General features: G+C 50.5%; 3 protein-coding genes and 1 long non-coding RNA gene across 21 annotated transcripts; 2 read left to right on the forward strand and 2 right to left on the reverse strand.

Moving 5' to 3' along the window:
• The first annotated feature begins 1782 nt into the window (after positions 1 to 1782).
• Unk (unkempt family zinc finger) lies at positions 1783 to 34381 on the forward strand. 11 transcript variants are annotated; one of them, XM_006533089.3, is made up of 17 exons: positions 3490 to 3658; positions 11707 to 11950; positions 20844 to 21053; positions 22152 to 22328; positions 22481 to 22611; positions 23204 to 23339; positions 23854 to 23971; positions 24625 to 24709; positions 26183 to 26325; positions 26657 to 26857; positions 27564 to 27629; positions 28004 to 28178; positions 29148 to 29249; positions 29358 to 29546; positions 31410 to 31591; positions 32156 to 32413; positions 32990 to 34381. In XM_006533089.3, exons 5-17 carry the CDS (start codon positions 22494 to 22496, stop codon positions 33143 to 33145), a joined length of 1929 nt encoding a protein of 642 aa, XP_006533152.1. In that variant the 5' UTR covers positions 3490 to 3658; positions 11707 to 11950; positions 20844 to 21053; positions 22152 to 22328; positions 22481 to 22493; the 3' UTR covers positions 33146 to 34381. The 11 variants fall into 11 exon arrangements, 7 of the variants coding, with proteins under 7 accessions (XP_006533151.1, XP_030101756.1, NP_766157.1 ...); XM_030245897.1 differs by having other exon boundaries at positions 31494 to 31591; XR_001779963.2 differs by lacking the exon at positions 11707 to 11950 and having other exon boundaries at positions 1783 to 3658; positions 28004 to 28162.
• On the forward strand, positions 11957 to 14567 carry Gm38482. The gene is made up of 2 exons (XR_389159.3): positions 11957 to 13481; positions 14160 to 14567. It is a non-coding gene; the product is annotated as a predicted gene, 38482 (long non-coding RNA).
• Positions 34382 to 35261: 880 nt separating the features above from the next.
• Positions 35262 to 51662, reverse strand: Unc13d (unc-13 homolog D). Of its 6 annotated transcripts, none has more exons than XM_006534189.3 (33): positions 51112 to 51662; positions 50615 to 50828; positions 49919 to 49954; positions 49609 to 49716; positions 49437 to 49496; positions 49275 to 49341; positions 48872 to 49052; positions 47567 to 47611; positions 47405 to 47473; positions 47209 to 47278; positions 46951 to 47055; positions 46736 to 46828; positions 46552 to 46655; positions 43597 to 43714; positions 43402 to 43526; positions 43188 to 43278; positions 43048 to 43104; positions 42869 to 42966; positions 42733 to 42784; positions 42525 to 42655; positions 42282 to 42402; positions 41830 to 41973; positions 41543 to 41641; positions 41212 to 41418; positions 40998 to 41066; positions 39857 to 39936; positions 38609 to 38714; positions 38466 to 38537; positions 37928 to 38011; positions 37712 to 37832; positions 37410 to 37533; positions 36806 to 37002; positions 35262 to 35970 (listed from the first exon to the last, which is right to left on the reverse strand). In XM_006534189.3, the coding sequence occupies exons 2-33, from the start codon at positions 50726 to 50728 to the stop codon at positions 35861 to 35863; spliced, it is 3258 nt and encodes a 1085-aa protein (XP_006534252.1). In that variant the 5' UTR covers positions 50729 to 50828; positions 51112 to 51662; the 3' UTR covers positions 35262 to 35860. The 6 variants fall into 6 exon arrangements, 5 of the variants coding, with proteins under 5 accessions (XP_006534252.1, XP_006534251.1, XP_006534253.1 ...); XM_006534188.3 differs by having other exon boundaries at positions 50615 to 50825; positions 51112 to 51349; XM_006534190.3 differs by lacking the exon at positions 51112 to 51662 and adding an exon at positions 50980 to 51101 and having other exon boundaries at positions 50615 to 50825.
• Positions 51663 to 51737: 75 nt separating this feature from the next.
• Wbp2 (WW domain binding protein 2) lies at positions 51738 to 60162 on the reverse strand. Of its 3 annotated transcripts, NM_016852.3 has the most exons (8): positions 60034 to 60162; positions 57006 to 57114; positions 55443 to 55578; positions 54399 to 54491; positions 53713 to 53847; positions 53389 to 53511; positions 52875 to 52951; positions 51738 to 52763 (listed from the first exon to the last, which is right to left on the reverse strand). In NM_016852.3, exons 1-8 carry the CDS (start codon positions 60090 to 60092, stop codon positions 52710 to 52712), a joined length of 786 nt encoding a protein of 261 aa, NP_058548.1. In that variant the 5' UTR covers positions 60093 to 60162; the 3' UTR covers positions 51738 to 52709. The 3 variants fall into 3 exon arrangements, with proteins under 3 accessions (NP_058548.1, NP_001348375.1, NP_001334571.1); NM_001361446.1 differs by lacking the exon at positions 53713 to 53847 and having other exon boundaries at positions 53389 to 53428; NM_001347642.1 differs by lacking the exon at positions 53713 to 53847.
• Positions 60163 to 68116: the final 7954 nt, after the last annotated feature.

A 68116-nucleotide genomic window follows, 5' to 3' on the forward strand; every position in this document is an offset into this window, starting at 1 on the left:
TCTCCCACACTTGGCTCTGGAGTCCTCTTAACAAGTACCATACAGCTTTAATTATTAGACCTAAGCTGTTACTGTTTTTGGAGATAGGTTTTCATGTAGCTGAGGCTGACACATCTATCTATCTATCTATCTATCCATCCATCCATCCATCCATCCATCCATCTCAGGGATCTGAGTGCTGTGGTTAAAGCCCTGTGCTAACACACCTTTCCTTCCTTCCTTCTTTCTTCCTTTCTTCTTTAAAAAAAAAAAAGATTTATTTATTTATTTATTTAGAGACAGGGTTTCTCTGTATAGCCCTGGCTGTCCTGGAATTCACTTTGTAGACCAGGCTGGTCTCAAAATCAGAAATCTGCCTGCCTTTGCCTCCCAAGTGCTGGGATTAAAGGCCCGGTTTTCTTCCTTCCTTCCTTTCTTTCTTTCTCTCTCTCTTTCTTTCTTTCTTTCTTTCTTTCTTTCTTTCTTTCTTTCTTTCTTTCTTTCTTTCTTCTCTCTTCTCTCTTCCTCCAACTCCCCCCTCTTCTTTTCTTCTTCACCACCATGGTGGCTGGACTCACAGTGCCCCATCTGCCTCTGGGGTTAAAGTAGCACACTGCTATGCCTGGCTTCCACACTCATGTTCTTGTGTTTTGAGAGATGGTCTTATTAAGTAGTCCAGGATGGACTTCAACTTGTGGAAATCCTCCTGTCTCTGCTTTAGTGCTAGGATCACATGCATGTGTGGAAAAAAATTACCGACTTATTTTTCCCTGGCTTTTATTGTCAAAGGAAATCTAAAGCCTGCCCCAGGAGAGAATAAGATGTAGATGTAATTAATTCATTCATCTAAGAGAGACTAAAGAAGCCAATCCCTCTCTTATTTAATAGTTATAGGGTTTTTTGTTTTTTGTTTTTTTTGTTTTTCCTTTGTCCTGAATTGATCGATGGGAGGGAAAGCTGCAAAGGAAATGGGGAGGAGCTGAAAGTACAGTCAGATCAACACAAGACAAATAAGCAGAGGGTCAGGAGCAGTGTGCACTTGCCTGAGGGGGTGAGGTGAAGCCCTGGGCTTGATCCCAAGGCACTGCTGCAGTCAGAGCAGCTCAGCAGCATCGGGACTGTTGTTCTGTTCCTGTCCTGTCCCTGGTCCATCATGAACTTGCTGAGTGACTTTCTGCAAGTTACCTAACTTTCCTGGGTTTCGATTTCCTCTCCAGTAAATTAAGCAATTTGGATGATATCATCTTCTAATTATACTGTACATGCTCATTCGGAAGCTTCTGTTATGAACTCATTAAAAATTAAATCTATGAGATGAAGTTTCTGCAGCAACTTCACACCGGGGGATTCCAGGACAACACATAAGCCAACTCCTCGTATTTCTTTTCTTTTTTTTTTTCTTTCTTTCTTTTCTTTTCTTTTCTTTTTCTTTTCTTTTCTTTTCTTTTTTTTTTTTTTTTTTTTTTTTTTTTTGAGACAGGGTTTCTCTGTATAGCCCTGGCTGTCCTGGAACGACCAGGCTGGCCTCGAACTCAGAAATCCACCTGACTCTGTCTCCCAAGTTCTGGGATTAAAGGCTTGTGCAGCCGGGTAGTGGTGTCTCACAGGGTTTTTTGTTTTTTTTTTTTTTTTGTTTTTCCTTTGTCCTGAATTGATCAATGGGAGGGAAAGCTGCAAAGGAAATGGGGAGGAGCTGAAAGTACAGTCAGATCAACACAAGACAAATAAGCAGAGGGTCAGGAGCATGCTGTAGCCCGAACCTCAGATTCACTGTAGCTGAAATGATCTTCGGTTCCTGATTCCGCTGCTTCCATCCCATATTAGTGCTGGAGTTATAGATGAGTGACCCTTCACATGTTTGCTGCTGGAGACTGAACTCTGCCTTCTTGCTTGCTTCTACCAAAGGTTACGCCCCAGCCCAGAGATCCCACTCGGGTTAGCTTTAACAAGGCTAACTTGATCCCATTTAACAAAACAAGTAGGTTTTGAAAACAATGGATTTGACTAAGTGTGGTGGTGCAAGCCTGGAATCCCAGCTTTTGGGAGCCAGAGGCAGGCAAGTCTATGTAAATTCAAGTCTAGCCTGATCTACATATCAAGTTTCAAGCCTGCTGGGGCTACATAAGTAAGATCCTGCCTCAAAACCACAAACATGTACTCACAAACCAAAAATAAAAAAGAATTTGATATAGATTGAACATAGAAAACAAGGTCAAATGGGAAGTATTACATATCTATGATGGACATTTTTATTATTTTATTATTATTCGTGGAGTGGGTTCTCTCCTACCACCTGTACATCAGTCCCAGAGATCCCACTTGGGTTTGCAGCCTAGGGAAGCAAGCACCTTTACCCCTACTCATCTCCAACCTGTTGTTGTTTGGTTGTTCTTGTTCGGGTTTTTAGACAGACTGACAGCTCTGGCTGACCTAGAACTACCAACGGATGCCACCAGGCTTTGAATTCAGAGATCCACCTTCCGTTGCTTCCTGAGTGCTGGGACCGAGATACATGCCACCGTGTTGGTTTTTGAGATAGGGTTTTAGTACATAGCCTAGCTTGGCCTGGAACTTGTGACTTTCCTCCCTCAGGATGTACCCCTATATCCAGCCTGTAGAAAGTCATTTCATAAAACCATATTCCTAAATGTGAGGCAATTGCCTTGCATTTCCCCGGAACAGAAAGGTTTTTTTCCAGAAAAGGGAACTAGAATGGACTAGAACATTTTTTTTTCCTCAGCCCCTGGCCCTTCTCATGTAGTCTATCACTATACTTCTCAACAATTTACCAAAGTGCCTAAGAGACTACTCTAGATAGAGATTAGGTTCTCCCTTGGACCTTAACCTACTGGAAACAAGGTATTTGGGCCAACCACTGAGTTCAGAAGGAGCCCAAGTGGAGGGGTTCCAGGTTTCAGGGTTGATAAATGTTAATGATGCCCAGGAACAATATGGTGTATTGTAATTTTTAAAAACAAAACAAAGCAACAACAATAAAAAGCTTCTTCAAACTGTCTGCTAGCCTGCATACTTTCTCTGGTGATTTACAGGTTACTATATTATGAAAATATTGGCTGACTAGCTTGCTGGCTCCGAGGCAATGCTCTAGACTGACTTTAGAAACGGTGCGCCAACTGTACTGGTAGGGAGGCAAGGCAATTACTGCACTGCATTTGGAACATTCTCCGTGGAGTTGTTTCAGGCCTCCCTAACTGGTTCCTTGCTCTCCGGAGGATCCAGTTTAAAGGTAGAGTTCACCTCCGACCACACTGACAATGCTCAGGTAATAGTTAAGAGTGACTAGACTACAATTACCACAAGGCATTGCGGATCCTCAGCATCCGGGACACCGTCCGCAAAGATCTCTGGGTATTGTGGTCTTGCACTTTAGCAGCGACACTGTGCCAACGGTAAAATTTCACCGGAAAGGAGGACCACAACTCCCAGCAACCTTTGCTGCTGTGCGGGGGGTCTTCACGTTCTCGTGGCGCGGCGCAGGCGCTGTGGGTCTTCGGCGCGGACCGCGCAGACTGAATAATAAAAGGGGAGCGGCGAAGAGGCAGGAAGACAGGACCATGTCGAAGGGCCCCGGGCCCGGCGGCTCGGCAGCTTCCTCGGCGCCCCCGGCCGCTACCGCTCAGGTGCTGCAGGCACAGCCCGAGAAACCGCAGCACTACACGTACGTAGAGCCCCCCCCGCCGCGCGCGCACGCCTGACGTCAGCGGCCAGCGTGAGTCACGCGCGCAGGGAGAGCGCGAGGCTGTCCCCCCCCCCCTTCCTCCGGCTCGGCCCAGACCGGTTCCAACCTGCTGGGACCGGTCCCAGCTTACTTCAACTGTCACCAACCTCTGGTCGGGCAGTGGGGCGGGAAACTCGGTCCCAGCCTCCGAGTCGGAAAGGCAGGAGCGCGGGTCCCGAATCCACACTTCTCAGGCCAGGCCTCAGAGGCCTGACGGTCTCAGACATAAAACCCGACAAGTCCACGACATGACAAGTGGAAGTCTGTACCAACCAGCACGAGACCTGTCTAGAAATGACTGTTTGCTTGAAGTCTCGGGAGGAGACTCTGTGCACCGGAGGCCTTTTGTATCTTTAAGGCCTGTTAGATTGTCCACGAGGATCACCCATGCTTGAATTCCCTTAAACAGTCAAACGTGCAGAAATGGGCTCACTCCGTGCAGGCTGTACTGTCTAGCTTGAGTCAGCGACATCCGGGGTGTTAATGGTTGCAGACCCCTTCAGCATCGGGCAGGCAAGGGAGCCTCATCGTAACTGGCCTAAATGAGATTGCCACAATGTAAAAACTGCATGTGTACAAGCTTAGGTCCCTGCCTTCCTTGCTGTCATGTCACAGTAGGCCTAGGTTCTGTGAGACAAAGGCCAATGCTGTAGTTCCTCTTGTAAAGCCCTGTTGGTTTCCGTTCCCTGCTGTGTGCCAGGAGTGTCCCTACTGGGTGCCTGAGTGATGGGCCAGTTTAGGAGATCCCAACCTGTGGAAATGTCAGAACCCGAGAGATTGAACAACACTCCAGCGTCCAGCCAGGAGCTGGCAGCATCCGAACTAAAGTCAGGCAGAAGCAGCTCTGGTTCAACACTTTTGGGAGTTGGGACAGGGGAACATTGGTTATAGAAAATGTATTGGTTTCTTCAAATGACTAGTGTTGGCTGACGTCATCCAAACTTGACTGTAACTCAGGTTAGCCTTTCAAGTATGGTGGTCATCAGTTGGTCCTTTCTTACTGGAGTTCTCTCTCACTCTGCAACCTTGCCATTGCTTTTGATAAGAAGGTCTAACATCAGAATAACATCACTTATCTGGTCACACACAAAAATTTGTAAACTTAGTGGAACTGTGAAAAACATCTACATTTGTTTATTTGTATGTGAGTCTGTGGGAACACTCACGCAGCGCCACATGCAGGTGTGGAGGTCAAAACAGTCTGAAGGAATTGGTTCTCTCCTTTTACCTGGAGGGTTCCAGGCATTGAATTCAGTTGGCTAAGCCTGGCCACTGCTCTGTGCTCTCACAGTCAGGACCTTGTGTTGTAGGGTTAAACTGAACCCAGGCCTCTTACATGTTGGGATCACATCTGTCATTGGGTTGCGTCTTCGCCACGCACCCCCAGTTGTTTATTTACTCTTTACTTTTTAAGCTAGGATTTCACCAAGTTGTTTGTGCTGGCCTTGACTTGCTTTAATCCAGACAGAACTTGAACTCTGCATCCTCCTGCCTCAGATTTCTTTTCTTTTCTTTCCTTTCCTTTCCTTTTCTTTTTTTGGTTTTTCGAGACAGGGTTTCTCTTTATAGTCCTGGCTGTCCTGGAACTCACTTTGTAGATAAGGCTGGCTTCGAACTCAGCGTTCCTCCTGCCTCTGCCTCCCAAGTGCTAGGATTAAAAGCATGTGCCACCACGCCAGGGTTTTTTTTTTTAAAGATTTATTTATTATGTATACAGCGTTCTGCCTGCATGTATCCTGCAGGGCAGAAGAGGGCACCAGATCTCATTATAGATGGTTGTGAGCCACCATGTGGTTGCTGGGAATTGAACTCAGGACAGTTCTTTTAACCTCTGAGCCACCTCTCCAGCCCCTTCCTCAGATTTCTGAGTAGCTGGGATTACAAATCTGTACCACTGGGCCTCATTTTGGAACTTTTTAATGATCTCTGGCTACTTGGATCATGTTTTTTTGGTACAATTCCAAACAAATTGGAATAAATCTTGGTTTCTTTTTGAGAATGTGTGTGTAATGTACACATTGTTGCTTATAGATCAGGGGAGGACATTAGGTGTCCTATCCCTCTTCATTTCCTTGAAGTAGGTTCTTTGGGGCTAAAGAGATGGCTCTGTGGTTAAGAGCACTGGCTGCTCTTCCAGAGGTCCTGGGTTCATTTCCCAACACCTACATGCAGTCATAGCTGTCTATAACCAGTGCACGGGGATCCTATACCTTCTGGTATGCAGGCATACATGTAGACAAACCACCCATATACATAAGTAAGTCTTTTAAAAAATAGCTTATTTTACTGGGCCTGAAACTTGGCCAGGTTGGCTGGCCAGTGGGTTCCTAGCATCTGCTTCCCCCACCTCCAACACTGGGGTTGTAAGCATGTGTGGCCATGCCTGGCTGTGAGGCGATGAGGAGTCAAACTCAGCACTCACAGAGCCTTCTCCACAGCCACTTTTTTTTTTCTTTTTGAGCATAAGGTCTTGCTGTGTAGTTTTGCTTAGCCTGGAGCTCACTGTTGCTCAGATTGGCTTCCCGTTGGGAATCCTTTTCTCTATAACTTTGAGATAACGGGAGGTGGCCAGCATGAGTGCTGCAGTCTGTTTCTGTGTTGTGTGGTCGCCCAGATACTGTGAGATTGCATTAGAATACTTTTCTGATCATTTTGAAATTACAGATGAAAGCGGACACAGTGAAGTTGTCAGTGTCTGAGTTGTTTGCTTGCTTGTTTTTCAAGACAGGGTTTCACTATATAGCCCAGTTCTGGAATTCATGGCTTTGAACTCAGATCTGCCTGCCTCTGCTACTTGAGTAATGGGATTAAAGGCACATGTATCATTGCCCAGCTGTATCTGAATTTAAAAAATTTTTTTATTTTGTCTAATGTGTGTCTGTGTGTATGTTTGTGTAGCAGGAGCATGCCTGGTACTTTTGAAGCCAGAAGGGGACATTAAATCCTCTAAAATAGGAATTACAGATGGTTGTGAGCTGCCACATGAGTGATGTGAATCAAACCAGGGTTCTCTGCAGGAGCAGCCTGCAGTGCTGCCTGCTGAGCCGTCTGTCCAGCCCTAATATCTGAGGTTTGATCCTCTTGATTCTCAGCTGTTTGGTATCTGTTCTATTTCTTGAGGGTTGGTACAGAGTCATGGACCTTGGCTCCTGAGGCATCTTTATTTATTAAACCATGTATTTATTTTGTGTGCCTATGGTATGAGGGTAATATATATGTGGGCATTAGTTATCTCCTTTCTCCATATGGGATATAGAAATAAGGTTTGGTGGCAAGTGTCTTTACCTTCTGAGTCATCTTACCAGCTTGAGGGTTTTTTTGTTTTGTTTTGTTTTTTGTTTTTCGAGACAGGGTTTCTCTGTGTAGTTCTGGCTGTCCTGGAACTTACTCTGTAGACCAGGCTGGCCTCGAACTCAGAAATCTGCCTGCCTGTGCCCTCCAAGTGCTGGGATTAAAGGCGTGTGCCATCACCGCTCAGTTTAAGATTTATTTTATGTATGTGAGTACACTGTCGCTGTCTACAGACACACACCAGAAGAGGGCATCAGATCTTATTACAGATGGTTGTGAGCCACCATGTAGTTGCTGGGAATTGAACTCAGGACCTCTGGAAGATCATTCAGTGCTCTCAACCGCTGAGCCATCTCTCCAGCCCATGTATATATAGCGTTTGTTTGTTTGTTTGTTTCGAGACAGGGTTTCTCTGTGTAGCCCTGGCTGTCCTGGAACTCACTCTGTAGACCAGGCTGGCCTTAAACTCAGAAATCCACCTGCCTCTGCCTCCCGAGTGCTGGGGTTAAAGGCGTGAGACACCACCGCCTGGTGGCACACGCCTTTAATCCCAGAATTTGGGAGACAGAGACAGGTGGATTTCTGAGTTCGAGGCCAACCTGGTCGTTCCAGGACAGCCAGGGCTATAAAGGTGCGCACCACCAACGCCCGGCTTATAGCTTTTTATCTAAAAAATAAACAAAACAAAACAAAACAACCAAATCAGAGAAGCCAGCTGTTTGTGGTGGCATTTAGAAACTGATAACTTGAGCAACTGGGTCCACCAGGCCCAAGTGTGGGAAGCATGAGGCGGTGTCCCTAATCTGTATTCCAAAGGTGACTCAGTTGCTGTCCGTAGGGATTAGTGGATGGAGGTGTTAGGACAGTCTTCATACATAGCACAGACACACATGGCATTCACTGAGGCACCTTCTCCACCTGCTTCCAAGTGTGGTCTCACGGTGGAGCCTCCGTGCCCAGCTGCTGCTGCTGTTTGACTGTGCACTGGCGTTTTGCCTGCAGGTATATCTGGGAGGGTGTTGGATCCTTTGGAGCTGGAGTTACAGAGAGTTGGGAGCTGCCATGTGGGAGCTGGGAATCGAACCCCCATCCTTTGCTCTTAACCACTGTGCCATATCTCCAGTCCCATAATGTTTTGCCTTTTAAGACTTTCTGACGTGTTGTTTTTAAGGGGGTTTGTTTTAGGACAGTGCTCTCAATGAAGCCCAGCCTGCCTCAAACTCAAGAGTCCCACCCCTCACTTTGAGATGTCTGCTGCTATCATTTGACTTGTTAGTTCCTTGGTTTCACACAAGGTTTTCAGTGGAAGATGACCCCAAGTTGCTAATGACCCCTCTGCCTCTACCTCCCAGGTGCTGGGGTTACAGACCTGTGTTCAGGAAGGCTTGAACACTCCTATAGCCAAAAGTTTATGACAACATGGTTGGAAGGATAGTTATTTTGTAGATATTTCCCCTTAATCTTTTTTTAAGAAATTTTTTTTTCTTTGATTCATTTTATTTATTATATGTAAGTACACTGTAGCTGTCTTCAGACACTCCAGAAGAGGGCATCAGATTTCGTTACAGATGGTTGTGAGCCACCATGTGGTTGCTGGGATTTGAACTCGGGACCTTTGGAAGAGCAGTCGGAGCTCTTAACCACTGAGCCATCTCACCAGCCCTTTTTAAGAATTTTGTTGTTGTTGTTTTTAAGATTTATTAACCTAATTTATGTATGTGAGTGCACAGTAGCTGTCTTCAGACACACCAGAAGAGGGCATCAGATCCTATTACAGACGGTTGTGAGCCACCATGTGTTTACTGGGATTTGAACTCGGGACCTCTGGAAAAGCAGCCAGTGCTCTTAACCACTGAGTTACCTCTCCAGCCCCCTCCTTTTAATCTTTTTAATAATCTTGCATTAAAGGAAATTGAAATAATCAGCAAATGGTTGCTGCTATTTGTGCTAGCCATGAGGAATCCAGTACTTAAAGAAAAATATGATTATATTTTTGATATATATGATCATATAGTTCCAAGTATTTGATTAGCACTCAGGAAAATAACGGTGATGTGTGTTAAGACATTTCCAGCGGTGGGCTGGCAAGATGGCTCAGTGGTTAAGAGCACTGACTGCTCTTCCGAAGGTTCTGAGTTCAAATCCCAGCAGCCACATGGTGGCTCACAACCATCTGTAGTGGGATCTGACTCCCTTTTCTGGTGCATCTGAAGATTGCTACAGTGTACTTATTTATTTATAATAAATAAATTTATGTATAATAATAAATAAATCTTTAAAAAAAAAGACATTTCCAGCATAAGAACCATGTGTCTCTTTACATGACAAGGGCAAAATTTAAACCAGCTTTGTTTACAGCAAGTCTACTTTGTATATTAGAAGAGTTTTATAAAAAACAGACTCAAGAATAAGAAATTGGCCAGGTGGTGGTGTCCCACACCTTAAATCCCAACACTCAGGAGGCAGAGGCAGGCAGAATGTTTGTGGCCAGCCTGGTCTACAAAGTAAGTTCCAAGATAGCTAGGGCTACATAGAGAAACATTGTTTGGAAAACCACACACACAATAAAATTTGCTGAAGGCTGGAGAGAGATAATTCAGTGGTTAAGAGTATTTGCTGTTTTTCCAGGAGCCTGAATTCAATTCCCAGCATCCTCACGGAGGAGGCTCACAGCTGCCTGAAACTCCAGTTCTAGGGCATCTGATGCCTCTTTCTGGTATCCACAAGCACCAGGGACATGTAGGCAAAACACATAGAAAAAATATGACGTAATTTTAAATAATTAGTTGAACCAGGCATAGTGGTTGTATTCTCAGCATTATGGCTGTAATCTGAGGCCGGAGGGTTGCTGCAAATTCGAAGTCACCTGGGCTATGCTATAAATCATAGAGCAGCCTGGGATACACAGTGAGGAGGCACACGTCTGGGAGTGCCTTACAGAGTGAGCTGGAAAACAGCCTGGATACTATATGAGATCCTGGCAAAGAGAAGGAAAAAAAAAAAAAAAAAAGGAAGAATCAAGCAGTTGGGGTGGGGGTGGTGTGTAGGCCTTTGATCCCAGCAATCAGGCAGTCACATCTCTGAAGTTCTAGGACAGACAGGGCTACATGGAGAGACCCTGTCTCAAAAACAAAACAAAACAGGAAAAAAAGGCAGTTAGTTGAGGGATGGTGAGATGGCTCAATGGGTACAAATAATTGGGCTAGCCTCAGAACTCAGGAACCTGCAGGAAGGTGGAAGGAGAGAATCAGCGCTACCAGTTATTCTCGGACCAGAATTAAACAGCTTTGCTCGAAAGAACAGGAGGACAGTTTGGGTTTTTTGTTTGTTTGTTTGTTTTTTGTTTGTTTGTTTGTTTTGTTTTTCGAGACAGGGTTTCTCTGTATAACCCTGGCTGTCCTGGAACTCACTCTGTAGACCAGGCTGGCCTCAAACTCAGAAATCCGCCTGCCTCTGCCTCCCAAGTGCTGGGACTAAAGGCGTGCGCCACCACGCCCAGCGAGAGTCTCCAGAGTGCTGGAATTAAAAGTGTTCCCCGCTAGGACAGGCTGAGGAAGGTATCATTTAAAACATCAGTTTCTTTTGTTATTTTGCCCCTGTAAGAGGAAGTATGCTTCAGACACCCCTGTTTTGGAGTCCTTCAGCGTTGCTTAATTCTTAGACTTGTTAATGCTCTTGATACAGGAAAATGAAATTCTAGTTACTGAAAAGGTTTTGGGATGATTTTATTTATTCATTTACTTTTGAAACGGTCTCACTGTACCTTTGAATTCAAAGGTCTTCTTGCCAGTGCAGGGATTAAAGGCATGCAGCTTAAAGGCATGCAGCACAGATATCTGCCCCCTAGGTGATTTCTTAGAAGAGAAGTGCTCTATCTATATCTATCCTGTCTGCGCCAGCATCTCCTAGATTTAGGCCTTGTTTGGTTTTTTTTTGTTGTTATAGGTGTAACATTGTGGTTATTTTGTGGGTTGCAGAAGTCAGAGGACTGTTTGCAAGAGTGGGTTTCATGTCCCATGTGGACTGCGAGAGTGGGTTTCATGTCCCATGTGGACTGCGAGAGTGGGTTTCATGTCCCATGTGGACTGCGAGAGTGGGTTTCATGTCCCATGTGGACTGCCCAGACTTGGCCATAGGTACCAGCTCTTCCCGTCAGTCCAGGTCAGAGTTGGTTTCCTGAGCGTTATTAAGGAAAGACGGCACGGTTATGGTTGGTAGAATGGCTGCCTCCCAGCCTGTACAAAGAGGGCGGCTATTTGAGGCAGTTTTGTTAGTTGCTACATTGCTATTAGGAACTCTACTTGATTTCATCTGATTGTGTTTTGGAAGATTTAAGAAGTGAACATGTACTCAAATCGTTGTTGCAAATTGCAGTAAAGCCACACACATACTGGAGTGAAACCTACTGAACAGCAGAAGTCACTCACTGAGCACATTGCTTAGCAGCACCAGAGAGGAAGAGTTAAGTTACCAGTAATCCTTTCTGGTTATTTACATGCTTATCAAATCAAATTAATTTCCTGCAGAACAGAAAGGCTCCTTGTGGCTTCAAGTCAAGGCTCACCAAACGCCATTACTCCAGTGCCACGCTGACGGGAGGCTCTTAAGCTTGGTGCCTGCTTGATAGTTGTTAAACCTAAATGTAGGGATTGAAGTTACGATTTGCTTAATGGTTAAGTTTCTTTGTTTTAATCCAGCGGTGTTAGATACTAAAGAAGGCTCCCTCAGCCCATATGCATCTGCTTTGACTGGTGGTCTCTGTCAACCTACAAAGACTGACCTATTGCTGAGGGCAGCTGGACAACTCTGAACAACTTAGAGAACTCCATCTTGGGCACTCTGTAAGGAGCTTCTCTGGAGATAGCACCCCATGTAAGTGCAGAGAACAAGACACCCACGTGGACCTACTACTTCCCGATTCCAACACCCCGATGCCTGAAGGTGAGGTCTCTTCTTCTCCTGTGTCTCAGAAGCCATGTGCACACTTAGAGCCCTGCAGCCTGAGAATTAATTGTACAGGCAGGCTTTCTTGCTAGGCATTTGCCTGGCTGTGATTTTCTGTTAGAAGCTGCTGGGTCAGGAGCTATGAAATCAGGCTCCATCAACTTCAGCACACGGTGGAGGAGAAAGGCTCTGCTTGTGTTTCCAATCTGGACAGAAGTTGTTTAATAGTTAAAGATTTTGTTTTTGTTGTTCTGTAATCCAGTTGTGTTTGATCCTAAAGAAGTGTTACCTACTGGCCAAGTATATCTTCTGTATTTTGAAGTTGCAGCTATGGACAGTTGTGGCTAATCTGAGTATTATTGTTTCCTCTCCTTTATTTGTAAGACAGGATCTCTCTTCGTATAGCCCTGGCTGTCCTGAGACTCACGGGGATCCTCCTGCCTCTGCCTCTGCCTCTGAGAGCTGGGATTATTGGCTAAAGGCATGCACCACTGTGCCTGGCCTCTGCCTTCCCTTTGAACGTGGATGAATTTGGGGGCATACTAATGTGTTATGTGAAGGTTGATGCTGAATGTAAAACTTTTCTGCCATTCTTAGTAATACATAAGGTTATACTAACTTAGTCATTAAAAATACTAAGGAGCCGGGCGTGGTGGCGCACGCCTTTAATCCCAGCACTCGGGAGGCAGAGGCAGGCGGATTTCTGAGTTCGAGGCCAGCCTGGTTGGTCTACAAAGTGAGTTCCAGGTCAGCCAGGGCTATACAGAGAAACCCTGTCTCGAAAAACCAAAACAAAAAACAAAAAAAAACAAAACAAAACTAAGAATCTTGGTTTGGTGTTATCTAGATGTGCAGCATTCCATAGAATAGCACATGGTCTGTAGGGTGCCCTAGACAATCTTTTTAATATGTCTAGTGACAGAGACTCCTGAGAACCATGGTAAGCAGCACATGTGATCATGAACATGGGTGTATTTTCTGTTCAGTTAGAATATTCTGGAATTAGACAGCTGTGATGATGACACCATTTTTGTTTTGTTTTTTTTAAAGATTTATTTATTTATTATATGTAAGTACATTGTAGCTGTCTTCAGACACTCCAGAAGAGGGAGTCAGATCTCGTTACGGATGGTTGTGAGCCACCATGTGGTTGCTGGGATTTGAACTCTGGACCTTCGGAAGAGCAGCCGGGTGCTCTAACCCACTGAGCCATCTCACCAGCCCCATTTTTGTTTTTCTTTGAGACAGGGACTCACACCGATCTGCCTGCCTCTCCCCCATGTGCTGGGGTGACATGTCCAGCGACACTGTTTTTTCTGCTTAAAAAAATTTTTTTTAATCAACATGTTAGTTACCCTGACATTTCTCCCTCCCGTCTTCCCATTGCTCTGCTACCTCTCTTACAGCCCCCCTTCCCTTCTTCAGGCGTTGTCTCAGCTAGCTCAGGCTGGCCTCAGACTTGCTGGCCTTCCAAGTGTGACCTTGAACTTCAGATCTTCCTGCCTCCACTTGAGTGCTGAAATTACAGGTGTGCATTGCCATTTGTGGTTTATGTGGTCCAGGGTATCTAGCCAAGATCAAGCCCAGGACCAACTGAGGTACATTTTCAGCCCAGTGATTGTACTTGATCAAATATACTGAAAACTGCCACATGTACACTTTAATGAGTTTAAACTGTATGGCTTTTTCTCAAAATTTTAAAAGGTTTAATAAAGATTACTTCCATAGAAGCTTTTGAACTTATGATCTGCTCAGCAGCCTTCTGTTCAATATGGGAAAGACCATGATTTGCAAAAAGCTTCAAGGTGCCCTCCTCCCAGCCTGTCAGCACCTGTGTTCTTACATGTGTGCCTCGGGTGCATGCCCCATGTCACCTGAGGTCACAGAGCTAGTGAGCTTTTGAGCTAAGTAGACAGAAAGTTTGACAAGTGTCTCTGAATTGACAGCTGCTGAAAGGAAGAGACCTGTTTTCCCCAATGGCTTCCTGACCTGAGCTGGGCTCACTTCCCAGGGCAGGACGGGGGGAAGAGAATGTGCTAGGGTGGAGGAGCCCGTTGTCAGTACAGATGGGCGGTCAGGGCAGCCAGCCCACGGGATTCAGGCACGTAGGTTGGTGCTAATCTGCATTCCTTGTAGTAACCACAGCAAACTTTTTATCATTTTTCTGTAAAATCCCTCAATTTTCACTCCTGTTTTTCTTTGCCAGTGTGTAGAATTTGACAGCACTCTCAAGAGCTGAGGAGAAAGCGAAGATGGAAAGGAGTCTAGCAACTAAAAGCAGACATAGCATTCTCTGTGAAGTGACCTTTTCCTGTTGGTGGCTCAGTTTATTTAGGAGATAAAGAAGATAAAGATAGATAAAGAAGAAACTGAATTTATCCAGTGGTTCCTCCCTTTATTTCTGTGTCACAGTTTGCATCCCATGTTCAGCATTGACCCGCATGGCCACCGTCAGTCCTGAAAGCTTGGCTTCATAACGAGGACTGGGGAGGTTCAGGTCTCATCATGGCTTATATACAGAACAGCTCTCATGGGGGAGAAGTAGATGGAATCCAGGGAAAAAGCTGATTAAATCCTTCTAGATGGTGTGCTAGTGATTAAAGTTTTAACGAGTTTTTATGTCCTAGTTTTTTATTAATTTGTTATTTACTGTGTCTTTTAATGGTAATTTATTTACAGGGTGTTTAGTACTTGGTGACCTAATACTTTTTCTTTTAAGTCTGTATGAGTCAAATCTGTCTAAACATAAGTTAGAGATCAATACTTTTTTACCTGAAAACCTATAATTTATTATTATTATTATACTTGATCTTAGCCAAAAGGCCGAGAAGCGATAATAATTTATTATTATTATTATTATTATTATTATTATTATCATCATTATATATATATATATGAGTACACTGTAGCTGTACTGCTGGTTGGTTGTGAGCCATCATGTGGTTGCTTGGAATGAAGGTTGCTCACTCTGACCTAAAGATTTATTTATTATTATATATAAGTACACTGTAGCTGTCTTCAGACACACCAGAAGAGGGCATCAAATCTCATTATGGATGGTTGTGAATCACCATGTGGTTGCTGGGATTTGAACTCAGGACCTGCAGAAGAGCAGTTAGTGCTCTTAACTGCTGAGCCATCTCACCAGCCCTAATTATTCGTATTACTTAAGTTATATGTGCATGTGTGTAGAGGAAAGTATGGTGTATGTATACCATGTGAGTGCAGTCCCCTCAGAGAACAGAAGAGGGCATCAGATCCCCTGATGCTGGAATTTCAGGTGATTGTGAGCTGTGCAACATAGACGCTGAGAACTGAACTCTGGTCCCTGCAGGAACAGCATAATCTCTTATGAGCTGGGACATCTCTCCAGCCCTTGAATTTATAGATTTCATGTAGCTTGCCTTTTTTTTCCCCTCTTTTCTGAGTTTTAGAAAATAGAGATAATCCAGTGAATATTGAAAATAAATCAGTTATTTTTCTTTAAGTAGATGCATGCATCTGGTTTAAGTTTAAAGAACACTAATCATTTTGCAAAGTGATTATGATTATTATATGTATATAAAATTACTTGGAGAAAAGTTTTCAGAAGTCCAACAAGTGGTTGTGTGAAATCTTCATTGTTTGATTTCTTCATGGTGCCTGTGGCTGGCCTGGCCTTGAACTCACAGTGATCTGTCTGCCTTACCTTTCCAAGTGTTGGGATTATATGTGTGTACCCCCACACCCGGCTGTGATGGCTTTTTACTCCGGTGCCTGAGTAGTGTGCTGAGTCATCCCCTCCCCTGTGGATCACTGCTTCTTGGCTGCTATGGCTCCTTGAGTGTGGGGCTCTGGGAGATTGCAGTGTAAAGAGTATAGTCCAGAGTCGTGCTTCCTCTCGGTTCTTGGAGGAATTGAGAGCCTGGGTGAGTGTCCCTTGGCTTTTAGCCTCTTGGGTTTCTGGAGAGCTGATTGAAGAATGGTTTGTAGTCCATTTAGTTCTCAGATCTTGTCCTTTTAGAACTTTTCTTTGAAACAGGATCTCACTGTGCAGCCCTGACTGACATAAAACTGCCAGTATAGGTCAGGCTAGCCTCCAGTTCATAGAGATCCATCAGCCTCTGTCTCCTGAGTGCCGGGATTAAAGTCTTGGGTGTGGACTAGGGCTGACTGGACACAGCTGTGCATTTCCCCTGAAAACCTAGCTCTCCCAAGGTAGTAGGGGTCCACACCTGTCATCCTGTTTGTCCAGAAGGCAGATGCAGGAGGTTATCCTGGGTTTTAGTGAAATCCTTTGTTCCCTCCATGGAAGATGGAAGCCAGTGATCTAGGTGGTTTTGTCCTGGTTTCCTGTGAGTGTAAAGTGGGAGAGGAAAGAAAAAATGGAAAATTCTAGAGAAACACTTTGATGCATAATTAACAGATTGTACAGATTGTAATGGCTTATGCATAAGTTTAGAAATCTTTGTAGTACTGGGCAGTGATGGCGCACGCCTTTACTCCCCACACTTGGGAGGCAGAGGCAGGCGGATTTCTGAGTTCAAGGCCAGCCTGGTCTACAGACTGAGTTCCAGGACAGCCAGGGCTACACAGAGAAACCCTGTCTGGAAAAAAAAGAAAAAAGAAAGAAATCTCTGTAGTGAGTTTAAAAGTAGCATTTATTTATTTAATGTGTATGAATATTTGCCTGCATGTATGGAAGTGTGCCATGTGCATGAGTCATCTCCTGGAGCTGGAGTTGTGTATGGTTGTGACCCACCATGTGGGTTCTAAGAATCAAACCCAGGTCCTCTGAAAGACTAACCAGTGCTCTTAACTACTGAGCCATTTCAGCAGCTCCAAAAGTAGTAAAAAGTGTGTGTGTGTGTGTGTGTGTGTGTGTTTCTGTATTTATGTCTGTGTGTGTGTATGTGTGTGTGTGTGTTTCTGTATTTATGTCTCTGTGTGTGTGTGTGTGTTTCTGTATTTATGTCTGTGTGTGTGTGTGTATGTGTGTGTGTGTGTGTGTGTTTTCTGTATTTATGTCTGTGTCCAGTACACACATGGTACCTGCAAAGGCCAGAAGAGGGTGTATGATTCCCTAGAAGTAGAATTATACACAGTTATGAGCTACAGTTATGTAGGTGCTAGGAATTGAACCTGGGTCCTCTGGAGGAATAGACAGTATCCTTAACTGCTGAGCCGTCTCTTCAATCCCCCAAAAGTGGCTCTAATTTTTGTTTTGTTTTGTTTTTCGAGACAGGGTTTCTCTGTGTAGCCTTGGCTGTCCTGGAACTCACTCTGTAGATCAGGCTGGCTTTGAACTTAGAAATCCACCTGCCTCTGCCTCCCAAGTGCTGATACTAAAGGCGTGCGCCACCACTGCCCGGCTGGCTCTTTTTTTTTTTTTTTTTTTTAATGTGTTGTTGCCTGTATGTATTTATGACTGTGCGTGATCAGGGTTTGCACGTGGATGCCAGAGGTCAGCTTTGTGGAATCAGTCGTCTCTTGACATTTTTCTTTGTTTCTGGAGATTAAACTCATGTCAGGCTTCCACAGCCACCCTTATCCACTGCGCCATCTTGTAGGTCTTAAAGTATTCCTTTAAAAAACCCTGTGTTTGGCCTCTTGTTCTATGAGAATTTTTTCTGCAGTCCATTTCAGTCCTGAGTGCTAAGCTCTGAGTCGCTCTCCAGCATGTCTCACATGGCCGAAGGCTGGCTGCTCCCTGTGATGGTCTGCCTCATGGTGCTGTCATGAGGTGTTGGTGTTTCCCTTGTGAACTTTTAATTCCTTGATGCTTGGTTCAGAGAACACTCTCTATTGTACGGTTTGTTGCTGAGTCATGTAGAGTGTAATATATAGTAGTAGTATATAGATATAGATATATAGATATATAGTCATGTAGAGCAGTGTGACCTGAGAAGGCCTAACCTAAAATCCTAAAGTACAAAACTGATCACATCCCAAGCATAAGGCCAAGTGTGATATCTCTTTGAGTAAAAAATACTTCTCTCCTAAGCCTGAGGACCTGGTCTTGAATGCCTAGCGTCCAGATAAAGCTAGGTATGGTAGCACATGCCTGTAATGGTAGCACTTTGACTGTGGAAACAGGATTCTGATGGTTTGCTGACCCACTGGTGTAGCCAAATTGCTGAGCTTCAGGTTCAGTAGCAGCCTTTGTCTTAAATAGGTGGAGAACAATAGAGGAAGACACCCAGCATCCACTCCATACACACATGCACCAAGTACGCACGCACACAGACGTGTAAATACAAAATAAAAACATTAAGGCCAAGTGGAAAGTTTCTCTTCTCCTTCTTTGTACTGAATCACAGGTAGGGATGGGCATGGTGTGCATACCTATAATTCTGGTTACTCAGGAGTTGATATTTCCAAAATGTATGTGAAACGTACATTTGTAAACAGTGTTCCATCCTCATGATAGCTTAGGTACAGTGTAGATATCCAAGTTCAAAGATGCTCCTCTCAAGCACTTCAATAAGGTATCGTCAGCCTGTAAAGGAAAGTGTGTGCGTATGATTAATACGTAGAGCAGGGCAAGAACTAAGAAATGCATAGCATGGACCTGGGTGTGTAGCTTCGTGGGAGAGTGCTGGCCTACTATGTGCAAGGCCCTGGGTTCTGTCCCCATTTTTCTGGGCAGTGAGGAGCTAACAGAGCTAGGTGGAAGCAAGGAAGACTTCTCAGGAACCGTGACACCCAAAGGTTCATGTTCGTTCAGTCCAGCTTCTGATGGCTCCTCCAGGTAAGGAATGAGATGAACAAAGACAGGAAAGGTTTCTGGCTACAAGCATTCCAGTTGTAGCCAGAATGAAGAGGAGTCAGAAAAGACAGTTGGAAGAGCACAGTGGGCCTGATGGACAGCACTTGGAATGTGAGGCTGAGTGGTGGTGGCGGCTTTCCCAGGCTTTAGGAAAAGTAACTAGTCCTTTTAAAAAGAGTGCTCTACCTGACACACAGCAGCAGCAGCAGAAGTGTGGCCTAGATGACCTGTTGCCGTCACTCTACCTGAGGAGTTCCTGCCAGGCAGGATGTGTGGAGCCATTGCTGCCCCAAGGATGCAAGCTCCATGCATAGCTTCTACCCCAGGTGAGCAGCTTTCCAGGACAGCTATGCCAAAGTTAGGGACCACATACTAGTATCCTGTGTTCTCACCAAGAGGCTGACACCAGACTTGGTTTTGTTTTATTGTTTTATTGTTCTTGAGACAGAGCCTCACTAAATAGTCCTGACTAGCCTGAAATCCTCTGCTGTAAAGGCTTGCTTCCAACTCACACAGATCCATCTTCTTCTACCTCCTAAGTGCTGAGATTAAAGTGTGTACCACTAAGCCCAGCCTCAAATGTTTTCTTTTTCTGCATCAAGGTCTCACTGCATAGACCAGGCTGACCCCAAACTTGCCCGAGCCTGTGCCAAGTAGTGGGGTTAAAGACTATGCTACCACATCTTGTCAAACTTTTTTTGTTTGTTTTTGAGATAGGGTTTCTCTGTGTAGCCCTGGCTGTCCTGGAACTCACTTTTTAGACCAGGCTGCCCTCGAACCCAGAAATCCACCTGCCTCTGCCTCCCAAGTGCTGGGATTAAAGGCGTGTGCCACCACTGCCTGGCTCTTGTCAAACTTTTAAGAGCACCAAAAAAAAAAAAAATTATTTGGTTTTTTGGTTTTGGTTTTTTGGGTTTTTTTGAGACAGGATTTCCCTTTGTAGCCTGGCTGTCCTGGAACTTACTCTATAGACCAGGCTGGCCTTGAACTCAGAAATCCTCCTGCTTCTGCCTCCGAAGTGCTGGGATTAAAGGTGTGCACCACCACTGCCCAGCCCACAATTTTATTTTACAACTAAAAACACAACAAGTTCCCTAATGGTTAACATGGCTTGCACCTAAGATCCTAGCTATTTAGTAGCCTAAGGTTACCCAAGCCTGAGACTTTGAGGTCAGCTTGGGCAACAACAGCCTCAAGAGAGCAGCAAAATATTGGATACCATCTAGATAGAGTCACAGATAGTCAGCAATTCAGTTCTTCAGTGTTAGTGTATCCCATGGAATATGCTAGGAAACTACCCATGGTTTAGCTGCAGCTCTGTCTTAAGTGGGTGTTCGGTGTTACACTTCTGTCTGATCCTGTGTCTAGGTCTGCTTTTATTGGTCAGGCATGTGAGCAGAAAGACCTACTTCTATGCCCTTCAGATCTAGGCTCCACCCAGCTCAAATCAGGTTGCTTCTGCCTTACTCCCTTACATATATAACCACTCTACACTGGGCACTCTGTATCTCGTCCCACCTCACAACCCATTTGTTGCCTGTATAATTACGCTTGAGAGAATGTCTGAAGAAAATGGCCTGCCAAATGGTTTTGAAGATGGCAGCACCCGGTGACCTAAGTTGGATCTTGGGACCCAGGTAAAGATGGAAGGAGAAAGCCAATTCCACACAGTGACCCTCTGCCCTGGCAATCAGAGCTCGTCCAGAGGGACACTTTGCAAACAGAGCCCCAAAGCAAGCGATGTCTCCATATTTCTCCCCTCGGTCCACAGTCCCAGCTTGGTTCTTGGTATAGGGGAAGCCTTGGGATGGTCAGGTGTATGTGGGCAGCAGGGAACACAGACGCTGGGGAGGCTGCGCGTGGTCTTGTGAATAACCCTTTCCCTATGATTAGTGGCTTGGCCTGGGAAACCTCAGAGGGCTCAGCCAAGCTGCTGTTGAATACTACTGCTGGCCTCTACAACACACGGGGCCCTTGTGGCCTGCGGCTCATGCTGGGTGGAACCTAGATGCTGGGACATTCTAAAATCCGAGGTCCAGCCTCAGCTCTGGACCTCTCTTGCTGTCCCAGTGGGACTGGCACCCCAAAACAAAGAGCTTCACTCAGCTCCTGTCCCACCCCTTACAGACGATCTCCCTGCAGGTACCTGAAGGAATTCCGCACAGAGCAGTGCCCACTCTTCGTGCAGCACAAATGCACACAGCATCGGCCCTATACCTGCTTCCACTGGCACTTTGTGAACCAGCGTCGCCGCCGTTCCATCCGCCGACGGGATGGCACCTTCAACTACAGTCCAGATGTCTACTGCACGAAGTATGACGAGGCTACAGGCCTCTGCCCCGAGGGCGACGAGTGAGTGCCCTGCCTGCCCTCAGAGGAGCCCAGGTCTCCTGGGTCAGATGCCCTCAGGATAAGTGTGGGACATTTAGGCTGAGGCTGCTTTGGAGCCTGGCTATAGTCTATAGGTCAAACTCAGGCTCATCTGCCCCACTAAAGGTGCAGCACGGGAGTAGCTTCCATTTTCCTTTGCCTATATTATATGAAAACCAAAAGTCAGCCTTTCTTCCACTAAGGCCGCAAGATCACATTTGGACAAAATTGATTCCCTGGGTTTTCTTTCATCCTCTATGTCCTGTCCCCATGTGCTGTACCGTCCTGTACAGTTCCCACTGTGGTGGCAGCTCAGAGAGAGAGACAGACAGACAGACAGAGACAGAGGGAGCCTGCCTCACTGTTTACCTATTGGCTGATCTTTGTTGTTGTTTGAGACAGGGTCTCATAACAAAACCCTTGCTGTCCTGGAACTCATTACATACACCAAACTGGCCTCACATTCACACAGATCCACCTTCCCCTGTCTCCCAAGGGCTGGGATTAAAGGCCTGTGCCACCATGCCTAGCTTATTTGATAACTTTAAATGTCTTTTCACGATCTCCCGCTCAGAAGTTGGGTATACCATTAATAACAAATGAGATGGCAAACTTGGGACCATTTCTGGCTATCCTTGTCATTTGTTCCGCTTCTCTGGAAAGTGCTGGGGAGTGCTCAGGTCTGCACAGTGCTCTCGGCTTTCCCTACGGTGGCCGACCTTTTTCACAGAGGTCAAGGCTGACCCCTCTCAGAAGCCTACTTAAGTTCGTGGAACGTGTGCAAGTTTCAAAGGGTTCATTCTTGGGAGCCGCCTGAGTTGAGTAGCATTTCTTATCCAAACGTATTCATCCAAAAGTGTGTCGTCTCCCCCCCCCCCCCCCCCAAGTGTCTGCAGGCAGCCGCCTGGAGGCTCCAAGCCTTCAGATCTTAGCACTCAGACACAGAGCCCTGGTGGCCAGAGAATTCATCCTTCTCTCCCTCAGTCTACCACCACTGCACCCTCTGGATCACGGTGACAGCCCTCAGCAGCTGGCCTCCGGAGGCGGCAGAGTTGACTGACTTGGGATGCTGTGTTCCAGGTGCCCATTCCTGCACAGAACCACTGGGGACACTGAGCGCAGGTATCACCTTCGTTACTATAAAACTGGAATCTGCATCCATGAGACAGACTCAAAAGGCAACTGCACCAAAAATGGCCTGCACTGCGCTTTTGCCCACGGGCCTCATGACCTCCGCTCCCCTGTTTACGACATCAGGTAGGCTGATGCCAGGCTGGGGGAGGGGACAAGGGGCTTAGCTTCTGTAGCTGCTGGCCCCAGCGAGGCAAGAGAACTGAGGCACTGTGCTCTTTCCCAGTCTCTTGTGCTCCTCCCCACACTGTCTGTCCTTGCCTCTTCTCTTCTCCCAGGGAGCTCCAGGCCATGGAGGCCTTGCAGAATGGCCAGACTACAGTAGAGGGCAGCATAGAAGGCCAGTCAGCTGGGGCTGCAAGCCATGCCATGATAGAAAAAATCCTCAGTGAGGAACCCCGGTGGCAAGGTACAGGCAACTTCAAGTGGCCTTGGTACTCCCGTCGTCATAACTGCTCGGAGCTTTGGCTTGAAACTGCCTGCCTTTTCCAACTGAAACTGCCCTGTCTGGCCCACTAGAAATCTAGCCCTTCTCATCTCATTTAGACATTTATGGCATATGTATGAGTGTTTTGTCTGAATGTATTTCTGTGTACCATGTGTACCTAGGAATGGTTTTGAGTCACCATGTGGTGCTGTGAACTGAACCCAGGTCCTCTGCAAGAACAGCAGGTGCTTTTAACCAAAGAGCTATCGCTTCAGTCCCACTTTACCCCTTCATTTCATGTTAAACCTGTCATTCAAAAGGCACTTGTAAGGGAGTTTCCAGATGGACTGCATTCCTGGGATTCCCCTGGGCACGTGTGTGTGTGTGTGTGTGTGTGTGTGTGTGTGTGTGTCCACAGCCTGTAAAGAAGTGGACCTGTTAATACCTTGCATGGGATCTCAGCTCTGGGACCCTTTTCCCATTAGCTCTTCTATGCCTTCCCTGTACCACTACTGCTGTTGTTGGGGTGCTCCAGCTCCACTCCCTGACCTCTGCACTCTCACTTTCTGTGTAGAGACTGCTTATGTGCTGGGGAACTATAAGACGGAGCCGTGCAAGAAGCCTCCACGGCTGTGCCGCCAGGGCTATGCCTGTCCCTACTACCACAACAGCAAGGACCGGCGTCGGAGTCCCCGGAAGCACAAATACAGGTCCTTTGGCCCCAAGAGGCCAGCCGTAGGAGGGAGGAGTGGCAGGAAGGGATCGTGACTGAGACTGTCATTGCCATGGCTCCCAAGGAGACAGGAATCTAAGCCACTGGGTTTACAGGGCTCAGTTATGAAAGGAGGAACTAGGAAGGACAGCAAAATGGTGGGAGCCCTCTCCTGGTCTTGCATAAGGCCCATCCACTGCTGATTCTTCAGGGTGTGTGTGCTGGAGTAGGGCCAGGCCGTGTGGGAAATGTGATGTGGCTGTGGCCTGCCTCTTGAGCTGTCAGGTTTAGTGCTTGGCTCAAGGAAACAAAGCTGTCCCCCTTGGTTACATGGCCAGCTGGGCCAGAGGAACAGCCTGACGTAGTCTCCCTGGGAGACCCTTCCTCTATAGCTGATCTTACCTATTTCTGTACCTGGACTTGAGAGACAAGGAGACCAGGGCAGGGTGGGGCATTCAGGGTCCCAGGCTCATTCTCTCTTGCTGTTGTCCGACCTTTTCTTGTTGGACCAGGTCGTCTCCGTGTCCAAACGTCAAGCATGGGGATGAGTGGGGAGACCCTGGCAAGTGTGAAAACGGAGACGCCTGCCAGTATTGCCACACACGCACAGAGCAGCAGTTCCACCCAGAGGTGGGTCCTGGGAGGAGGGCAGCGGTGAGACACAGCCTGGCACTGTCCTAGAGAATGAGTAGTCCACTTTCACAGTATTGGAGTACTGCTGCTTCTGTAGTGCCCCGTGGGAGCCAGGGCAGCATAGCGAGGCAGATGTGAGGACAGCTTCTGTGGCTGTCGGCATCCCAGGGGAGCAGGTAAACCCAGGAGAGATCACAAGCCCAGGTTCTCTGGTGGTGGTTTTGAAAGCGACTGTGGCTTCCTGGGCCTTGGCTCATTTAATATAGGGGCATGCTCATAGGTATCACCCCAGCCAACTCCTGAGAGGAGCCTACCTCTCTGCAGTGCCTGGGGGACCTGTGACTCCAGAAGGAGGGCATTGGTAGTGTAGGCTGCCCAAGATCTGAGGCAGAGGTTGGTAATAAGAAGCTTAGTGTGTGGTGTGTGTCTGTCACTTCAGGACATGAGACAGTGTGGCAGGACAGTTATGAGTTTAAGGCAGGCATGGGCTATATTTCACTATCCTTTCCCCTAAAACAGAAGTTGGTGGAGACGCAGGGAATAGAAGGGGCTGAATTGGAAAGGGATTCGAAGCTAGCCCTGCCTCAGTGAAAGCGTCTGCCCTTGGCTGAGCTTGACCTGACTGCTCTGCTCTGCTCTGCCCCCTTCAGATCTACAAGTCCACCAAGTGTAATGACATGCAGCAGGCGGGCAGCTGCCCCCGAGGACCTTTCTGCGCCTTCGCCCACATAGAACGTATGTAGCTCCTGTGGCCCTGGGCAGCTCCCTGGCTCCTTCCCTGTCCTAACCGCAGCTGAGGCTCAGGCATAGCATCAGTCCCCTAATCACTCTGGAGCTCAACTTGAAGCCCTGTGCAGCTTCTAAGAGCCTGAGATAGATTCAGACATTGAATCCCAGGCAGGGGCGTGGCACCAAGCCCTGGCAGCTCCGTTTCCCTGAGCGTGAGGCTCTTCCGCAGTGAGCCCGCTTGGCCCACCAGAGTACAAGGTTGCCTCATATGGCGTCCTTTAAAAACAACAACAACAGCAACAACAAGGGACGGGTTAAATTAATTTTAACATTTTTACTTAGTTTAATATAAAATGATCTCATAGCTGTCTGTGGTGGTGCACACCTTTAATCCCAGCTCTGAGCGGGTAGAGGCAGGGGGATCTTTAAGTTTGAGGTTAGTCTAGTCTACACAGTGAGTTCCAGAGCTATGCAGGAAAACCCTGCCTATTAATTAATTAATTAATTAACTTTTAAAAAACACTATAGTTTTTTGGTTTTTTGGTTTTGGTTTTTTGTTTTTTGTTTTCAAGACAGGGTTTCTCTGTATAGCCCTGGCTGTCCTGGAACTCACTCTGTAGGCCAGGTTGGCCTCGAACTCAGAAATCCGCCTGCCTCTGCCTCCCACAGTGCTGGGATTAAAGGGGTGCGCCACCACGCCCAGCTTGATAGTCATTTTTTAAAATAAAATTTTAAAAAGATTTATGTATATGAGTACCAGAAAAGGGCATCAGATTCCATTACAGATGGTTGTGAGCCACCATGTGGGTGCTGGGAATTGAACTCAGGATCTCTGAAAGAGCAGTTAGTGCTGAGCCATCTCCCTCAAGTCATTTTAACCTCTACAGCCCATTTCAGTGTAAGTCAGCTCATTTCAGTACTCGGCAGCATCAGGTGGCATGTTGCTGCGCTGTGAAACAGCACGAGTCGAGGGTGCACACTCCAGCCCCAGCTGTCTCATCTGTCGTGGCGTGGGTGCTGGGGTTGCCACCTCCCCCCTTGCAGATCAAGGATCTTCTGCTCACTCTCTGCCGAGGTTCAGCTCTGTCTCTGAGAGAAGAAAATACACAGAAAGCTCTGGGGGAAAGCAGATAGAGGGCTCAGAGGCAGCCGGCGGCCATAGAGACTGGGACCACCCAACTACAGCAGTACAGAGAAGCTATGACTCAATAGTTTGGGTTCTTCAAAATGGGGTTGGCATTCCAGCCCTGCTGTCTCCTGTCCTGTTATCTTAGGAAACTTACCTGACCTTTCTGAACCTCTCCTCTTTTCTATGGAGTGAAGCCCATCATATTACTTACATTTGCAGTTAATTGTAGAATGTACAATGCCAATGTAATAACTAGTTGCCTTGGTGGCAGGGACATGTATGGCCTCTATGGAAGTTGTGCAGGGACAGACATGGCTGTGGAGCCTGCTGACCGCCATCCTTTCTTGCAGCGCCACCCTTAAGTGATGATGTGCAGCCTTCCTCAGCTGTGTCCAGCCCTACCCAGCCAGGTCCCGTCTTGTACATGCCATCTGCCGCTGGAGACTCGGTCCCTGTGAGCCCCTCCAGCCCGCATGCCCCTGACCTCAGCGCCGTACGTGCCCGTCTGGGAGTGAGTGGGTGGGCACCTTGCCTGCCCAGGAGTGAGCTCCTGACTTTCTCAGCCCCAGGAGCTTGAGGCTCTGGTATTTGTCCTGGGGCCAAGGGCAGGGAGGTGGGGATGTATCTTCAGAGCCAGTAGTGATCAGCCTGGGCAGAGCTGGGATAAGCCTTCTGTCACTTCTGTCTCAAATCCCTGAGGCTCGGGGATCCCTGAGTGCTTATTGATACCCACTGACCACAACCCTTTGAAGCAGGGTTGGAGGGTGGCCATTCCCCTCACCCATGGTGCCCATTGCCCATCAACAACCTGTCCTCTTCTGCAGCTCCTCTGTAGGAATAGTGGCCTGGGCAGTCCGTCTCACCTCTGCAGCTCCCCACCAGGCCCCAGCAGGAAGGCCTCAAACCTGGAGGGTCTGGTCTTCCCTGGGGAGTCCAGCCTTGCCCCTGGCAGCTACAAGAAAGCTCCTGGCTTCGAAAGGGAAGACCAGGTTGGGGCAGAGTACCTGAAGAATTTCAAGTGCCAGGTAAAAGACTCAAGGGGCAGCGGAGGGCGTAAGGCCAGGAAGCTGAGCCTCTTCTGTGGGCCAAGAGCAGCTTAGCGTCGAGGCCTGGCTCACCTGTGGGAAGGACACTGAGAGCTTAAGCTGAGTCCCTCTTCAGTGTCTTGGGGGTTGATGTCTGTCAGTCTGCTTCTCAGCTGAGGCTGCGAAGGCTCAGGAGGCCACGCTGCACCTCACCCTCTCAGGGGTTTGTTCTCACTTTCCCTTCATGGAGCTGTGTATACTCTGCAGAAGGCTGCCTGGCTGCCCCAGAGCTGTCAAGCTAGTCAGTGGGTACAAGATTGTCACCTTTCCCTTCCACACGGTGATGCCTGATAAGAAGATAGGGCCTGAGGCCAAGATAGAGGAGTCTCTAATAGCTGGGGACAAACCTGGGTTTGTCACATAGGAGAAGGAACCAGCCTGGTGTTCAGGCTATGAGGCAGAGAAGGGGGCAGGGAGAGGATATATGTGTAGAGAAAGCTATGAGGAGGAGAAAGAGGAGGAGAGGGAGGAGGAGGGGGAGGTGGTGGTAGTGGTTTTGGGTGGCAGGTGACCGGCCCTGTCATTCCTTCTCCCTCCCCTGTATTTCCAGTCTCAGTGAACATAGCAAGGCCAGGTGGACCCTAGCCTTGGAGCTGCCCGGCCCGGCACCGCAATCACTTCCTTCTCCCTAATTTTTCTCTCTCAGGCTAAATTAAAACCCCATTCGCTAGAGCCCAGGAGTCAAGAGCAGCCTCTGCTTCAACCCAAACAGGTACAGAGTTCTCCCTCTCATTCCGGTGTCACTGTGGCTAGGACAGGCCCAGAGTCCCAGCTAGTGTCAGCAAGTAGGTACCAGTTTCTCTGCAAACTAAGGTAGGACTCAGGAGCACCCAGCCACAAGTCTAGAGAGGGTGGGGGTCATGCCTGGAGCCATCTGCAGGAATGTTTGGGGAGCATGTCAGTGCCCATTCTCATCCCCACCCCTACTGTAAGCCTCACGGCTAACGAGTGTTCCACTGTTCTACCTAGAGCCATTCAACAGCCTATGAAGTCCTGGGTCCTTTATCTCTCTGGCCTCTCCTAGCCTCTCTCTGCCAAAGCTTCTGTAGGCAAGCATCCCATTGTCTCTCCCCACTCTCGTTGCAGGACGTGCTGGGCATCCTCCCTGTGGGCAGCCCCCTGACTTCCAGCATCTCTTCCAGTATTACCTCCAGCTTGGCAGCCACTCCCCCCAGCCCTGCAGGCACCAACAGCACCCCTGGCATGAATGCAAATGCTCTGCCCTTCTACCCAACCAGCGACACGGTAGAGTCGGTCATAGGTAACTAGGCAGGGTTTGTTTGCGAGCCTAGGACTAGACCTGGAGTCAGAGCTACAAGGTGTTCTCAAGTGAGACTTGGATGAGCATAGCACATACTTTAGACGCTCTAAGAGTGAGGACCAAGACCAGGTCATGAAGCCCTTTCAGGCGAGTGGGCGCCGGTGCATCCATCCTCAGCGCTGACGGTTAGGAGCCGGTGCCAGGGACTCATGCAAGGCCTTGGGTTTGGTCCTCGGCTCCAAGAGGAAAAAGCCAGAGCCCATTTGCAGGCCTGGGGAAGCAGGCAGTGGCTGCCTCTGCCATCTAGGAGAGAAACTACCTTCTCCTAACCAGGCCAGTTCCAAAGGTTGCGCTGACCTTTGCAGGGCCCTAATGTGCATGGCCCTCAAAGGGCCCTGAGAAACTTTAAGAGTGGAACACACGGCCTGGACTGGGAGACCACACTACACTTCTGCAGCTCACTGTGTAGACGGCGCTGCAATCTTGAATTCAGTCAAGTTTTTCTTCTTGAGATGTGGTCTTGCTATATAGCCCAGGCTGGCCTTGAACTCCTGGTCCTCATCTCAGCCTTCAGAATTCGGGAAATACTGACTTGCCAAACCATACTGGACTGGGTCGGATCTTGATTCCTCCTAATGATATCAAAGAAGAGTTCAGAAAGAAGGGCACTTGGGCTGGACTGGGCAGGTGTCTTTAGGGTTGGCATGGGCTGAAGTGCTGAGCAGAGAAAGGCAAAGACCAGGAATGAAGCCGGGAATGGGTGCACGCCTTTAATCCCAGCACTTGGGAGGCAGAGGCAGGCAGATTTCTGAGTTCAAGGCCAGCCAGGGCTACACAGAGAAACCCTGTCTCAAAAAAAAAAAAACAAAAAAACAAAAAAAAACAAAACAGGAATGAAGTAGTCAGGGCAGGAAGCCCAGAGCCAAGGGGATGGTCCTTGGGAGCCCACACTTGAGTCTCTGTCCCTAGAGTCTGCCTTGGATGACCTGGACCTGAATGAGTTTGGAGTGGCTGCCCTAGAGAAGACTTTTGATAACAGCGCAGTGCCCCACCCCAGCAGCGTCACAATCGGTACTGGCTGTGGGTGGCTGGGACGGCCTGAAGGGCGTCCTGGGGTTCGCCTGCCCCCACATGGCTCGCTGGCCCTCACCCAGCCCGCCCTCCGGCTCTCTTTTGCAGGTGGCAGTTTGTTGCAGAGCTCCGCGCCTGTGAACATCCCTGGCTCCCTGGGCAGCTCAGCTTCCTTCCACTCTGCTTCTCCATCCCCTCCCGTCAGCCTCTCCTCACACTTCCTGCAGCAGCCCCAGGGCCACTTGAGTCAGTCAGAAAACACGTTTTTGGGGACCTCAGCATCACATGGATCTTTGGGTAAGAAAGGGACTGGATAAGAACCCAGTGACTTTCAGCAAATCTTTTGTTGGCTCTGCCCATGACGCATCACCCAGCCAGAGGTTAGAGCCTGGGCTTCAGACTGGACACCTCCCTCCATCCCCACATGGCTGACCCAGAAGGCAGAAAGAAGCCCAGCCTCTGTCTTAGCTTCCTGTACTGTGGAATGGGTGCAGTGGTCATGAAGAGAAAGTGAATTGCCCAGGCATGCATTAGGCCAGGCTGGCACCTGGAGAAGCAGTGGCCTTGGGCTCCAGGGTGGAGGACTGCTCTTCAGTGCAGTTCTGCCTGATCACACTGGAGCGGTTTAGCATGTGATGTGATTCCCCAAGGAGACACGCACACACACACACACACACACTGTCCAGCTACCCAGAGTTCCTAGCAGCCTATCCCATCATTAAGGATCACAAAGCAGCAAAGGAAATGTGAGAGCAGGCCCACACAGTCCTCCTGGCAGGGAGAGACTTCAGGGACCCATGTCTGACCTGCGTAGCCTCTAACCTGAGGGGCCAGAGCCACCTGAGTGCTCTCCAGGCTTAGTGGGGAGATGTGCAGCGTGGAGACTAGACACTAGCTACCACACCAAGAGCGAGTGAGGCTCCTGGAATGGAGGCTGGGTGGTGGGTGTGGAGCGCGGGTTTTCCCTCAGGCCATTAATAGATACACAGCATTCAACAAAGGCCCCTATCTTTCATAAACAGCCCCCAGCCCTCTTCCTGCTCCCCAGCCAGCTGGACCTCCAGTCAGAGGAGTGGCCCTTCCAAGTGCTGGTCAGCGTAGGGACTCCTCACCTCAGCCAGGAATTTACACCTCGTCTTCAGTAGAGGTTAGGGCTTGTGTCCAGTTAGAGGCTAGTGCTGTGTCATCTGGAGATCTCCCACCTGAGTCCGACCCATTGACTCTCTGTCTCCTTGCTGGGTGACTTTAGCTCTGCTGGACCAATGCAAGTGTCACCTCAGCCACCAGCAGTGCTGGGCACACATGTGTACTGAGTGACACAGGATCCACAAACACTAGCTGTTATGTAAGTCTACAGGTCTCTCCTGGCAGACAGGGTCAGACAGTGCACACTGCAGGTGTATCATAGGGCAATCTCTCTTCTTTTCTCTTCTCTTCCCCCCCACCCCAAAAGTCAAGCTCAGAGGTCTGTGTGAAGAGTGCAACAGTTCAGTGTCGTCTTTTTTCCCAATGTGCTGATACTATACTGAAAAGTCAGTCAGTGGGCAAGGGAGCAAAGCAGAAGAGACTAGAACAGCGAGCCTGGGTGGAAGGAAGCCAGCAAGAGATAAGGAGGCTCATGAAGATAGCGCTGCCCTGGCAGCCAGAGAGCTGTGGATAGCATGGCAGCCTGCTGAGGGGAAGCTGAGGGGAAGGAGGCTTCTGGAGTCAGACACCCAGGCTCTCCTGTTGTGTTAGTGGTCTTACTAGTACATTTTTTGTCCTGTCTGTAAAACAAGGGAGATAGCCCAGGCTTACCTGGCCCCTCCTGCTCTGGCCCTCCCTTCACAGGAGGTGCTGGCTGGTAGCTTTTGACCTACCTGATCCTGTGAGTCAGGACCCTCTCCCTACCTCTCACGGGGATGCTATACTCCAACAGGATACCTTCACACATGCACTCCCACCCAGTCTTAAGCCCCCGAGGCCATGATAAGAATTCCACGGTACAGAAAAGGATGCTAAGGTTGACAGGTAATTGGCAGATCTGACTCAGCCAAGGACACCGTCGCACACTAAGCTCATACACTCAGCCAGTGTTCAGCCAGCCTGTGGCAGCCCATGCAGGGCTGGCCAGGGCCTGGGCCTACGCCCTGCACAGCTGATGTTCCTCCCCCGGGGCAGGTCTGAACGGGATGAACAGCAGCATCTGGGAGCATTTTGCCTCTGGAAGCTTCTCCCCAGGCACTTCCCCTGCCTTCCTATCAGGGCCAGGGGCTGCTGAGCTGGCCCGGCTTCGGCAAGAGCTAGATGAAGCTAACGGCACCATCAAGCAGTGGGAGGAGTCCTGGAAGCAGGCCAAGCAGGTACCGGGCCCCACGCCCACCTGCAGTACCCAGTGCCTTGTGGCATCAAGCCCAAGCCCATCCTACACAGCAGGCATTTGGGTGGGGGAAGCAGGGGCCTAAAGAACAGAACAGAACTGTACTTGCCCTCCCCCACATGGAGGACTGGTCTTGCCATTCAGACTGTTGTGGTGGCTGGCACTACAGGCCTGAGACTCCATTTGGGAATTGTTTTTAGAGTGGCCTCAGGACCTCCTGCCTGTCTCTGCTTCTAGATTCTGAGTTAGGCCACCCGTCCAGCTGCCACCCAGCTGCCTGGGATGCAGGCTAAGATGTGTGCCCTGCCTTGTGCCCCTGTCATGCTAGGCCTGGCCCCCTTCTCTGAATATAAACGGGGGGGTCTGCCGAGGTCCTGAAACCTCTCTTCTCCACAGGCAGCAGCAGCCTTCTCCCTGCCCCCTCCCCAGACAGCAGGCCTCCTAGCAGACCCCATAGCCAGAGTGGCTCCCGGAGTGCTCTCTCAGAGTGGGGGAGGATGAGGGGCAGGGGGCCATCATGATGAGGCGCTCCTTATTGGGCCTACAGGCTTGTGATGCCTGGAAGAAGGAAGCGGAGGAGGCTGGTGAGCGGGCCAGTGCAGCCGGAGCAGAGTGTGAGCTGGCCCGGGAGCAGCGGGATGCCCTGGAGCTGCGGGTGAAGAAGCTGCAGGAGGAGCTGGAGCGGCTGCACACGGTGCCAGAAGCCCAGACCCTGCCAGCCGCCCCTGACCTGGAGGCGCTGTCCCTCTCCACCCTGTACTCCATCCAGAAGCAGCTGCGGGTCCACCTGGAACAAGTGGACAAGGTCAGCCTCTGCAGTCACAAGGATGGGGTGGGACACACAAGTGGACAAGGTCAGCCCCCGCTAGGCAGATACTGATGCCAATCTGTTGGGAGAGGAGAAGGAGAGCAAAAAAGCAGTAGTGGTGGGGGTGTGCACTCCAGTGCCATTAGCCTAAGCTGAGTCACGTGCCCACAGTGCCTTCCCTATAGTGCCTTCTCTGGCACCCACACGCCAGTAGACATTCCAGAAAGGTCAGGCCACAGGTGCCTATTGGTCCCTAGGGGTAGTAGCTCTCCTGATAGAAGCAGTTCCCTTGGCATGTCTCCTGAGCCTCATTGGTTAACCTCTGTACCAACCAAATCATGAGGATGGGACCTGCCACCCAGCTGCCCCTATCTCAGGCCATTAGAGCTGGGCAGCAGGTGGCTCAGAAGCTGAGATGCTCTCACTTGCCGGTGGGCCCCTGTGAAGGGTGAGCTTTGAGTCTCACAGTCCTCCCAAGGATGCTGAAGCGAGAGTCAAGAGAACTGCTTGGTAAGCTCATGGCCAAGCAGGTGACAGAGCATTCCAGTAACTGCGATGTCGTGTTCCCCGCAGGCTGTGTTCCACATGCAGTCAGTGAAATGCCTTAAGTGTCAGGAGCAGACCCGGGCAGTGCTGCCGTGCCAACACGCTGTTCTGTGTGAGCTCTGTGCTGAGGGCAGTGAGTGCCCCGTCTGCCAGCCCAGCCGGGCCCATGCCCTCCAGTCGTGACCCTGCAGACCGGGCCCAGCTGGGCCTAGACCTTTTCACCTAGGACTTTTTAAAGTATATATATGTATGTATGTATGTATGTACGTATGTATGTATATGTATATGATTATGTACATGTATACATTTCTGTGTGCAGATGCGCGTGGTGCCAGCGTGTACAGTGTCTGTGTGTATCTGGACAGGTGCAGACACACACTTTGAAGCAGACTTACCAAGCACTTTTTAAAGAAGAGACTATTTTGCAGTCCTCCTGTTCCTTCCCCATCCTTTCTGCTCAAAGACAACGTCCCCTCTTTTCCCACTGGCCTTTTGACACTGAATATGTTTTGTCTCATTTTTTATGTAGGAACTAACTATTTTTAACTTCTTCCTGGGGCCAGAGCAGGGAAGGCTGGGAAGCTGGAAGGGCAGCTCCGTTCACCCTGCCTTTCCAGGCCAGAGGCGTCAGCGTGGACTCAGGTCCCCACTTCCCAGCTGTGAGGGCTTCAGGCAGGTCTGAAACTCTAAACCAGACTAGCTCCTGGGCTTACCAAATATGTATTTAACTCTGGGGACAGCCACAGAGCAGGGAGGCCAAAGCTACAGGCTAGCCCCACTCCCACACCTGGGCCCTTGAAGCTCCTCAAGGCCTAGTTCTGTCCCTCAGTGTTTTGAAACCTGGGCTTCTCTTTGATCACTTCCTTCTGGAATCCCTAGATAGCCTCTTTGACCCCACAGTCACTTGTCAGGTTGGCACTGCCCTCACCTGTCCCTGCCTCCTTCCCTCTGGCACACGGCCGTAGAGCCGGCCGCTCCCTCCCTCTGGCAGCTAGCAGGGCAATTGTTGGGAGGAGTGCAGTATGAGGACCAAGGGGCACGAGCCCTGCCCTTCTTGCTGGGAGGAGGTAGTATGCATTCCTTGGTGCTCTCAGAGTGCAGCTGACGTACTGCCGTGCTGGGCAGACGCCTGTGTGCATGTGTGTGCGTGCCTGTCTGATGTGTTTAGCTTCAATTTTAAAAATTGTTCTGTACAGAGATGCAGTGAATCGGGAAAGCAGAGTGGGCAGAGGGAGGCAGCCCTGTTCCCAGTACTGGGTGTCCAGAGGGCTCAAGAGGGCTACAAAGAATCTGCCCCAGTAGAGGCCCCTCCCTTGGGCTCAGCACGAAAGGGCTTTCAATGAATTACGTGAAAACTTTCTCCTTTTTTACAAAAATGCAAAAATCAACAAACTTATTGGAAATAAACTATGAACTTGCCGTGGCTTGTTTATATGGGATGGGACTAAGGACGAGGACATCCAGACTTCCAGGGGCACGAGATGGAAATGGCTGCTGCCCGTTCTCCAGGGTGAAGAGACAGCTGAAGCAGCCTAGAGTCTCTGAGGTGCAAAGGCAGCTCAGGCACCCCCAAGCCAGACCCTCCTAGCCTTAGACAGTGACCTCCCAGGGCATGTGACTCCTGCTCAGTGCTCTGTGGCGTGCTGCGAGTGCTTCCCTTATTGATGGGTTCCAGAGAGTAACAGGGTCCTTCACCATTTCTCTAGGCAGTGGACAAGTGTTCCTTCCTGAGTAATTTACATGGAAGGAAGGAGGGGCGGTGCCACCGAGGAAGTTCCCCACCTGCGAACACATCTGAGTTGGGTACTCTGCCTGGCCTCCACAAGAGCTGTCACCCTCTGCCAGACAGTGTGTGCACATTAATTTCCCAGGGTCAAGTTGGAAGCCCAGCAGGCCAGAAGACGCTCCGCACACACCCTCACTGTCCAGAGCAGCTGGTCAGCCCCGCCACACCAGGGTCCTGTCCTGGGCAGCAATCACGGTGACTGATGTGCCAGGTGAAGTGTGTTCAGAGTCATGGCTGAGGAGCGGGGAGGCTCTGCAGGGACAGCCCCTTCCTGCACATGTCTGACAAGCCGCATCGCATCGATGCTGGAACCCATGTAGGAGATCCAACCCCTGAAAAGCCAGCACACACATACAGCCAACCACTCCAGGGCCACTGGGGTCAGCTTCCTCTGACCTCCATGTGGTGGCCATGCACCCCGGGGACCGGTAGAGCGCTGCAATGCATTCTGAGGAGGCATAGAGGGCCTGACAGATCTTCCTGGACCCACTGTAAGCCAACTATAGATTTTTCTGAGGGCAGTGGATAATGTTTTATTTTTATTTTCTCTGAGAACATTTCTAGGTGGCAGGTGCTATCTGAGGGAGGAAGGCTATTCTGTAGACAGCCAAACTCCCTTTCTGCGGCTGTCCATCTGTGCCTACCCAGCTTCCTGCCAGCTCTCACCTCAGAGCCAGAGTCTCTTCTTCCCACCTCCCTCAGTGATGGCCACCCCCGTCCTGCACCAGGATGCCTTTGACAGTCCTCTCTCTCTGAAGTTGTGGCCACAGCTCTGATCCCAGTGGTCTGGCCCCACCCCAGTAGCTGGAACTGGCAGTTCCAAAAGGCAGATGGCCCTAGACGCTATGCTATCCTACCAAAGCAGCGTTTCTGGGGGGACGGGGGTGCAGGGAGCAGAGACAGGAGATGTTCCTCTGTGCTACAATATGGCAGAGAGCACAGCCAGGGCACAAGAAAGGATAAAACCTGGCCACGGTCATCACCAAGAGCTGTTCTGTCAAGACCTCTGAGGCCCCCTCCCCCCCTGCTGGTTCTCCCTGTGTTACACAGGATGAAGGGCTTCCCTGTGACAAGAAAGACCCCAAACGTTTGCTTCAGCAGCCACCGCCCTGTCACGGGGCATGTTGGGAGGCCTGCTTGGCTCTCTGCCTCCTCAGCTTTACAAAGGCCTGGGCCTCGCGATCCCCCTTCCGGCTCTCCAACAGCCGCAGAATTGGGTCCCCTGTGGAGAGAGAGGTTTGAGGGTTCAACTCTGGGTTCAGAAATAATACTGTCCCATTCTTGTGCCAACCCTGAAGGAACTGGTGGCTATAGACCAACAAAGTTGACAAGATTTGCCTTGGCAAAAAAGGCTTGGAAACGTCGTTACTGGGTGTGGACTCCACTGCCTTTTTCTATGAGGACCTACGGCTAGGTAGCCAACCTCACGTCTCAGCCTACTCACCTGTAAAAGCCATCTCTGGACACCCAGTCAGAGGGCTCTAGCCTGGGGTTCAGGCCTACCATTGGGTACAGGGTATGTGAGGGGCAGGCGCATTTGAGGTGCTTCGCCCGGCTCTGCAAGGCTCGTCAGTCCAGCTGAGAGGACACCTCTGAGAGTTGTGAGAACTGGAGGTACCTACTGTAGTTCTTGTCTGACTGAGACAGGGTCCTCACTAGGAGGGAGTTCGGTTTGGCCTCAGGCTGACAGATCCACCTGCCTGAGTGTTGGGCCTACAGGGCTGCGCCATCACACCCAGCCCTCAGGTACTTTGAGGGGCTCATGATGCAGACAGAGGCATGGGAGCCTTTCTGTCACCATACTCTGCACTACAGGGTGTGTGCCCAGCACAAAGATCCTGGCCCCTTGTCACAGGGAAACTAACAGGTTTCCCCACCAGGAGAAGTCACATGACACTGCCAGAACTTAAATGTCACAGGACTCTCCATTAGACGAGAGCTTGGCCGAAATACTCAGCCACATGGGCCATGGTGCCTGCTCTGCTGGCTCCCTTCTCCCGAGAAACCATCTCTCTGGACACCCTGCCAGAGAGCCCAACCCCGGGACTCAGGCCTACCGTTGGGGGCAGGGTATGTGAGAGGCAGGCGCATTTGAGGTGCTTCGCCCGGCTCTGCACAGTCCGTCAGTCCAGGTACCCTGCAGAGCGGTAAGAAGGCCTCTCCCTCCAGGTCGTCTGCTCCCAGTCTGTCGTGGTCCAGCACAGTGAGCAGGAGGCATGCCCAGGCTTTTTGGCAAGGCTCAGCAGGCACCAGGCTGGCAGGAAGTCAGACTCGGTTAGTCGACTGCCTTACCCAAATCTGCCATCAACCTTCCATCTCTCCACCATGCAGAGCATCCCCTTGCTGAGAGCAGGCACGTGGCAGATGAATTTCTACCACACAGAACAACACCCACTCTGATCACCAGCTGGATTTTACAACAAGGGGCCTTATGGCCCCCAGGCCCATTTTCAACAAAGAGCAGGTACCCAAGTATCTTGGATACAGCATCCTTCCCTGGATGCCTCTGAAGTCAACATATGGGAATCTACCCCTTTCCCCCACGGAAGCAAACACCCATCCCCAAAGACCCTTCAAACCCATCTCTCAGGCTGCTCAGAGCACAGGGTAACCAGGGAGGGAAAGGAGGAGAGACTGGGAGAAAGGTAGGGTCCCACTCACAATTCAAAGGTCTCATCAAAGAGTGGGTGAAGTTCCTTCTTGTGCTTCTGGGTCTCCCGGGGGGCCACTTCAGGGAATTCATGTCTGGGTTCCAGTGTCAACTGAACAAAGGGGTCACTGGAACCTAGCAAGTGGTCCAGGGGAGGGTTGCTGACTGAATCCCAGCCATCACCATGTTCCCCCTCCCGCCTCCCTAAGCAGTACCATGGCTCTCTCCTGATAACTGGAAGAGATGCGCTCAAAACTCCTGCTGAACCTCCAGGGGTCCCAGTGGGGAGAGGCCCCGGGCAGCCTCCACTTACCATTGGAGTCCAGGGGCAGCAGGCTAGAAGCACTGAGCAGTTCCACGCGAAGCCTCTGCTCAGAGGCGCGGTAGGAGACCTTGACGGTGACTGCGCCCAGCCTCTCAGAAGTGGTTTCGGCCTGGCACGGGATCGTGCATAGGGATCAGCTGGGAGGGAGTCGGGGCAGGGCCCGCCGTGACCCTCGGTGGATCCGGGACAGTAGGGGCTTCTCACCTGCTGCTGGATTCGGCTGCAGAAGTACTTCTGGATAAGCTCCCGGCTGGAGGCCGCCTGCAGCTCCAGGTCGTTCTGCAGAGCCTGGAATGGCACATCGTCATGCCTACCCATGCCTATGCTGCAGCTAGGCACCCAGAGAGCGTAAGCTGTGGCTTTGCCATAGGAAGTGCTGGGGCCATGGAATCAGAGAGAGGGGGCACACGGGGAGACCCCCAAGGCAGAAGCACCAGATGGTCTGCATTGGATGTCTAATCTCTCTAATGCAGGCATTCAGCGACCCTGAGCTTTGAAGGACACCACAATTTGATTATTTATTTAATTATTTATTTTTGCCACAGTCACAAAATCTCTAATAATACTGGATAAGAGGCCCAACTTTTCACATTGGACTTGGTTTCCTGAATGACATAGCTGGTCCTGGATACAGATGAATATACAAACTAGGGGTTCATCAAAAGACCCTAACAAGGCTCTGTCTTGTTCATTCCAGTGAACAAGGTTTGTTCCCGGCACTGCTCCAGAAACCTGTCCTTACCTGGAAGGTGTCTGTGTGCAGGGCCTCTGGTGGCAGACCACAGCCCTCAGCGTGGAAGCAGACCTCCAGGTTCTGGGGAAGAGAGGAGAGATGACTCCAGGCACACACCATAGGGTTATTATTCTCACAGTTGGTCCAATTACCTGAAGGGCGACCTTCAGCCTGCCAGAAGCCAGGGACGAGCTACGCTGGGAAGAAGCCACCTCCACCAGCACAGTAAGCGTGTGGGTCCACAACAGAGTCAGAAGGCTGGCGGGAGGGAGCACATGTTCTTCAGAAAGGAGAGGCCTCGGGAACCCAGGCTCACCCTCCCTCCCCGTCCACCTGTTCGTTCCACCGTGAGGCTGAGTTAGAGCTGGCAGGTAGTGTACAAAGGAAAGGTTACGTCTAGAGTGTAAAGGGGGCAGGCCAAGGGAGTCAAAATCCCATCCGAGGTGTCTCTTAACATCAGTGGAGAACGTTCTTCAGTAGGACCAGGACAAACCGCCAAAGAGCAGGGAGGAAAGCTAGAGCAGTATAAGCGGTCATTGTGCCCCAGGCGCTGTTCTATCCAGGAAAGTTAATTCTTGCTTGTGCGTGTGTGTGTGTGTGTGTGGGGGGGGGGGGACAGAACAGAACCAACCACACAAAAAATGTTCAATAAATGGCATTAAAAACCAAAGGAGTCCAAGCCTCCAAGAGCCCTGCTGTCTGTCAGTAGATGAGCAGAACTCTAGGAGGGAGATCCCGGCCGCCAATCAAGGCTCAGATTTCACATGGAGACAGGTGAGGCTCTGGACCAACACAGTCCTGCCCTCAGCTCCTCAAGTAGCCCATTCACTCCTCAGGAGAGGCTGGGACACTGATAAAACTTGAACATCTTGAAGCCACTAAAGAAGATGTTGGAGCCAGGCAGTGGTGACGCACGCCTTTAATCCCAGCACTTGGGAGGCAGAGGCAGGCGGATTTCTGAGTTCAAGGCCAGTCTGGTCTACAGAGTGAGTTCCAGGACAGCCTGGGCTATACAGAGAAACCCTGTCTCGAAAAAACAAAAAAACAAAACAAAAAAAAAAAAAAATGTCGAGATCTCTCCTAAGCCCCGTCCCCATCCCCACCCTGGACTGTAGGCCACACTAGATGCCTGGATCATGAAGAGGAAGGAGATGCAGTTAGGGGCCATTAATGATGGGCCCAGGCCTGGAGGGATACAGGGAAAGGCTTGCCGTGCTTAGAGCTGGGCAGAAGAAAAAAGGACCTTTAAGGGAAGCAGTGAGCTCCCTGTCCCCGAAGCTGGTTACATCCTCCAAGGAAGTCACCAAAGGGAATCCCAACCAAAGGGAATCCCAACATGCCACTGACTCGTGAGCCTTGGAGACATGGCGGCCGAGGGCAGATCGGGGGCTGCTGGGTACCTGCTGAAGTTCTCCTGGACCAGGTTGGTGTTCATGTAGCAAAGCTTCACCTCCAAGAATTTCATCAGGGGCAGAATGGCCTGAGAGAGAGAGAGAGAGAGAGAGAGAGAGAGAGAGAGAGAGAGAGAGAGAGAAGGACATAAGACTCAGGTCTATTTTAGTCCTGGCCCCACCCACTGTTCCACCCGCTTGTCCCCTTCCCCTGGGTAAGGGAACAAAGCTAGCTTTTGTGTGTTGGGTATAACCACATCTGCACTGGTTGCCCCCTGCCTCCTGTCTTCCTATCCTGGTTGTTCCTCTGTCTGTGTGCTCTGACTTCACCGTCCTCTGACTGCTGCTCCACACGTGCCTCCTCTGGACCTCTCCCGATCCCTCCTCTCTGCCTGCCACGCTCCTCCAGCAGGCAGACATCTGCACAGGTCCTTTCCCTGTTTCCTGTGGCCCGTGACTTATCTGTCATACTCAGAGGGAGGCTTTCCCTGACCCCTGGCATCGCCCAGCCCAGCCCCTCCGTCTTCTTTTCCCTTTAGCACTTATTATCCAGCACACGATATAAACATACACAAGACTGCATGTGTGCCCATAGTTAGAGTTACAGTTATAACCATGCCTGTGGTCAGCCGTATCGCTGCACTAAGCTATCATTTATTTCCTCAGAGCAGAAGCCCTAGCAAAACAGGAGTTTTGGTCACACTGTCTTAGTACCAATGCTTAAGTCAGTATTTAGAACTAAAATGCATTTACTCAGTATTTGTTGAGTTAATGCACAGCTTTCCCCCAAGCAATCAAGAGCACAGTGACACACTCTCCCCTTTACACGGGAGGAGTTGGGGTCAGCGGGGCTTGAATCTTAGCAAGGCAGCAGAGATAATAGGCGCTGTGAAGGGCAGGTTCCTGGACCTACTAGGCTACACAACCCAGCTGGGCCTCCCCCAGGTAATCCCATACCACCCATCAGTGATAGGAGAGCCCAGGCCATGAACGAGGTTGCTGCCGAAGCCCGTGGAGACATCACACGTGGCTCAAGGTTGAGGGACTGATCTCTGACAGTCTCGGAGCCTTCAACCCAGACTCCTGTCATAAGCCCAGGTGCAGAGAGATGGCCTGGAGGCGAGGGTCAGCAGACAGGACAGTTACTCACATCCTCGGGCAGAACAGACTCCTTGACGCCAATGAGTTTCTGGATGTGTGTGGCAATGCCCACCTCCAACTGGAACACAAGGCAGAGAAGAGAGATGGAGCGAGCCCGGGGAACCCAGAGAGTTGGTGTAAGGCTTGAGTTTAGATTTAGGGTCTTGGGATAGACATCAGCTCAGGTCCTACTGAGGAACAGTCCCTGGGGAATCAGACAGTACCTGCTCTGCCAGGGTACGGACACCAGTACGGATCTCATGGCCCAGCCCCGCCAAGGCGCCCTGCAGCTGAGCATGTAACGTGTTCTGCAGCTGCCCCTCCTCCAACACGGCCCCGACCCGCTGCTCCAATGCCTCCCATGCCAGCTGAGTGGGTAGCTTGTCGATGATCAACCGTAGTTGCTCCATGTTATTTACCACCACACACAGCTGGGGACAGTAATAAGCACAGAGAGAGAGAGAGAGATGCCGGTTTCATGAACAGCAGGCACCAAGACAAACAGATCCACCTTTATGCCCTGGCCAGCCCCTCAACCCCAGCTCTGGGTCTTACCATGTCAGCTGCCTGGCTCTGGTCCTTCTGAACTGCAGACAGCTCTCGGGCCCGGGCCTTTATAAGGCTACAGTAGACCAGGGCCAGCCGGCACGTGTCCTGGTCGGGGAGGGGGAGCACAGTGGATGGATCGATGGGTTGGGCTTTCAGAATGGGTAAGTAGAGGAGTCTTAGAAACTTGAAATTAGAACATAAGCTATGCAGGGGGCTGGTAGTGGCTAGTAGTTTGGGAGTCTGGGAGGAAGCAGGTAGGGCTGAAGGGAGGGAGGGAGGGAGGGATGCTCTACCTCCACGAACTTGACAGTGATCATGAAGGCCTCCTCTGGGTCTGGCCAGTCCAGCTGCCGGGCAGTGTGGCTAATTTGGGCAAAGCAGGTAGACAGATCCACGGCAGAAGTGCTGTGCTTGGTCAGTTCGCCCAGGGGTACCAGCTGGGGACAGGGAAATGCTTAGAACAGAAGACCCAGAGCAGGCAGGCCAAGATCTGCACTACCGCTAGCAAGCGCAGAGCTGAGTGGAGGAGGCTCCAAGGAGGACAGAGCAAGGCTCAGCCCACCGTCCCTCCAACCTGTAGGACACCCTAGGCTTGGGGAAGCTCTGCCGACTGAGCCCTCAGCTATCAGGAGGCCCAGCTGACCTGACCGATGCCCACATGAGATGTTCGGAGACATTACAGGCTTCCACCAGCCAGGAGGTGAACTCAACCACACTCTCCCAAACCCAGGGCCCCCGCCTGTACCGTGTCCATCTGTACGGCACGCTGCACCCGCTCCAGAGCGACACTGTAAGTCTTCTGCAGCCAGGAAGGGATGGCTGGCTGAAACCAGCGGTGGAAGCCATCCAGGGCCAGGACTTCACGGCTGGGGAGAACAGAGGCTTAGCCCGTGGAAAGCACGGGCTGGCCTTGGGCCTCAGCCCCTGTCAGTTAACTCTTCTCCCACCTGCGTGCCTGAAGCCCACCTTCAAGTCACTTGTTGCCCACCTGTCTGAGGGGACAGGGCCCAGCTGGCAGAGCTCCTTCAGGCTGACATACAGCTGAAACAGACTCTCTCCAATATCTGGAGAAACAAGGTTGCCAGCCGCCACCGTGTGGTCCTGTACCCTCTTGGCCACCTATGAGGAAAGGCTTGTTGGGCAGGGCTGTAGAGCTGGCTGGAGGGGTGCGACCTAGAGATGGCAGAGGGTCTCACCAGCCACTGCAGCTCCAGGAAGGCCATGGAGAACAGGTCTATCTTGAGGACACTGGAGGAAAGGCAGCGTGTGTGACAGTGGTACCCACCAGGGTCCCACAGGCCCATCAGCTCCAGGCCTATAAATATAGCTCACTTGTGGAAAATCTTGTTCCATGTGCGACGACACTGGTACAGATCACCCATGACGTCCTGTACCAGATTTAGCAAGGCCTTGCCAGCCTCCAGGATGCCCTGGGAAGGATGCAGGCGTTTGAGCAGGGTTCCAGGGGCAGCCACTACATACCCACCTCCAGCTCCTGTTTCAGAATCTACCTGTACCATGGGCTGATGGTGTTGCTGCATCAGGTGAAACCACTCAACTGTGCCCATCTGTTGGAAGACAGGCAGGAAGAAGGAGGGGTGACCGAGCTAAGGTACATGCCTCTACCCCCAACCCCAGAGGAGATGCCTACCCGCAGAGCTTCAGAAACCAGCTGGGACAGTGGAGCGCTGTCTGGGCACAGTTCTCCAAAGGCCTTCATTTTGCACATCTGGACCAAGACTCTGGAACACAGAGGGCACCATCCAGATGTCTGTGACCCTGCTGCTACCCAACTGGCCCCTCCCTGCAAGTGCCACCCATCCCTGACCTCCCCACCCCCCACCCCCACCCCGTAGGCCACTGACCTGAGGAGGGACTGCAGCCTGGATGGGGAGTCAGAGACAGACAGGGGAAAGACGGAGCGGAACTTCCGGATAAGGGAGAGGCCATAGGCCAACAGGGATGTGAAGGAGGTGGCCAGCTCCTCCCGCTGCAAAGCCAGGAAGATGTTACAGGCCACGTCTCTCCAGAGCCCCACCTATGCGACTCACACCAGTCACCTGTTCTGCTTTGAGTCGGCCCTGGATCCACTGGTACTCTATGCTGGTGATGGGGTGCAGGAGGCAGCTGCTGGGGAACTCCAGGCTCTGGTAGAGGCGGCTGTAGGCCAACCACTGCCTGCAGAGACAGGACGTCACATCTCAGTGGGAACATCTCCCTACTCGACCGGTTGGAGGCCAGGGAGACTCACGGGGTCTCAGTTTCTGCAGGTGCTTTTCAAGTCGCCTGACTGTTTTTGTTTGTTTGTTATTTTTTAAGACAGGGTGTCCCTACATATCCCTGGCTGTCCTGGAATTCACTTTGTAGACCAGGCTGGCTTCGAACTCACAGAGATCTGCCTACCTCTGCTTTCTAGGTGCTGGGATTAAAGATATGCACCACCACACCTGTCTTACTGATTTTTTTTTTAAAGATTTATTTGCCGGGCGTGGCGCACACCTTTAATCCCAGCACTTGGGAGGCAGAGGCAGGCGAATTTCTGAGTTCGAGGCCAGTCTGGTCTACAGAGTGAGTTCCAGGACAGCCAGGGCTACACAGAGAAACCCTGTCTCGAAAAAACAAACAAACAACAACAACAAAAAAAGATTTACTTATTTATTATTATATGTAAGTACACTGTAGCTGTCTTCAGACACACCAGAAGAGGGTATCAGATCTCATTACAGTTGGTTGTGAACCACCACGTGGTTGCTGGGATTTGAACTCAGGGCCTTTAGAAGAGCAGTCAGTGCTCTTAACCGCTGAGCCATCTCTCCAGCCCCCTGGCTTACTGATTCTTTTTTTTTTTTTTTAAGATTTATTTATTTATTTATTATATGTGAGTACACTGTAGCTGTCTTCAGACACACCAGTAGAGGGCGTCAGATCTCATTACAGATGGTTGTGAGCCACCATGTGGTTGCTGGGATTTGAACTCAGAACCTTTGGAAGAGCAGTCAGTGCTCTTAACCACTGAGCCATCTGGCCAGCCCCTTACTGATTCTTAAATTGTGCTTTGTATGGATACACCTTCAGAACTGGACAGGGTGAAGCACACCATTAATTCTTCCACTTGGGAGGCATAGGCAGGTGGATTTCTTTGTGTTGGAAGTCAGCCTAGTCCTCACAGCACGTTCTAGACCAGCCAGGGCTACATAAAGAGACCTTGTCTCAAACATCAACAAAACCAAAACCAAAACCGAAAAAAAAAACCTTCATCATTTCCTGAGCTAGTAAGATGACTCAGTGGGTAAAAGTGCTTGGACCAACTGGGGCTGGAGAGATGGCCGAACAGTTAACAGGCTGCTCTCCCAGAGGACCTGAGTTTGGTTCCCAGGGTCTGCATTGAGAGGCTTCTAACCATCTGCACCCTCCAGCGCCCTCTTCTGGCTGGTGATGAATCTGCACACAGGTGTTACATGATCACACAGACACATATGCATAAATAAATGAATTCTTAAGAAAAAAATTGAGGATGTTTGTGAATGTACCGCAGATGTATGAGAAGGTGTGCATGTAAATGTGTAGGTATGTGTGAGGGCCAGAGGCCAAAGGTCCTCCTCAATCAGTCCTCAAGTTCCCCAGCCCCCTAGACTCCTGTCTCTGCCAACACCACCACAGCCCAGCCCCAGGGCTGGGATTTCAGGTATACCAAGCCACAGCCTGCTGGGGTGCTGGGGTGCTGGGGACTGAACTCAGATCTTAATGTCTGCAGAACCAGCCCTTTACTAAGTGGATAGATATCACTCTAACTCACTAGATAGCTGAGCATGGCCTTGGACTTCCTGATCCTCCCACCTCCACCTCCCAAGTGCTAAGACTACAGAAGTGAGCTACCATGCCTGGGTAAAACTTAAGGGTGACTTGCGCACACAGCAGTCCTCAGCTGGAAGTGCCCTTAGACACATATGGGGAGACCTGACGGGTGATTGGCTAGATGAAGTTACGGCGAAAGCGGGGATCAACCAGGGGCAGGTGGCAGTCTCTCCTGGAACAGCCACTACTTGCATTCAATGCCTACATTCTGAGAGGGAAGCTGGCCCCTTATTGTGTGACTTTATTTATTTATTGGTTTTTTCGAGATAGGGTTTCTCTGTGTAGCCCTGGCTGTCCTGGAACTCACTCTGTAGACCAGGCTGGCCTCGAACTCAGAAATCTGCCTGCCTCTGTCTCCCAAGTCCTGGGATTAAAGGCGTGTGCCACCACTGACCAGCTACTGTGTGACATCTTACTTGCCTCAGGAACATACATGTGCAGAACATACATGTCCAGAAGACACACAGTCACCCTCTTCTCTCCCGTTTCCCCACCTATGACCAGATCACAGCCCAGCCCTGGGTGGCATTCTGCTCTTTCTCTTCCTGCCCAGCACCCAGCTGTGACTGCCCTTCCCTTGAGGGTGGCATGCCAGTCATTCCTGAGTGGCCCTTCTTGGCATTCCCAGAAGCTGACATAGTCCAGAGAACATGATGGCCCTTGACAGACTCGTCACTTTTAGAGTTTTGTCCTTCAAGATGGATTCACTGTGTAGCCCACACTTGTAATTCTCCTGCCTCGGCCTTTTGAATGCTGGGATTGATTATAGACATGTACCACCAAGCCATTTTAATATCAACTTATGGGTGGGTATCAGCGATTTGCTGCTGTGAGCCTATGGCATTGGAAAATGGAGCTGCAGCAGAGGCAGGACTTGAGAGAGACAGGCAAGGTCAGTGAGTGACCTGGGGGAGGGGGTTGTGCTCAAAAAAGGAGAACACAGTGCTCTTCTCTGTTGGACACGAAATTCTAGGATAGCTAGGATCTGAGTTGTGCACAAAATCTCCAGATTTGAAAGTTTGTTAACTGACTCCACACTTAACACAGTTTGGACCTCAGAGCACACTCTTGAGAGTTGTGCTTTAAGCTGCCACCCTGTAGGCGGGTGGGCAAGACAGAGATGTCCCCTCGGGGGTTCTAAGCAGGGCTGGTATACTCACGCCATGGACTGGTGGAAGTCCGACAGGTCCTTCTGAGTGGCGTGGAGAAAGAGGATGGTGACAGCCTGGGGACTCAGTGATGCGTCCCAGGAGGTACTGCCGGCCTAAGGGAAATAGCAGATGCATTTTGGGACCTGACAGGTGGCCCTGGTGGTACCCAGCTCTGGCAGACAGCCAGCCGTACCTGGTGCTGTGTGACTTCATGGGACACCAGCTGCTGCAGTAGGTGAAAGTGTACAGTGTAGCTGGGCTGAGAGCGGCTGGCCGCCGTGGCTCTCTGTAAGGAAGTTGGCAGGGTTTTCAGTGGAGAGCCCCATGCCAGGTATAGCCAGTTCTCCCCAACCCAGGAAGGCTTATCAATCAAAGATGATGGAGCCACTAACCCAGGCCCTGACCTACCCTCTTGTGAATGAACTGGAACTGAAGGTGGCACTGGCCGCGGTCTGGGTAGGTCTCTGTGCAGGGCTCTAGCGGGAACCACTGGTCCTCTCGGCAGCGCAGGTCCTAAGCAAGCAAGACATGCAATGCTGAGCATTGAGATGTACAGAGATGAGGCGAAGGCAGGGAAGCAGCCGGGCAGCCCCCAGCTTGGGTTGGGTCAGACCTGGAGTCCCTCAGAGGCCTCCAGCTCTGCCTTTGCCTCTCCCTGGCCCTCACCTGCAACCTCAGAACCACATTCCCCAGAAAGTCGTCCTGGCCTTTATCCTTCCGAGCTTCTTTAAAGATCCTGTTTTAAAAGATTGGTGAAGGTTCAGCCACCTGGGTACCCAAGGGCAGAGCCTGCCTTCCAGAAACCAGGGTGCATGTGGAAGGGCGGGAGGGGGTCCTTCCTCTCTGAGTCTGCCGCACCTACCTCCGGAGCCCGTGCAGGTCCGTGAGCTCCCCGAGCTTCTGCCTGACAGACTCCACAGTGTCCAGGTCCCTGCAGGCCGGAGGTTTGAGCAAGGGGCAGAGAAGGGGCCTGTGACCTCATCAGTTTTGTCCCTCCTCCCCAGGGTCAGGGTCTGCCACTCACCACATGTCCAGGTGAAAGCTTGCATTGGCTATGTCCTCAAACTCCCTTTAGGGAAAAAAGAACATGTATGCTTAAGAAACTTAGCAGGGTAGGACACCAGCTGCACATCCTTGTCAGAGCAGGCCACAAGGGTTGGCCATAAGCCCCGAGCCTGCCCCCTGTGAGCCTGTCCCCTGTGAGCCTGCCCCCTATGAGCTGTCCCCTGTGAGCCTGTCCCCTTTGAGCCTGCCCTCTATGAGCCTGCCCTCTGGAAACGCCTTCCCCAATATCAGCCACTATGAAGTTGTAGCCCCTTCCTGCCTACTTCCTCCCTCTCTTTTGTTTTGTTTGTTTTTTTTCCAGATAGGGTTTCTCTGTGTAGCCCTGGTTGTTGTGGAACTCACTCTGTAGACCAGGCTGGCCTCTCGAGCTCAGTGTCTGCCTGTCCCTGCCTCCTGAGTGTATGCCACTAGCGCCAGGCTTTTTCCTCCCTTTTGATTTTTTTTTATCGTGGGTCCAGTATCTTATTACGTAGCCTTGGCTAGTCGGGAACTCACTATGTAGACAAGGCTGGCCTCAAATTCACAAAGATCTGCCTACCTCTCCCTCCCAAGTGCTGGGATAAAAAAATTCAGCCAGCATGGTTTCTCCTTCCACAACACCACTGTACCTTTTTCAAGGAAGGGCTGCAGTGTCCCCTGGCCACTGCTCACCCAGAGCAGCTGACTCTCCCTGCTTACTACTATAGAGCAGACTTAATATTTATGTGGCAGGGTCTTGCCATGTAGCCTCGGTTAGCCTTGAACTTGCCATCTTCCTGCCTTATCCTCTTGAGCTAGGGTTACAGGTATGAGGCACTATATCATACAGATGTATGACTGGCGTTTACATCATGGGTCTGTCCTACGTGGATGAACCCTGGGAGGCTGGGGAGGGGACACAAGGTCTGCCTCCTCCTGAGAACCAAGGGCTAAGCTGTGTCTCTTGATTCAGGAAGATCTCTGATCCTCTTTTTTTTTTTTTTTTTTTTTTTTATTTATTTTTTTTAAAGATTTATTTATTTATTTATTATATGTAAGTACACTGTAGCTGTCTTCAGACGCACCAGAAGAGGGCATCAGATCTCATTACGGGTGGTTGTGAGCCACCATGTGGTTGCTGGGATTTGAACTTCGGACCTTCAGAAGAGCAGTCGGGTGCTCTTACCCACTGAGCCATCTCACCAGCCCCCTCTCTGATCCTCTTATCTAGAAAAACCTTATACCCTGAGGTGCTGGAGAGAGATGGGAGCAGGAAATAGAGGGTGGCTGGAACAGGGCCACGTACAAGATAAAGGTCTCGTCCCAGACGGGATTAAGTGTCTGGCTCTTGACTTGGGTGCGATGGGTCTCCTCTTCCGGGATGGTGTGCTTCACCACTGCCTTCTGCCGACGTCGGGACACAGGGCTGCCCTCTGCTACACCAACCTTCTGCTCGATGCCCAGCAGGCAGTAGGGGTCGCTGAACCCTAGGAAGGTGTGAGAGACAAGACTCTAGGGAGTCAGCCAGCTCCCCTTGAATTCCCATCAGCCCCACTGGGGCCCAGCCTCCTCCCGAGACATCTGGATAAGGTCCCTGGAGACTCAGCGTCTACATGCAAGAGGCTAGCAGCTCGGGGATCTTTGGAAGAGCTCAAGGCCAGATTATGATGGGGAGAGGAGGTTTTCAGGGACACCTTGACCACACTCACCGCTGACATCTTTTCCCAGAATACCCTTGGCCTGTTTCACTGTGGCCTTCAGGCAAAATACTGGCTTCTGTAAGGATGGGAGGGGGCTGCCTGAGTTCCCCTGAGGTGACCAGCTTTCTTCCCGCGCCCCTTCCTCAACCAGCGTGCCCGGGACCAGTTTACCTCGAGCTCCCTGACGCGCCGCAGCATCTGCTGGTGCTCCTCAGGCTGCACCTGGAAAGCCTGAAGGGGGCAGAGGTGTGGGAGGCTGGGGAGGGGACACAAGGTGGTGGGGAGAGAGGGCCGAGCCTTGGCTCATCCTAGGAGGATGGGTGAGGGTGGAGGCTGGGTTTACCTCCTGCAGATAGCTCAGCAGTTCCGAGGCCTCCTTCACATGGTTGGGCTCTGGCTGACCCAGGCGGTGCAGGACAGTATAGAGGGCTTCCTCATACAGCAGGTCCCGCTGAGACATAGCAGGGTCCCATCATCACCCAGAAGCCCTCCCTGAGACCCACACCTCTGGCCCAGGAAAAGGGACAAAGTGGCAGATGTCCAGTGAAGGTTGAGACACAGCGTGTTCTCTACCAGGCTGCTGCATCCTCAGACTCTGGGGGCTGAGGGGCCTCCTCCATCATCCCCCACACTCTCCCAACATCTCCTCTTACCTCCTCTGGGGAGAAATGGTGGGACTGAACCTGGACCTAGGAGCAAGGTAGAAAGACACGGCGTCCCTGGAGGCCTCTCCAGCCAGCCAGGAAGGGCCATGCCTAAGACAGTGGAACCCCAGCACCTCGGCCTCTGGGCCGACCATGTCCCTCACCTGTTCCAACATAAGGCTCTCTGAAGGGCTGACCCCTGGCCCATCTTGCCCATGCCCTGGCCCGCCATGCCTGAGGTCCATGAGTGTTCAGGCCCAGCTGTGGGCTGTTTAGCACCTGCCCCCCTCTCCTTCCCCAGAGGAAACAGCAGTGCTTATCAGACGGCCACCGGCTCCTCACCCCAGCAGCGGAAGTGAGGCCTAGCAGCAGAAGTGGGTGAGTTGGGGGAGATGGCAGGCATGTCTTTGCTAGCTCAGAGGGGACCCCCAGGTAGCCCACTGTCATTGGAGATAACTGTTTCGTGGGGCTGGAACCTTCAAAGCTATAGGAACAGGGTGGGCCTGGAGTACAAGCCCACCAAAAAGAAGGGACTGGAGAAACCCACCGTGGCTCTGAGGATACTTGGTGGACCCCTCTGCCCACCCACAAGTACCCCCAGGGCCGTAGAGGGCAAGCGGGTGGGGGCCTGCCTCCCACATCCAAGCCCCACTACTACTGAGCACCCCCGGGCTGGCTCTTGCCCCTTCCTGCAGTCACTCCTACCTCCTGGGTGGCTTGGGGTGGTGGATCCTGCAGGTCTCTGACCCTGCGGCGCCTTATCTTGATGGCCTGGCGCAAGAGTGGACGCCGCTGGGGGTGGGAAAGGTGTGTCGCCATGGTGGTTGGCTCTGCCCTTCACTCTGCCACCCCCTGGCTGCGGCCGGGTGGAAACAAGGAAGCCGCAGGGTGATGCAAAGGGCCCCCGGGCTACACTCTGCTGGGGAGGGTGGAGGAAAGGAAGGGTCAGGGTGTCACTGCCTTGGTGGGGCCTTCTCCAAGCTCCCAGCAACACCCTTCAGCCTTCATCCCCGCCAGATCTTCCTCAGCCAGGAGAAAGTGGGCACAGTGGGCAGGCAAGCCCCACCCACCGTCCCACGGAGGCTCTGGGGAGAGTCCAGAGCTCCTGGCAACGGGTAAGGCCAGGCTAAGGCCGCTGCCTGCTTCAACTATGCCTGGACCGGGGAACCCACCCGCCCACCGGAGACCTGTGGTGTTCTCACCCTAAGGTTTTCTGAATGGGCCCCAGATCTGGGGCAGGGTGGGGCAGGCTCAGGGCGGTGGCTCCAGAGAGGCTAGAGGCAAGAGGCGTTCCTCAGCCAATTGCTCAGCCTGCTCCACCCCACAGGTGACATTCCAGGCAAGGGACAGAACTACTTTGTGTTAGCCAGAGATGGGGAGGAGAGGAGATGAGGCCTCGGAGCAGTCTCTGTGCGTGGGAGCATTTTGATCTGGGATCTCCCACAGCTCTCTGGCTCACTGTGAGTGGGGTGCAGGTCCGGCTTAAGGACTGCCATATTCCACCGTCTTCTTTCCTGGGTAAGGTGGCATGAAGGCACACACTGTGGTAGCCAGCCCAGCGACCCTCCCTCGTAGAAGTCCTGGCACGCCTGTGCTCAGGAGGGGAGCGGGAGGAGCAGATGGGACACAGGCCTCGTCCTGGCCCCCGCTGGCAGTGGGTGGCACAGACACCATCCCAGGCAGGTGCAGGGGCGTGGGGGCTCTGTGGGAAGGTTGAGAACCAACCACTCGCACTGAGACGGAAACCGGCCTTCTAGCCCCGCCCCCAGCAGCCCGCAGCCCCTCCTCCGGAAGACCTCACCCTGGTCACCACACAAGAGTCAGAGAACCTCCAGTCACTTCGTTTTTACTATTTCACAGTTGTAGCAAACAAATCAAGGTGCAAACAGGGTTTATTTCACATTAATATATTAACTGGACATTTTGTGTCAAATAAATAGGAATTCTCTTTAAATAACCATCTCCTCATTTTGTGTCTGGACCAGGAACGAACAAGAGCAATTCTTAGTGCATCCAGGGGGCGTGAAGCTTACAGAGGGGCAGACTGCAGGTTAGAGGTCACATAGTTGGAAGGCCTCAGTCCCAGATCAAAGGGCCTGGCGGGACAGACATGCATTCTCTATCCCTCCTGCAGAGCAGCCCCCTGTAAAGGGGAGAGGAGAGGAGGCGAATAATTCCCAGAAACAGTAGCATAGGGGCAGAGGGGCTTCCTCTGTAACACAGTGGCTTCACCTCTGATGCCAGCCACTGGAAGCGCCCAGCAAAATCCCTGGAAGCTCTCACAAAGAACAAGGTGGCCGGGTAAGTGTGACTGGACTGACAGTCTGCTGGGACAGCGGCCTTCCAGAGCCAGGAGCACACCAGGGGTAAGGAATGTGAACAGGGTTTGGCAGGGCCTGTTGGGGAGACACATGGCTGGTCTTAGGAGCCCAAGAGATGAAGAACAATGGTCACCAGGCTGAAGGGGCTGGGCAGCAGTGAGGAGTGGCCAGAGAGTCCCTCTGTATGGGTGGGGGCTAGTATCATGAGGAACGAGGGTCACCCCGTGCTCCTGCGAGCTCCAGAGATGGTGAAAGGGAAGCTGGGAAGAAGAGCGCTGTGAGCTGAGCTAGGGCGAGAAGCTGGGACGTGCCTCTCAGAGGCCAGGAGTTCCACCTTTCTATCAGGGCTAGCTCCTGCTAACTTTATACTCAGGCCTGGGGAAGAACAGGGCCCTCCCTGGCCTCCTGGAATCCCAGATGCAGCCCCACGGGAGGCCCAGGAAGGGGTCTCTGGGTAAGAGGCGGGAAGTGGGCAGGGTCTACTGGGTCTTCTTGTCTTCTGGGGGGTAGTAGGGTGGTGGTGGAGGCTGGCTCTAGAGAAAAAAAAAAAAAGTTCACATGAGACATCACAGGACTAGCTGTGCTGGCTTCCAACGCCAGCTCCCAGGCTGCGTGACTAAGAAGGCGGTCCCCTGCCAACTCACCGTGGGCATGTAGACATTGTGTGGGTTGCCTGGGTTGTAATAGGCACTGGCAGCGGCTTCTGCAGCCTTGGCCTCGGCTGTTAAAGCAAACACATGGGGAGATAGCAGCAAGCGGTGAGCCCCTCCTCCGCCCTCATCCAAGCTCCTAGGCCCATTTGTAGGCGAGAACACTGAGTTACAGAGGTGATCTTCTGACTCCAAAAAGGTCACCATAAGCCAAGAAGCCACAGAGTCCTCATCTCACCGTACCTTTGGATTTGTGTTCTGTGGCACCTGGGATAGAGCCCAGGCCCAGCCCACTCAAGCAAGTGCACACTGAACCACACCCAGCCCTTGGATATAGCTCTTCACCACCAGGCTACCACTGTGCTGGTGCCTTTTGGGTGGTCTGTAACCCAGAGGCCCTTCATCATTTGACCGTCAGTAGTCTCCAGCCATTGTTGGGAGTTCTCTGCAAGCCCTTGGGGAGGAGAGGACTGGTCATGAAGGACTGCTGGCAGCTGAGAGGCCTCACCTGCAGGAGTAGCGGGGGCACTGGGGCCGCTGACCGGAGGCTCCATGGGCCCAGGATAGGGTGGTGGTGGGGGCTGTACATAGCCCATGGCCCCATCCATCATGGGAGGTCCTGGATAGAACTCTGCTCGGGAAGAGAGCGACAGAGACAGTGAGCAGCCCCTTGGTTTCATAGGACTACACCTGGGATGTCCTAACTAGTCTTGGGATGCCCTCTAAACTCTCCAAGTCTGTTAGGTGTGTTTCCCCTCTGCAGCCTGAAGGTGTGGTTAGTGGGTGGGTGGGTGGGTGGGGTCTGAGTCTGGGCAGCAGAGGACACACTCACCGGGTGGGGGTGGTGGATAGGGGTAGCCAGGAGGGCAGGGGTACATTCCATTGGCGACTGGCGGGGGAAAGACATAGGCCCCGCTGGGCATGTAAGGGTACCCATAGGCTCCATTGGGGACTTCACCTCTGGAGGCTATAAGTACAAGGGGAGAGAGACATGAGTGTCACCTGCCCCAGGGACTGATGGGTCCCAGGACTGTGCCCACAGATGTGCCCTACCACCATTCCACTGCCCACCCCAAGGGGTCTGCCTAGGTCACCATGTGGTGAGGGGAGGGTGGGAAAAAGGACAAAGGGCAACATGGTGGGGTCAAGGCCAGGTGTGAGGGAAGTGGAGGGAGAGATGTGTTGGGGAAGGGTGAGGGATGAGGGGGAGGGGAAGGAGCGAGAGGGGAGGGGTGTTGAGCCCAGCACTGGGTGATTTACAATGGCTACTGGATGGTAGTTCAGGAGCTGGGTTTTTTGTTTGTTTTTCAGTGCAAACATTTCTGCTAAAATGTTGCCTGCCTGCTCTGGGCAGGGAAGCCTCAGAGGAGAATTACAGGTTTCTTCCCCAACTTCCCAGTCCTGTCAGCTGGGCCCAGAGAGTTACCTCCTAGTGTGAACGATACAAAATAAAAGGACAAACAAAAAACCCACATGTCTGATGTGTCCTTAGCCCCGAGTTTTTAAGGGCTTGGATACCTTGAGATGCCACCTGGAGCATCCTCTGCCCAAACTCAATGGCGCCCCCTGCTGTGAAGGTCAGCTTGTAGGAGGCGGAGCCTTCCCAGCCACCTGAGAAGGACAAGGACAGTCAATGGTGAGAGGGAAACAGGTTCAGTGCAGACAGACGGCTTGTCCTCTTCTGGCCACCGATGAGCACTAAGGAGGCCTGTGGGCAAGGGTGGGCCCTGTGCTGTAGACTGGCCCAGCTCCTGCTTGGGGGGGGGTCTTATCCTCTCAGCAGGACTTTCCCCACCCCCAGCCAAGTACCCACCCAGCACAAAGGCTATAGAGTTGCCTGGACAGCCAGCAGCAAGAGGGAGGTGGGGAGGTCTCTAACAAAGCACAAAGCACGTGGCAGCTCTCCTGGTAACTGGCATCAAGGTCCAGTGTAGAACTCTCCTGGTAAGGGGCCTCAAGACAAAACATGGCCCCTCAAGCCCAGAGGGAGGCTCACACAGAACCCCCTGGAGTCTGGGAGTTAGCCACAAAGCAGGCCCTGGCAGCCTCTGCTGGAGCAGCTGCCTTTCCCTACCTCTCATGAAAGGCCCCTCCTAGGAACAAGACACAACTCCTTCCCAAACCTAAAACCTGGGTCCTCCCTGGGTAAAAATAAACACATTTAGTTCTGTTGGGCTCACTTTCTGAGCAAAAGGCTGATTTTAACCCAGCACTTCCCAGCTCTTGGTAACCAAGGTCCCCAAGCACTGCTTAGCCATTAGCCTGGGTATCAAAAGTTAATTCACGCTAGGGGGCTGGAGAGATGGCTCAGTGGCTAAGAGCACTGTCTGTTCTTCCAGGGGTCCTGAGTTCAATTCCCAGTAACCACATGGTGGCTCAAAACCATCTGTAATGAGATCTGGTGCCTTCTTCTGGAGTGTCTGAAGACAGCTACAGTGTACTCACGTAAAATAAATAAATAAACCTTAAAAAAATAATCTCGGCTAGGAAGTGAGGCTTGGACAAGGAATGTGAAAAGGGCGTTTCCAGGTGGCAGCCAGAGAGGCTAAGCTTGTCACCCACCTCCTGCTTCAGCCTTCACTATTCCCTTAATGAAGTTCGCACCAAACACCGGCTGCTTAATCTCACAGTCCTTCATCAGGTAAAAGGGCATCATGAAGGACTGCATGGCGTCCTTCCCCTTAGACAGAAAGATGACCTGTGGGGAGAGGAGACCAGGCCATCAGAGCCAGAACCACAGCCAGCTCAGTCACTCATACCTGCCACTTTCTGTGTGCTCGGTCTCTTCCTAGTGACAGAGCAGATAGCGTAGTCCCCTCCTGGCAGCCACGTGGCTCCTCCCACATGCTGGAAACAAACATCCCAGGAGAAGCCAGACTCAGGTGTGCACAGGAGGAACCTGCAGGCCGCAGAATGAGTGGGGACGCACTGCTGTGCCTCCAGACACAGGCTGCCAGACTCGGTGCACATAGGAGCCTCCTGTGCTAGGTGCTAGGTGCAGGGCAGAGCAGGCGGAGGATGCTGGGGGCAGAAGGCACAGGCTGTGCCCATACACAATGGAGCATAAGAGTCCAGGAGGAGGCATCCTTGTGATCTCCTGTAGGTCACACTTTGCCTGACAGCCACATCACTTTCCTGTCCCATACCTGGAAAACCCCTGGGTTTCCTATTTTCTTTTCTTTTCTTTTCTTTCTTTCTTTTTTTTTTTTTTTTTTTTTGGTTTTTCGAGACAGGGTTTCTCTGTGTAGCCCTGGCTGTCCTGGAACTCACTTTGTAGACCAGGCTGGCCTCGAACTCAGAAATCTGCCTGCCTCTGCCTCCTGAGTGCTGGGATTAAAGGTGTGCGCCACCACGCCCGGCTCCTATTTTCTTAATTTCATTTATTGATGTTGTATTTGTGTGGGTGGGTGTGCACATGCCACAGTGCACACACGGAGGTCAGAGGTCAGTTCTCTCCTTCCACTTTGTGGGTCAACCCCTGGGTTTCCAAACCACCAGACACTCAACCTAATGGACGACGTGAACATCAGCCCCCAGAGGTGAGGGAGTTGTGGGAGGTGTCATCATGAAAACGTGCCCATGTGCTCATCACATCTCCCCTGGGGGAGGGGGGGCGCGACGACACAACCACACGTGGCACTCCTTTCCTAAGTTCCCACAGGCAGGGCCCCTTTCCTACCTACTCGCTTTTATTACTCAGAGCCCACACGGGTTTCCCTCAGACCAGGCAGACTCTGCAGCCTGGCACCTCTCACTCTGCAGGGTTCTGCTGGGCTCTCTGCCCAGCCTGGAGGTTGCGGCCCTGCTACCATATTCTGTTTGTGACATTCATCACTCTGACCATGCACAGGAGTCGCAAGGGCTACTCTAGGCAAGTCATCCCGGCAGCTACATCCTACCTCAGAGAGAGTTTTGTGGAATTTGCATGGCCCAGGTCAGGAGAGCGGCACAAAGGGCCAGTATGCTTCTAGAATCCAGGATCATGTGACAGAAAAACAGGCCGAGCAAGGCGCTAACAGTCCCCAGGGTTCAGGGGCCACTGGTGTCACAAGGCTGAAGAAGACACGCACATGACCCTCTGAAAGCACAGAGCCTCTAGTCCAACCATCCTGCTGTACAACTTACCCGGTACGGAGTAAGGTAGACGGTGCCTTTCTTGGTCCCTTTGAAGGCCTCTGGCACATTCTTCATGTCGTTGAAGGTAAGCTCCACATGATCATAGGACATTAGGATGCTGTGAAGAAAACAAAAATACAGTGGCCAGATGACATGCTGTCAGTTATTCTAGACGGGACAGAGTCATTCAGAAGAGTGTCTCCACGGGAGCTATGACGAAACCATCAACACAGCCCAATGGAGAGGAACAAGCCTGGTCTATGAATCTCCCCACATTCTATGTCTACAGCCCCACGTGATCAAGAAGACAACCACCTTCACCTCTGCAGCTGCATCGCATCACCTGGGTTTACACTTTAGTGCGCTCTCAAGTCCTGTGAGTGGGGTTCTGTCTGGGGGTGTTTTGGGGGCAGGGTTTCTTATAGCTCAGGCTGGTCAAAACTTGCTAAGTTCCCTCCTGCTTCCACCTCCCAAGCTGTTGGTTTCCTGAGGTGCTAGGGCGGAGCCTTGGGCGTGTGCTGGTTATGAGGGCACTCCACCAACTCAGTCCCAGCCAGAGCTCTTTTGTCAGTGTTTGTAAAAGCTAATCTACGCCGGGTTGTGATGGCCCAACTTTAATCTCTGCACTCAAGGAGGCAGTGGTGTGTGGATCTGTGAGTTCGAGGCCAGTCTGGTCTATAGAGTAAGTGCCAGGATAGCCAAAGCTACACAGAAAAATGGTCTCAAAACAAACAAATAAATACAAGCCTAATATGTAAATAGCTCCAGGCTCATCCCCAGCATCAATCAATCAATCAATGTATGTATGTATATATGTATGTATGTAAAAGATATGATTCTATATTTGCTTTGGACCCCCTGATGCTGGAGTTACATGTGGTTGTGAGCTGTTCCATATGGATGCTGGGAACTAAACCTGGGTTCTCTGGGAGAACAGGAAGTATTTCTAACTGCTAAACCAGCTCTCCAGCCCCTAGTCCAAGCTTCTCTAGCTGCAGCAGCAGAAAACTTCTGCACATAAAGCCCTTAAGATAGGGGCGCGAGTGCGTGTGTGTCTTTGTGTGTGTATGTACTCAATTCTCTGGGAAGAGTTCACAACTTTTCTTTTTCTTTTTTCTTTTGGAGACAGGGTTTCTCTGTGTAGCTCTGGCTGTCCTGGAACTCACTCTGTAGACCAAGCTGGCCTTGAACGCACAGAGATCTGCCTGCCTCTGCCTCTTGAATGCTGGGACCAAAGGCATGCACCACCACCTCCCGGCAAGTTCACAGCTCTTATCTCTATCAGTGGTTTGTGAATTAAAGATTAATGTTTACAAGTTTAAATTCCAAAGTTTGAGCATCATACTTAAACTTCAATTATTGCTGACACATTTGTTTCAGAAGTGTGGCTCAAGTTATTCCTTAGAACCCTACTGGTAGCAATGAGCTATGAACCAGGTGCTGAGGCCCAGGAGGGTAGATACCACCTAGGTAAGACTCAGTTTAAGAGACAAAAAATTCCCAGTATGGTAGCACATGCCTTTAACCCCAGCACTCAGGAGGCAGAGGTAGGTGAATCTCTGTAAGTTCAAGGCCAGCCTGGACTACCTAGTGAGTCCTGGACAGCCAGGGCTCTATTACACAAAAAACACTGTCTTGGAAAAACAAACAAAAAGGAATCACTCCCAAATAATGAAACTAAAGAGCCCTGGTGAATTCCTTGCACTTAAAAGCCTGAGGTAGGAGGACTGCCTCAAATTCAAGGCCAACCTGGGCTACAGGAATGAAACCATACCTCAAAAACCAGAGAGACTGGTAGAAGTGGGGACAGTCATTAGATGGCATCAGAGTACTTGGCTCAGCCAAAGAACTGGACAAAGTATACCAGAAAACAATGTAAGGTTTCTCAGATTACAAGATAAAAAGGTTTGAGTTCGTATGGTTCCATTCAGCTGTCTCCTCCTGTCCCAAATATCCTTTCTTGGTGCAATAAAAGAGGGGCAGCTCAGGTTAAAGAAGTGGTCACCAGGCACATGTGCTGGCCAGCCCCTTCCCAAGACCTACGCACACGAGGTCAGCAGAACCTGGCCTTGTCACTGCCACCTTCTCCTCTGAGTCAGCTTCCCAGGTGACAAGTCCCAAGATGGGTGCCTGTCTACACTGGGTGTGGGCTCTGACCTCCATCATGTCTCTCTTGGCTCTCAAGTTAATCCAAGCCCGGATAGTGCAAGTCAGGAGAGTCAGAATTCCAAGGAACAAGAAACAAGAGGAACAGAGAAGCCCAGCAGTTCAAGGAGGGGAGAGAAAAAAAGAATCTTAAAGTTGGGAGACCTTTGTTCGGGGAACTGACACAAGCCATTAAGAATTCAAGAGAACCAGGCAAGAGACAAGCCTTTATAAGGGTCACCGGGTTAAGTAGTTGACAGACATTTAGTTCCACCACCTCTAGGGCCTCAGCCTTTCTTTTGGAACTTGAGAAGTTCTGGAATATACGAGAAAACTGTACAGGAGTAGTTAAGCCTATTGACTTTGGGGCCAAGTTACCTTCCTTCAATTCCCCTTCTGTTACTCACAGCACAATGGTCTAAGTTATTTTAACCTCATTAGGCGTCACTTGCCCTACCTGTAAAATGTGTCTAATAGTTTCTGCGGCACAGGATTATGTATTACCTAAGGTAGAGCTGACGCAGCATAGTAAAGACGTAGTGAACGCCTAATAAATAGCAACTATGTTTTAAGACTTCGTTTGGGAAGGGGTTCAAGAAATCACCCGTGGGCCTCACTCGGCTTCCCAAACAAACCCTGACACCATTCTCTGGCCCCACCCCCACCCATCACCCCAGCTGATCAGCACTCCGGCCCTCCCCAACGACCCACCCACTCCCTCCAGCCCCGCCTCCGGCCGTTACCACCCCTTTCTCCCTCTTTCCTCCCCCCCCACGCCCCCCCCCCCACAGCGCTCCATCAATTTCCTTCTCCACCATATCCCACCGCCCACCACACACAGTGGCCGACACCCGCCCTTCAAGTCTCCAGGATCCTTCCGCCGTGTTTTCACCTCTCAGTGTTGTTGACGATCACTCCGCCGCCCTCTGAGTGATTCTTGTTGAGCGCCATAGTCTCTCCCACTGGGGTCCCGAGACTCGCAACGCTCTGCGCTTGCGCTGGTCTTTGGCCCGCCTCTAGTGGCGTCGTTCGTATTACAGTCAGCCAATCATAGTTCCTGCGCGCAGGCTGACCAACCACCTGATCTGGACTGTCACGTGGGGAGAGTTTACTCCCGCTCTCCCTCCCCCAAGTTGCACCTGCATCACAAACAAGCAGCCAACTACAATTCCCAGCAGGCAGTGGTCCGGCAACCGCGGCCTCGCCCTGCGTTTAGTGACGAGTGCATTCTGGAATTTGTAGTCTTTTTTTATATTATAGGCCAGGCTAGAGATTATATTTACAAGACTACTTAAACATTTGTACGCCTCTCTCATCCTAGCTTCCTCATGTTAAGCAAACTCAATCGAAGAAATGTAACTTAAATTTGATGATCTGGTGTATGGTACATTTAAACATTACGTAACCAGCCGTCTTCATTTCCGCAACTGTCATGAGTAGTTCGCGCTTACATTTGGGTATTCATTGCAAACTTACAGAGCAGTGCGAGATGCAGTCCCTTCTACAGTGGACTGGCAAAGCCCGAAAAAAATAAAATACGCCACTTTAATCGACCCAGATCCAGATCCCGGACCCAGAGTCGGACTGTGAACTTCTGGGGACTGAGCGGTCCGCTCCCCACCCTCTTCCCCGCCCAGCACCTGCCGCCTGCCGCCTCGCGATGGCGCTGCTTCCTGCTCTGATCTAGCGGATCCCGCTGCAGAAGTTAAACAGCAGGGTTTAAACAGGACCTAGAATAATTGAGTGGACTGACAAAGCACATGACCAACCGCCAGGTAGGACTTTGAAAATACCACTGACTCGTTTCTGCTAGTGGGTGTCTCCCCACTGCGCTGTAGTGAATCTAAACTCCACCTCTGAGTTGTATCTTTCGCAGGGCTGTCGAGGGTTGGGAGAACTCTTCAGTTTCTGGGTGGCATCTTAGCGTACCTACCCTTAACCTTAAGACACCAGTGTTTGGTTTGAAGCAGACAGCATGGTGCCCTACATCCTGGAACATTGCCACAGATTTGAGGCCAGTTTGGGCTGCATAATGATTTCCAGACCAGCCTCAGCTGCAGAGTAAAACAGTTCTGGGAAATGGCAGGTACATTATTAACTCACAGTGCAAGAGACCCTTCTGTTCGCTTTGGGGTTGTTTGTCTGTTTGTTTGTTTGTTTGTTTGTTTGTTTGTTTTTCTAGGTGCACACTAATAAAAGTCAAATGGCTACAGATTTTTGTTTGTTTGGTTTTTGAGAAAGAGTCCTGAGATTACAGGTGTGTACCACCGAGCCTGGGTTTACAAAGTTATGATGATCAGTTGAGTCCAGTATTCATGCACATCACGAAAAGCACTGTTCTAAGCTGGACTATGTCCCTAGCCAGCCCAGCAGTTTTTAAAGAGCATAGTCCAAGATGGGTATTAGTAATGACGCAATCAGGGATCAGAGGTGAGAGGACGGCTGGGGGTTTGAGCCCTGGCTCCTTGTTTGTGTATTCAATTCCAAACCGTCCAGCGACTCTGTCCCACAAAGATAAAACAGCAACAAATCCAGTAAAAGAAAATCCATAGCCACATCTGGTGGCACACGCCTTTAGTCCCAGCACCCGAATCAGGTGTTCACAATGGACAATGGTCTGTAACTCCACTCCAGGCAGTCTGGTATCTTGTTCTGGCTTCTTTGGGTACCTACATTCACACACACACACACACACACACACACACACACACACACACACACACATACACACGCAAATAAGAAGAAGAAGAGAAAAAGAGGGAAATCCTTTCCCGGAACCTGAGGATCTTTCCTGACACTCAGAGTGTTGCTAACAGGACGGGTGCAGAGTTCATCTCAGGACCCGAGTCTCTGAGAGGGAACACGTTTCTAGGCTCTGATAACACCTCTCGGTGGTTGAGACTCACTGAAGTCACTGGTTTTTTTCCTCTTAACCTGATTGTTATGTTGGGCAGACAACTTACGAACAGCCTTGTTTGGGCCAGTTTCCAACCACTTGACTCCATAAAGCCAAAAGCCTGCTTCCTTGAGCGAATTGTTGGATTGGCCTGGCCAGACTGGTGTTTCCTGATCAACACTTCTGTTCTCTGTAGATAGGAATATTTACGGGTAGGTTAGCACAGGTATCTTTGCTTTATCTCAGCTTCCTCTTTTTTTAAGGATTTATTTATTTATTTATTTTATATGAGTACAGTGTAGCTGTCTTCATGCACACCAGAAGAGGGCATCAGATCCCATTACAGATGGTTATGAGCCACCATGTGGTTGTTAGGAATTGAATTTAGGAAGAGCAGTCAGTGCTCTTAACCGCTGAGACATCTCTCCAGCCCTCAACTTTTTTATTTTTTTATTTTTGTTTTTGTTTTTTTGTTTTTTTGTTTTTGTTTTTTTCGAGACAGGGTTTCTGTGTGTAGCCCCGGCTGTCCTGGAACTCACTCTGTAGACCAGGCTGGCCTCGAACTCAGAGATCTGCCTGCCTCTGCCTCCCAAGTGCTGGGATTAAAGGCGTGCGCCACCACGCCTGGCTTCCTCAACTTATTTCTTAAGAATGTTTTTAATTAGTTATTTTTCTTTTCTTTTCTTTTCTTTTCTTTTTTTTTTTTAACTTCCTTGTTTGTTTTGTTGGTTTGATTTTTTTGAGAGAAGGTTTCTCTGTGCTCTAGCTCATTCTGGAACTTGCCCTGGAACTCCTTCTGTAGACCAGGCAGGCCTCAAACTCGCAGAGATCCGACTGCCTCTGCCTCCAGGGTGCTGGGATTAAAGGCATGTGCCACCATGCCTGGCCTGCTTTTTTTCTGTTGTTTTGTTTTGTTTAGTTTGTTTGAGACAGGATCTTGTTATGTAGCCCTGGCCAGCCTGGAACTCACCTTCTAGACCAGGCTGGTCTTGAACTCACAAACATCTGTCTACCTCTGTTATGCCCCGATCCCGTGGGAAACCGAGGAGAGCTCAGGAAGTGGGCATGAGTCCGATGCAAGTGGGCATGAAAGTCTTGTTATTGAAATGAGTCTTGACTCGGATCTCAAACCCCTACAGAGTAGGTTCGGAGTGCAACCCCCAGCTCAGGTGTTTTAGCACTTACACACAGAGCAGTTAGAAATTCTTTGAATGCTTAGGGTGAAGGGGAGGGAAGGTGGGTCAGGTAAGTCATAACTCAGACAAGATACCATTTGGTGGGGTAGAATTGCAAGGCTGGGAGGGGGATTAAAGATTGTCCTTTGTGGAGCTATTAGGAACTAATTTTATGTCTAGCCATAACTATCTGTGATCTCTGATTACCTCTTTTCTAAGATTTAAGCGTTCATCCCTAACCTCTCTTCTTCAAGGATAGGCACCAACTGCACCTGGTTATCTAGGAGAGTGCTGGCCTTGGTGCCACAGAAAGTGAGTTTTTTTTTTTTTTTTAAAGATTTATTTATTTATGTATTATATGTAAGTACACTGTAGCTGTCCTTAGATACTCCAGAAGAGGGCATCAGATTTCGTTACGGGTGGTTATCAGCCACCATGTGGTTGCTGGGATTTGAACTCGGGACCTTCGGAAGAGCAGTCGGCGCTCTTAACCACTGAGCCATCTCACCAGCCCCCAGAAAGTGAGTTTTTGTCATTTGTCTCTGAGCAGCTAGGGAGGTGGAATGGACCCCCTCCCCAAGTTTGCTGCAAGGGGGAGGGGGAGCAGGGCTTCTGAGGGGCAATGCAGAGGCAAACTGCAGAAGCAAGCCTTACTGAGCTTGCTGTGGGGAAAAGCCTAGGGGAAGGGGGACTTCTGCAGGAGAGTGCAGAAGTAAGCTGTCTGTGCACCTCACCTCTGCCTCCTGAGAGCTAGGGCTAAGGTGCATGTGTCCTGTCCTGCTCTGCCTTCTTCTCCCATTTGTTTTTAGTCTCCTTGTTGGTTGTTTGCTTTGCTTTTGTTTTTAACCTTTCATTGGTCCTTTGTGGATTTCACATCCTGCATCCAGCTCCTACTCACCCTCCCTGTCTCTTCACTCCTGCCCTCCCCCTTGAAACCTTCCACCCCCAAAAGAAAAAAAAAATCTCCACAGAAGAGGATGCCCACAGTCAACTATTGGATGGATCACAGGGCCCCCAATGGAGGAGCTAGAGAAAGTATCCAAGGAGCTAAAGAGATCTGCAACCCTGTAGGTGCAACATTATGAACTAACCAGTACCCCAGAGCTCTTGACTCTAGCTGCATATGTATCAGAAGATGGCCTAGTCGGCCATCACTTGAAAGAGAGGCCCATTGGACTTGCAAACTTTATATGCCCCAGTACAGGGGAACGCCAGGGCCAAAAAATGGGAACGGGTGGGTAGGGGAGTTGGGAGGGGAGGGTGTGGGGGACTTTTGGGATAGCATTGGAAATGTAATTGAGGAAAATACGTAATAAAAAAATATAAAAAAAAAAGAAAAAAAATCTCATGTGGAAGCTGTAGTGTGTCACAGTGCTCCACAGGATACCCTTTTGTCCACACTTTTTTTCCTTGCAAATGTTCATTGGTCTGGGTCAAGGCCTACTGCTACGCTCTCAGTACTGGAGCTTCAATGGGACACTTCTCGGATATTCTGGGGATGAAGCAGCTTTGAACTCTGCAGCTTTAGGCCAGGCCCCTTCACACGCTCTAGCAGTTCCCTGATGGGATAGATGTTGGGGTGGACCGACCCAAAGCCCTGTCCCAATAGCTCATCCAGTGCCATAGCCAGCCTGGGGCAGAGCCAGCTCTCCTGATCTCACGCCCTCGGGATAACTTACCCTTGGCTACACCATCAGGGACAGTCAACTCTGCTGCCCAGGCAAGGTGCAAGGTCTGCTGGGGGTTGGAGTGGGCTGCAGCAACCAAGGGGCCGGCTAGCTCTCCTGATCTGACACCCATGGGTCTGGCTCACCCACAACCCCTGTAACCGGGGCCAGCTTGATTTTGCGGCCCAGGTGAGGTGCAGGGTTCACTGTCCCCATTGCTGCAGCTGGTAAGGGACAGGGCCAGCTTTCCTGCTCTCATGCCCTCAGGGCTGGCTCTCCCACAATGCCCAGGTGAGGGGTGGAGCCAGCCCTCAGACATCACCGTGGCCTGGGTGGCAGCCCTGACTAGGGACACCTGACTGGCATTTGGTGATAACAGACCCCTGCTATTACACAGACCCACGCTCTCGGTGGCAGCCGGGATCTCACCACGACCTTAAATGGCATCACCAACTGCTCACCTCAGGCTGTTCCTCACTGACCTCCAGTTCTGCCTCTCTCCATTGTACCCACATCCTTCTCTTGCATCTCCCTGCCGAATGGGCTTCTGGGTGTCTGGGGTTGTCTCAGGAGTGGTCTTAACTGGAACTAAAGGCATAACCACCACATACAACTTTATTTATAACTTCTCTAAGACACTCCATATACAGCCAGGTGGTGGTGGTGCACACCTTTAATCCTAGCACTCAGGAGGCAGAAGCAGGTAGATCTCGGTGCATTGGAGGCCAGCTTAGGTGTACAGAGGGAGTTCCAGGACAGCCAGGGCTATATACAGAAACCCTGTCTCAAAGAACCAAACCAAAACCAAAACAACAAAAATTCTATATACATATGGGTGTATATGTATGTGTGTATGCAGTATGTATGTATGTATGTATGTATGTATGTATGTATTATGTATTATGTATTATGTATTGTGTATGTATGTATTATGTATATATGTATGTATGTATATATTATGTATGTATTTATTGTGTATGTATGTATGGTCATGCATGCATGTATGTATGCATGTATTATGTATGTACTATGTATATATGTATGCACATATGTATGATGTATGTATGTATCATTTATGTATGTATTATGTATGTACGTATGTATGTACGTATGTATTATTTATGTATGTGTGTTATGTATGTATGTATGTGTGTTATGTATGTATGTACGAACGTATGTATGTATGTAGTATGTATGTGTGTTATGTATGTATATATGTATGTATGTATGTATTGTGTATGTATGTATGTATGTATGTACTATGTATGTACGTATGTATGCACGTGGTTCAGCAGATGCTGCATTTCCAGAAGGCCTGGGTTTGATTCCCAGCACTCACATGGTAGCTTACAATCTTCTGTAATTCAGTTCCAAGGGCTCTGACACCCTCTTCTGGCCTCTGAGGGTGTCCCTGTGCATGTGATGTACAGACACCCATGCACATAAAATAAAAATAATTCCAGGGCTGGTGAGATGGCTCAGTGGGTAAGAGCACCCGATTGCTCTTCCGAAGGTCAGGAGTTCAAATCCCAGCAACCACATGGTGGCTCACAACCATCGGTAACGAGATCTGACTCCCTCTTCTGGAGTGTCTGAGGATAGCTACAATGTACTTACATATAATAAATGAATAAATAAATCTTAAAAAAAAATTCCAAAAAGGATTTATTTTATTTTTAAATACGCATATGCGTCTGAGTATGTGGAAGAGGTCAGGTGCCTGAAGAGGTCAGAGGTGGTAGATCTGCAGCTGTGAGATCTGACATGGGTGCTGGGAACCAAACCTGAGTCTTCTGGAAAAGCAGTGTGCGCTTAGCCACCTGACCGTCTCTTCAGCCCTGTTCACAATTTATTGCTTTATATCTTTAAATAAAACCAGGTTTGTGAGCCTTCAGGAGGCTGAAGCAGGAGGATCATGAATTTCAAGTTGCCGGGGCAACCCAGAGAACAAGCATCCAACTTTAAACTTAATAATAAACTTCAAAAAGAAGGGGAAACCCATTCAGCTATGGTTCTGCAAGAATGCCTATACAAGGATGGGGAGTCGTGTCCCGCTCACTCCTTATCCAGCAGGCGTTAGAGGCAGAGCCTGACTCTGTGGGCCTCAAGCTCATACAGTTTTGGAGGTCCTCTTTTAGAAATACGGCGCACTTCTTTGAACAGAGACATTCACAAAGCCGCACTGGACAGGAAGTGTTCTGGTGAGGAAGTTGGGGAGTTAGAGATAGTGAGCTTTATCGGCCAACAAGGCCAACTCGGAGAGTTTTAGGGAAACAGATGACCATGTGACACATTAAAAAAACAAAACAAAACTGGAGAGGGTTCTAGGAGAAAAAGGGGGGGAAGGGTGGCAGCAAGGGAGAGGAGAAGGGGGTCCTGCGCTGAGCTTTTCAGTCCACCAGTATAATCTCAGAGTCTGAAGACAGAGCGAGGGGCCAGGACTTCAGGGTCGTCCTCAGCGGTGTAAGACCTTGTCCTCCCCCAAATAAACAACTATCCGAGGAATGCGGTCTTGCTGGGTTGCCAAGGCTTGCTTCAAACTCTTAGATTTAGGTGGTCCTCCTGCCTTGGCCGACAGAGTGGCTGCGACTGCAGGTTTGGACCACTGCGCCTTGCTTCACAAGCCAAGCTGAGGGGGCAAGACCTAGATAGGATCGGACTGAGAAGAATAAAGAATAAGGGCTGGAGAGATGGCTCAGAGGTTAAGAGCACTGACTGCTCTTCTGAAGGTCCTGAGTTTAAATCCCAGCAACCACATGAGATCTGATGCCCTCTTTTGGGGTGTCTGAAGACAGCTACAGTGTACTTACATATAAGTAATAAATAATATAATAAATAAATATTTTTTTAAAAAAAGAATAAACTACCTGAGGTCACAGAGCAGTCACAAAAGGACCTACTAACCACAGGGCATATTTTTTATTTTTATTCCTTTTAAGTTTGTATGTATGGTACCACATTGTATAGGTAGAGGCCAGAGGACAAATCTTGGGGGCGAGTTTTCTATAGTTTCCATAGTGTGGATCCCAAACTTGGTGGAAGGGCTTTAACCTACTGATCCACCCTACTAATCAATCCACTTTTTCCTTTGTGTGTGTGTGTGTGTGTGAGAGAGAGAGAGAGAGAGAGAGAGAGAGTGTGTTTTGTTGTTGTTGTTTGGGTCTCTCTGTACTCTGTATAGTCCTGGCTGTTCTGGAACTCACTATGTAGACCAGGCTGGTCACAAACTCAATGGAA

This window comes from Mus musculus, chromosome 11 (assembly GCF_000001635.26).
Source record: "Mus musculus strain C57BL/6J chromosome 11, GRCm38.p6 C57BL/6J".
NCBI lineage: Eukaryota > Metazoa > Chordata > Mammalia > Rodentia > Muridae > Mus > Mus musculus.

Bases quoted from the DNA above. Each gene is read 5' to 3' on its own strand.
- Unk (NM_172569.4), top strand. From the start codon at position 3,555: ATGTCGAAGGGCCCCGGGCCCGGCGGCTCGGCAGCTTCCTCGGCGCCC. The intron at 21,054-22,151 runs GTGAGTGCCCTG...GCTGTGTTCCAG, and splicing joins CTCTGCCCCGAGGGCGACGA to GTGCCCATTCCTGCACAGAA. The intron at 28,179-29,147 runs GTAACTAGGCAG...CTCTGTCCCTAG, and splicing joins CACGGTAGAGTCGGTCATAG to AGTCTGCCTTGGATGACCTG.
- Unc13d (XM_006534189.3), bottom strand. From the start codon at position 50,728: ATGGCGACACACCTTTCCCACCCCCAGCGGCGTCCACTCTTGCGCCAG. The intron at 49,342-49,436 runs GTAAACTGGTCC...CCATCCTTACAG, and splicing joins GGCGCGTCAGGGAGCTCGAG to AAGCCAGTATTTTGCCTGAA. The intron at 43,105-43,187 runs GTAGGCATCTCC...GTCTTCCAACAG, and splicing joins TGGTTTCTGAAGCTCTGCGG to ATGGGCACAGTTGAGTGGTT.
- Wbp2 (NM_016852.3), bottom strand. From the start codon at position 60,092: ATGGCGCTCAACAAGAATCACTCAGAGGGCGGCGGAGTGATCGTCAAC. The intron at 57,115-60,033 runs GTGAAAACACGG...TTTTCTTCACAG, and splicing joins ATCGTCAACAACACTGAGAG to CATCCTAATGTCCTATGATC. The intron at 52,764-52,874 runs GTGAGTTGGCAG...TTTTTTCTCTAG, and splicing joins ACAATGTCTACATGCCCACG to AGCCAGCCTCCACCACCACC.